Here is a 69,005-nt window from a genome sequence, read left to right as displayed (position 1 = left end):
CCTGATGTTTTGTTGGTTTTTAAACACTGGTCCCAGAAGAAACAATATCACTTCAGCAAGGCAAAATAATACAATGGAATTTATTTCAATAACACCAAAATCACAACAAAAGTTGTCTCATGACACTTGCATTATTGAGCAGATTGAGATCATATGTTTAAAGCATGTACAGAAATCCAACAATTATTTCCTAATGCACCTTTAATTTGATTTTTTTCATTTTACAATAGTTCACAATATTCGCATAGTAAAGCAGCTGGGACTGAAACGTGGAGTTACTATGGATGTATGGATTCCTTCAGCTGCTAAAGGTTGCAGCCACACAATAAGTATAAATATGTTCTGGAACAACCTGTTTACACAGTCGACCTGCACCATTATTTTAAATAACAATGATGCCCCACACCTATGGCTTTAACAAGTTCTCCTGGACCTCCCAAACACCAAATAAGTATTTTTTTCTCTGCCGCGGTTTTTCACATAAAACCTAACCTTATCTATGATAGCTAAAATTAGCTATCTTTAGCTCTGATAGCTGACATTAGCTGAGGTCAGTGCTTGTTCCAGCAGACTGCTTTTAGACCAGCCTGCCCCCTGTATACCCAGTCTGGATGCTATCGCCTATTGCCAACTAACCTGTTTACCTGTGGGATGTTCTAAACAGGTTTTTGAGCATTCTGCAACCTTCCCAGTCTTTTGATTTTTTGAAGTTTTGTGCATGTTTCCCACAATTGTCACACAGATTTTCAATGTAAATTAAAATTAATAAATCCTCCATCTTTGGATTAAATGACTACAGGCCAATTACCCTAATGTCTGTGGTTATGACATTATTTGAGAGACAGGTGTTGACTCAGCTGAAAGATCTTTTAGGCTGCCTGCTGGACCCCCTGCAATTTGCCTAAGGGGGCAAACAGGTTTGTGGAGGACGCATTCAGCATAGGACTGAACTGCATCCTGCAACAGGATCAAGGTACAAACTTCATGTTAAAACTGATTAAGGATGTGTACCAACTGCTTGGCACCAGGGGGCTGAGGACAGCACATTATCAACCACAAACTGACGGGCTAACGGAGAGATTTAATCAGACGTTAAAGCAAATGCTCTGTAAATTTGTCAATGAAACTGGCTTGGATTGGGATCAGTGGCTGCCCTACCTCCTGTTTGCTTATAGGAAAGTTCCACAGGCCTCCACAGACTTTTCCCCCTTCGAGTTGCATTTTGGTAGAGACATAAGGGGATCTCTGACACTCTTGAAGGAAATCTGGGAGGGTGAGACAAGTAACAAAGAGCCGGTTAATGTTGTCTGTTATGTCCTCTAGATGAAGGAGAAATTGGACAAGATCACCATGTTGGCTCAGGAGCACATGGTGGCCTCTCAACAATACCAGAAAACCTGGCCTGACCGAGTTGCCCAAAGAGGGACTTTCAGCCGGGCCAGAGGGTATTGGTGATGCTGCCCACAGAGGAGAGCAAGCTTCTTGCTTAGTGGCAAGGGCCATATGAGGTAACTCAGAAGTTAGGTCCTACCACTTCCAAAATGTCTACTCCCGATCAGGGTCGTGCCACCCGAGTTCTCCACATCAACCTACTAAAGGAGTGGGTCCCAAGACCAGAGAAAAAGGCTGTGATGCTCATCAGAGGAATTGCAGATGAAGAGGTGGAGGAACAATATTCGCCTCTACCAGTGACCTCTGCCCTTGGTTTGGGCCATCTGTCTGAACAACAGCAGTCACCAGTGAGAGCCCTCTGTACATCTGAGGTTTTAAAGGAAAATCCTGGTCATACAAATCTGATAATGCATGATATTGTTCTAAAAGAAAGTGCTGTCCCTATGCACATGAGCTACAAGATTACAAGAACACCTCCTTGGACCATTGAAAAAGGACACTGACTTAATGCTCTCCTTGGGTACCATTGGGGATCGGGTATCCCAGAGTGAGTGGTGTAACCCCATTGTCCTGGTTCCAAAGAAAGATGGTCCAATCAGGTTTTGCATTGACTTCCGTTATTTGAACTCCATTTCGAAATTTGATTCCAACATTACACCACACATTGACGACCTGATTGAGTGTTTGGGCAAGGCAAAATACCTCACCACTATTGATTTTTCCAAAGGGTATTGGCAGGTTCCACTTATCAACAGGTCCCGTGAGCTGACTTCCTTCAGGACACCTTGGGGGCTCTACCAGTTTACTGTCATGCCTTATGGGTTGCATGGATCACCAGCTACCTTCCAGAGGCTCATGGATTAGGTACTGACTGGTTTGTCTCATTTTGCATCTGCTTACCTGGATGACAGCTCAAAGAGCTATAGAAGGCGAGTGGCTCGTAGTGCTGTTAGCTCTGCTAGCTCTATTAGAAATGTTAGCACTGTTAGCTCTGTTAGCACCGTTAGCTCTCTTAGCATTAGCGCTGTTAGCTCCATTAGCATTAGCTCTGTTAGCATGTTAGCATTAGCACCGTTAGCTCTGTTAGTAAAAGGAAACTTTGGATGATAATAGAGATGGTTCATTTCCATTAAATTCATTCATGTTTATTGATTCAATTAATAAGACCAGCAGCCCCCTCCTGCCACTGTCAAAATTTCGGCGGCGCCGGAATTGTCTAGTTAGTGGCACGAGGCAACACAAGAGCCGCTCGAGCGTAACTATTGTTATCCCGCGCATTTTTTCTTCCCATTTTTCATCTTCCGGCAGAAGAAAGAGAAAACCCTCGCAAACTATATATCAAAATGTGCGGCTCAATCGGGAATGGTGTGCTATGACTTTATAGCTCTTTCGTCAATAATTCGCAAAGTTATACGCAAAAAACTGTGAAGAATTTCCCATGAGAAATGAATGGGAAATTTCCTCAAATTTCAGCCTTTTTCAATTGTTCGCTGCTTCGCCATACTTTCTCCTAGAGACTTCATTCAAACTTTAAAACATAGATAATTTTGTCGCCTCAAAATGAACCTGGCACATTTTTTGACATCTCTTATGGTTTTCGAGCTATGACCATCTGAGGACCACAAAGTTTCTCAAAAAATGCTCAGAATTTCTCCCCCTGGATGACATCATCACTTAGAGTGAAAGAGCCAGTGAGAAATCACCTGAATTTTTTTTCTAAAATTGCAGTAAAATTCAAACGGTGAATAGGAGACACATAATTTTTGGATCTTTTTGTAGACAAACCTTTCTTCTCTCATCAAAGTTCAATTTTAAAGGGTTAGCCCCTACCAAATTTAAATCTTGCACCATCTGCCCTGCTCTGCTGCTCCATTTAAACCCATACAAGCTCCTGTTTTCTGAGTCGCAGAAAAGAGCTGCTAGCTCTATTAGAAATGTTAGCACAGTTAGCGCTGTTAGCACCGTTAGCTCTGTTAGCGTTAGCACCATTAGCTTTATTGGCATCGTTAGCTGTTAGCTCCGTTAGTGTTAGCTCTGTTAGCTCTGTTAGCGATAACAGATATAGTTCATGTCGAATCAAACACTTCAAAGACGGAGGTTGAAGGTGTGTTGCCTCTCAAACCAACAGAGGCAGCCTTGTTGCATCTCTGCTGACTCCCCTGCAGTCAAGATCATTGTTGTAATATACAGTTTGTGCCATGAGAGGGACACCTAAGACTACAAACCAAACACTAATTTCACAAGAGTGATATATAGCTGTTTAACTCATGACTGATCATTTGTATGGTTCGTGCTTTTTTTTATATAAATGTCATTTGCAATTCATATTATCGAACTGGATATGTAATGATCATGATATTGATTAACACTGCCAACAGGTATTGTAAGTGTGTGGATAGTGTGACACTTTAAACATCCTTTTTCAAAATCCTTCTGAAAGTGAACCCCAGTAATCATCCCAGAGCTCCATCATGTTACAACAAACAACCTTTGAGTGAGAGGTGACAGGGTGCCAACTGCACAAAAGGGCTGCTGTCCGAGGCTGTGCTCTGTTAGCATCAACATGTCTTCATGTCCTCCACGCCTTTTCAGTTTTGCACAACACTCATGCTTCACAGTACTGACTACATTCGTGTCTCCAGGCTCCGTTCATTAAATATATTAATTGGATTTTTGTTTTGTGACTGTGTGCATACGTTTGTAACACAGCAGTGGCAGAAGCACTCGTCTGAAACCACAGAGTACTTTTATTGAAATTTAACTGTCCTACACATCAGTGAGCCAGAACTGGGAAAACATGGGCCATCACAATGCTTGACAAGGAACAGGTTTGTTTTTCTTCTGTAACTTTCCATCTGTCAGACTTTAACGAGAAACAAGAGCCTATTGAAGAATGAGAAGATATATCCAGGATGTTGTTTTTGCATTTTATATACACAAATTCATATTTCACAGAACAGCAACCAACACATGAATGTGACATAAGAAGAAAATGAGATGAAAACTAATAGTTGGTGAGGTTAATCCTGTCGACTGCTCCAAAAGTTACTCTGTTAAAAGGTCAGAAGCTGAATTTATCATCCCATGACGTCACATTGTTGTATCTGTGAAATGTAGTGGCTAGAACCCAAGGATAATTTTTGAAAACAGAGTCGACCATCCACCCCTCTGGAACTCGAAGCCTGCACTAAAAAAAAGAACATGTTGGATTTATTAAATTCAATAGTGTTATTTTCATATTACATGTTAGTATTATATTCTAGTGTCAAACACAAAACTTTCCAGTGGAGGCCTTAAAAAAGACTGTTTGTATTGTTCTCTTCAAAGATGGTTGCCTGTAACCACTAGTAACCTTTCAAAACAAAATGTCTAATTTCACTGCAGTGACAATAAGTAAAGAATTGAAATGACACTATTGCTCTACTGAAACACAAATCAACAGTGAATAATTAATGTCAGTTTTTCGGTGTTTTATCAAGTCAATCACTGCAAAGAAATTAGACCTTTTCTTTTGAAAAAGGTTACAGGCCACCATCTTGGAAGAGAACACAAACATTCTGTTTAAGGACTCTATTGTCAAGATTAAATTAAATAACAATTGCAATTGTAAAAAATTCAATGTAACTATTGAACTGATTTTAATGCAAAAACGTAAGTTACCATAGACATTAAAATAAATGATTGCTGGAATGGCAAACACTCTGTGCTATTAATTTTTTTAATCCTTAACATTGCTAATTTTTACCCCAATTAGTAATAAAAATGAACAATTGCATGTCAAAACCTTTATTCAAGAGCCGCAGGATAAACAGCGATACAGTGAGTGTCAAAAAATTCCAACACTGACCATATTGTGACATCTTGGTTCAAAACAGCCTTCTTAGAAGTAGTCTTCAAAAGTCTTTACTCCAACTGAATTAAACTAAATCCCATTTCACATGGCCATGTTAGGACTATTTAGACTGTGTACAGTTCTCCATCTCTTCACTTGTTAAGACAAATAGAAACTAAAATGGAAGAATGCTGCCAATCAGAGAACTTGTGGCAGAGAGGAAGGGGGGAAATGACTGGTCTTGTCCACATGACAGTTACAGAATAGCAGTTACAGAATAAACACTTAACAATGAACACTGTGATTTGTTGTGGGTTGCTGATTTTTCACCTGGAAATTCAACCTGTCGATCCGTCATGCTCCAACCTTCCCTCACTCAAGACCCCAAAAAACTCCTCCACTTGAGGCAGGCTTTCCTCTAACCCAGAGAGGGGAAGCCACCTTTTTCCAGTCCAGAGCCACCATGGTCTCAGACTTGGAGGTGCTGATTCTCATCCCAGCCGCTTTGCACTCGGCTTCAAACTGCCCCAACACATGCTGAAGGTCCTGGTTCGAAGGAGCCAACAGGAAAACATCATCCGCAAAAAGCAGAGATGAGATCCTGTGGTCCCCAAACCAGACTCCCTCCCCAGAAATTCTGTCCATTAAAATAATGAACAGAACCGGTGACAAAGGGCAGCCCTGCCGGAGTCCAACATGCACTGGGAACAAGTCTGACTTACTGCCGGCAATGCAAACCAAGCTCCTGCTCCGGTCATACAGAGACCGGACAGCCCATAGTAGAGGGCCCCGGACTCCATACTCCTGAAGCACAACAATACACCAGCAAAACTAATTACATTAATCACTTGTCTGACAATATATACAGGTAAAGGTTGAACCTATGGAAGAGTTTCAATTTCACAGCTGTATTAATGAGGTGGCCATTGTGTGCATACATGTGCTGAGCGACTGAATACAATCTGTAATGCATTGTAATGACGATAACTTTAAGAGCAAATACAACATATAATCCAGGGAGCATGTAAGGTGTTGTTGATCAGTGTCTGGCTAATATCCATGGTGTGAGGATTCATCATGACAAAGGGAACACGCACAACCTTTAAAGGCACCCTTTGGAGTTTTTGATGCCTTGTGTAAGATTCCTCTGACCACAAAGGCAGACAGTGTAAAAACCAAAAGTATATCAAACTCAGAGCAGCAGAGACCCAGATGCTCACATTGAAGGACAAATCCAGGACTACACTCATGATTCCCCCTGTCAAACACATTTTATCTGTCAAATTTTATGTTCACGCGTTGTGTTAATATCACCAGGTCAAATTCATTGTAGTTATATATATAGTCATATCAAGACAGTGCAGGTCGGAATTTACATATATATTAGCTGAAATAAGCCTATTTCAGCTGATCCCTGAATGTCTCCTAATGGGTTTGACCTCACTGTGGGTAGTTGTGGGCTGTGTCAGGCACAGCCCATAACTGCCCCAGAAGGAACCACTCCGTTGTGGTGCTGTGAGGTTTCAAAACACAGTTTTCAGGTTTCAGAACACCAGTCATTCAAAAGGTGAATGAATTACATGGGATAGAAATGTAACCCCACTGAAGACTAGCAATAGTTAATAGTTTGAAGTGTGTTCCAACAAGGAAATCACATGCTCCAAGTGCTTTACATAGAAAAGACAAAGAATGTTTGTAAAAACAAGGAGAGATGTATCTGAATCAGATGGAGAACAAAACCACTGAGTATTTCTATTTCTATTAGAAATATTCTATTTATATTTTATTCTTTTTTTGTGTTTTGGAACTCTAGTAAACTACGACAACAAAAGTTGTCTCATTACACTTTCATTATAGAGCAGATTGAGATCATATGCTTTAATGTAAAGAATTCCAACAATTGGTGCTACTGCAGCTTTAATTAGGTTTTTTTCAGTTCAAATAAACAAAATTGATATGTGCCATGTCCGTGAAATTCTAACTTTTTGTCATGACCCGTGCTCTGCACGCCGTTTTTTTGTTAGTTTCCCATTGTGTGTTGTCTTTGCCTGGGTTTTGTCATGTCCTGTTTTATTTTGAAGGTTTAGGGTATGTGTCTTTGGGTTACTTTACTTCCTGTGTTTTCAGTCCTTGTGATTGTCTGATTGTTTCCACCTGTGTGTCATTAGTGATCCCTCCTTGTGTATTTAAGTCCGTGTCTTCCCCCCTGTCTTTGTTGGGTTGTTGTCTGCGTCATCTTGCCATCTGCATTCCCTAGCCATCTAAGAGTATAACCATCGCCATAACCATAGCCATAGCCTTAGCCATAGCCCCATAGTGAGTGTTCTTCGTTGTGTTTCTTTGTTCATGTCCGCACTGTGATTGTCTCCTTGGTTTGTCTTTGTCTTTTATTTGCCAGAGTTCCCGTAAGTTTGTTTCTTGTCTTGTTCTTGTCTTTGTTCCTGTTTATGCCTTGTTTTATGTTAGTGTTCCACCGTCCTTAGTGTTGTCTGCGTTTCCCTTGTTAGTTTGAGTTCCATGCCCTAGTCCTTTCATGAGTGTTATTTGTTTGTAACGTTAATAATCTAGTTTCTGTTTTCTTTTCCTTGTTCATAGCTTTGCCAATTTGTTCTCCTCGTTAAAGAGTGAATTTCTGTTTGATTACTTTTGTTATTTAGATTCTTGTTCCTCCGTTTTTAGGAGTGTATTTTGAGTTGTTAGTTTTTTAATCTAGTTCTTTCAGTTGGTCAGTTCAGTTTTCATAGCCATTTGTGTTTTCCTCCTTCGGGAGCATTTTTGGTTTTCTAATTTTGTAGCCGTAGTATTTTAGTCTTGCCATGTTTCATGTATGTGTTTCTAGTATTGTCTTAGTTGTGCCATGTTTTATGGAAACGCAAGTTGCTAGTCTTGTCTGTGTCTAAAGTTGTCACGTTCTGTGTTAGTATGTTTCTTGTGCTGTCTTTGTCTCACCCATGTCCCGTTGTGTTTTGTGTTAGTGTGTTGTAATTGTTCAGTTTTTCCCTGTGTTGCCTTCATTGTATGTCTTGTCCCTAGTGTGTGTGTGTGTGTGTGTGTGTTAATCATAGCTCCCGTAGTTGTGTTTTCTCATTGTATTTAATAAATTTATTTATTTTGAACCCAGCGTCCCACGAGTCTGCATTTGGGTTTAATCCCTCAAAGTTCCCCGTAAATTCCACCTCCCTGACACTTTTTCAGTTAGGCTACACAAAATCTTCATTGTTAATTTTCTGAGTGTTTATTTCAAACTAAATTATTCAAGCAATCTCGAGCGAACAAGTGAAGCATCTTGGAGGGTGTAAATCACAATATGAGAATAGTAAAGCGTAATTACTTGGATTCCTACAACCACTAAAGGTTGCAGCCTAACAATAAATACAAAAAGGATTTCCAGCAACCTGTTTACACTGTTGATCTATACTGTAGACCGTGAAACAAATCACTAAAACACCAGACAGGCTTGTGTGAGGGGTGTCAGGAAGGAGTCAGTGAAGCAAATATACGAGTTGCAGGGACACACAGAGAGATGATGAGAAATAATAAAATGAGGCAATTGGGGATGCGGGAAATCATATTAAAAGGATAGCTGTGGATAGATGAGAGAGCACAAGTCAGCATTCTGCTAGCTTTCTTCCAGGACACAGTTTTTTCAATAGATGTAATGGATAAACAGTGTTTGTGTGTGTTTGAAGGGATTTAGGTGGTGGGGTAATTCACCAATAGGATGGATGCATATGGGGTTTGAACAGTGACTGCAAATTTTGGCAAAGAAAATAAAATTTGGCATTGAAAAAGAAAACCTTAGATATTGATGTGTTTTTCAATGACAATCTTCTGATTTTTGTTCATAAAACATCACTCCTCTGGACCCGAGATCTGTTCCAAAGCTTCTGACATGAACATTCACTGAGCATGATTTGACCTCCATGACTTCACCTGAAACTCCCAAACCACCAGCATGTTCAGTCTGTTTCACTGTGCCAGTGTTTTTCTACACAGAACCAGTCTGGGTTCAAATTCACTTTTCGGTGTCATTATGCTGCTTAAAAACGATGAAACAACGAGACAAACTGTTGGACCTGCATTGCACCGGGTAGGCTGTGTAGACCAATACTCCTTGGTTGGACTTTGTTGAAGCTGTGTGCGGTCCTTTAAACCTTGAGCTGCCTGAAGCTCCAGTGAGTTGAGAGGCTCTTGTTGACTCAGCTGAAAGTAACAGGCCCCCTGCAATTTCTCTGTGGGGCAAACAGGTCAGTGGGGTCCCATGTTGACTGTATCCTATCAAAATGGGACTGAACTACATCCTGCAGCACCTCAACCACTCAGGGACATACGGAAGAATCCTGTTTGTGAAGTTCAGTTCTGTGTTCAATACCATCATCCCAGAAATCCTTCGCTCAAAACTCAGCAACTGATCCCTTTTATTACTTCAACAACATGAACAACAAAACTGAAGTTATAGTACTTGGTCCTAAACCCCTTAGAAACACACTATCCAATGATATAGCAAATATGGATGCCATTATGCTGGCTTCTAGCACCACTGTGAGGAATTTGGGAGTTATCTTGGATCAATATTCCAAAAAAAAAAAAAATTCAAGGATCGCCTTTTTCCACCTACGTAACATTGTAAAAATCAGGCACATCCGGTCTCAAAACAATGGTGAAAAACTAGTCCATGCACTTGTTACTTACAGGCTGCATTTTTGCAGTTCCTTATTACCAAGATGTCCCAGTTCATTGCTAAATACTCTCCAGCTGATCCAGAATGCTGCGGCACCCGTTCTAACAAGAACGAGGAAAAAAGATTGTACTTCTCCAAAATTAGCCACTCTGCACTGGCTCCCTATAAAATCCAGAATGGAATTTAAAATCTTTCTTCTTACCTACAAAGCGCCAAATGGTAAGGCACCATCTTATCCTAAAGAGCTCACAGTACCCTATTACCCCACTAGAACACTGTTTTCTGAGAATACAGGCTTACTGGTAGTTTCTAAAGTCTCTGAAACTAGAAGGGGAGCCAGAGCCTGTCGTTATCAAGATTCTCTCCTGTGGAACCATCTTCTAGTCGTTGTCTGGGAGGCAGACACCCTCTCTACATGGAAGAGTAGGCTTAAAACTTCCCTTGACATACAGAGCTCCTCTGTTCTTCTCTCCCTCTCCATCTGTATGTATGCATTCCTGTCCAACCAAGGCATGTTACTAACTTAGCTTCTTCCCCAGAGTCTTTGTGCTTTCTTGTCTCGCAGGTCCCCATGGATGGCTGAACCTGGATTGTGGATTATTGTAGCATCTCCTGATGTGGCCCTTCTGGACATCCACTGTAACTTCTATTACTATCAGTTATACGCCCATTATTATTAGATCCATAGTGATGTACATGTACTATCTGCAAATAACATGTACATATATCACATATGTAAATATCACACACACACATGTATATATACTATGTTATACTTCATATATCTATTATTATAGCTGTCAATGCTACTGTGATTGCATCTCTGCTGCACTCCCCACACCCTTTCAGTTTCGTCCGGGTTTTGCACAAAACTCACCCATATCCTGTCATTCATCCACACATGTCTCAAAATACTGACTACATCCATATCTCCAGGCTCCATTTTTTTGAACGTTTTGTGTCTATGAGTGCACGCTTTTTTTCTCTCTCTTTTCTTTTTCAAGTTTGTAACACAGCAGTGGCAGAAGCACTCACCTCAAACCACAGACTACTTTTCTTTCTTGGATTAAAATTGTTTTTGGAATGAAATTTTCATGTTGTCCCAAACATCAGTGAGCCAGGACTGGTAAAACCAGGCTCATCACAATGTCTAACTCCAGTCTTATCTCAGTTTAAAGTACAGTGTGTTGCCTTTCCTTTGGCAATGAACACATTTGTTTTTCTTCTGTAACTTTCCATCTGCCAGGCTCCAACGAGAGCCAAGAACATATTGAAGAATGAAGAGATATATCTAGAATGTTGAATTTCTATTCTATATACACAAATTCGAAGTTCAAAGAACATCAACCAACATATGAATGCAAAATGAGTTGGTGAGGTTAATGCTGTCGACTGCTCAGAAAGTTGCTCTTTTAAACGGTCAAAAGCTGAATTTGTCATCACATGACGTCACATTGCAGTATCTGTGAAATGTAGTGGCTAGAACCCAAGGATAATTTTAGAAAACGGAGTCGACCATCCACCCCTCTGTCACTTCACACTCACAGGTTGGACAGCCAAGTGAAAAATATGAGACGAAGCAGAAGAGGCAGCAAGAAAGACAAAGATAAGCAGAAAAGAGAGGAAACCCTTTCCATTGTTTTTCTATTATGTTCCTTTCATGCTAAGTTATGCCTCAAGGTCTATAAATTTGCTCTCTCGATTGGAAATCCTGCTTTACAGAGACAGAAATCAGGTCATACCACATCACAGCAAGCACCTGCCTGATTGAAGGGGTTCAGACAGAATATCTGTTTCAAAATGGTGAAAATAAACTGAGATTTACAAGCTGCCAAGCCAAACTAAAAGCTTTACCGTACTTGATAAGGACAACATTGAGCATAGTTGGTCATTATATAAGCATTTGCCATTTAGTATTACCAGAAATGTTCACATGTTATGAGTGTTCAATATCTTATTCTTCAGCAGTGAGGACATAGAGGAAGATGAAGCAGAGGGGGGAAAAGACTGTGGCAACTAAAGTTAAAAGAGATAACATTGCTGTCACTAAAAAAGAAGTGAATGATGCAGAATTTGTGGCAGAAAAGACTGGATTTTGACAAAATGATCACATATCTTAAAAGCAAAGATAAAACAGAATAAAATCTCAAATAAATGTTTTAATCCAACAGAGAAAATACAAACATCAAAGATAAAAGTGCCTGATAAAATCACAAATGCAAAGACCTGAGACTTTGAGATTTGATTTTATGTGTTTCTCTGCAGAAGATGATATTTCAATCAGTCTAACAGGCCCGAGGTCCATTGGGACAAGTTGCAGATGATGTTGTTCTGTTGGCTTTGTCAGACCGTGACCTTCATCATTCACTGGAGCACTTCAGTTGAACGCAAAACAGTTAGGATGAGAGTCAGCACCTCCAGTCCTCAGGCCATTGTTGTGAGTGAGTTGGAGTTGTGCAGCTCTGAGGAGGCTATGGGGAGACCCAGAGCACTCTGGAGAGATTATATATCTCATCTGGTTCTGGAGTGTATCACAACACATGGAAAAGGTTACAGGACAGAGGAACGTCTGGACTACCTTGCTTGACTGCTACCACCACAATGAAAGGATGGATGGAGGAATGAATGGATGAATGGATGGCTGGTTGGATTCAGTCAGGAATTCAAATACCTCTCTGTATCCAAAACATACAGACGGTGAGAAATTTGTGTGATGCACTTTGGGCTATTTACGAGTACTGACTAATCTATATTATGCTCCAAGAGAACAGATATTACTGTACACACAGGAAGGCTAACAATTTGTGCTCATCATTGGCTCTGAAGCCTCGGCCTCAGAGTTGTTTCTGCTCAGTTTCTTATTCTCGTTATGTTCTGTGGCAGCATCTGTTGGTGTCAGTGGTTGTGCTGTTTGCTGGACTTTCACTTTGAACACATCCCACTTCTCAGGAAGTACACCTTTGTTGAAGAGCACAGAAGCCAGGTAGGAGAATGACAAGATGGTAGCAATGGCAGACAGCATGGAGATGGTCTTGACTGGAGAGTACTGGACATAAACCCCGTCCTCAAGAGTGCATCCTGGGAAGTGTATGACTGGTGCTAACCCGAGAGATGGGTCTCCACTGAGTAATCTTAAAACAACTCCCACCAGGCAGCCCATAATAGCCCCGTAACCATTGGAGATGTTGAAGAAGAGGACACAGACAAGTTGAGGGAATAGTATGATGTAGGCCACTTCGGTACTAAGGAACCAGAACACTAAGATGCTGTTTTTCAGGTTGGTGAGTGATGTACCAACCAAGCCCACGACCACCATAGCAACACGGATTGCCCACTGACTCTCTCTGTCTGATGCCTGAGGAAGAGAAAAGAGAGGAAGAAGAGCAGGTTAACAGCAAATGACTGAGATTATCCTTTTATATACCTCCCTCTAGTCTTCTTCACTCTTCTTCATACTTTGTTTCTCCATCAAATCATTTCACTCCATTTATACTGTACTGAACTCCATTGCCTCTCTTTCAAAATAAACGTCAAACCTTCACAACAGCCATCAGGCGTTTCGTCAACTGTTTCATTGTGATGAAGCAGATTGAAAAACAGCTGCATTCTTTCACCTGAGGCCTCAGGATGTTCTTGTAGATGTTGACAGTGAAGACTGAAGCTGCAGAAAGCAACATGGAGTCAGCTGATGACATCACAGCGGCAGCCACACATCCAGTACCAATGATGGAGATGAAGAACGGGGTGAGGTGCTGCAGGGCGATGGGCAGAACGAGAGCTGCTTCCCCACGCTCATATGGAGAAGGAGAACCATAGGTAGTCAGGTTCCAGTCTGAGGCATGGACACAAAAGAGGGAAAGACTGAAAAAATGCTCCCATGATCTGTTTGACTTATTTTAAGACGAGCCTACTGTTTCTACTAATCTATGAACTAAGCACTGTGTAATAAGATATAAGGAGCAAGGTGGGGCGAGTTGATCTTTTTACCAAGGCCTGTCATTCAAATCACCTTTCACACGGTTGGCATTCATATATAGGCAACCCTTGATAATTGGGTCTCCACTCTCTTGCATGAAATCTAAGAATATTCTCCTGAAGAGCGTGAAGTGTTGATCAATGAGTGAATCAAACATGAAAACATCATAAACACCATGAACCATCCAAGAAAAGAGGTGTGGTGAAATGTTAGCATAATAACACAAAAAGTGCTGAACAAGCAAATGTTATCTGGTAAACATCAGCATGTAAACATTATCAGTGTGAGCTCATTCACTGTCATTTCTCTTCAACAGCACTGTGATCTAAGATGGCTTTGGACTCTTGGCCTTCTTAAAAATTATTCGAAGGAGGATTGCAGCTGCATGCTGTCCCATCTGCTTTGTGCTTTGTGGGACCGTTGTTTGTTTTCCAACAGTACAATGACCCAAGAAACTCCTCCAGGCTATGAAAGAGCTACCTGTCCAAGAAGAAGAGGGACAGAGTGCAGCATCAGATGACCTGGTCTCCACAAATATTGTTTTTCTTTGCTATTAATCTGGCAAATTCTTTAATTAGGGACACAGGGCAAGTCACTATTGTTATCCTGCGCGTTTCTTCTTCTTCATCTTTTTATTTTTCATCCTCCTCCAAATTTTCATCTCCTAACTCGTCTGCTTGAAGAGTTGTAGGACAAATTATATATCAAAAAGTGCGGTTTGTCTGGTCTGGTCTATTGGTGTGTTCATCGACATTTTGATTGGTCCTATAGTTTTTGATCAGTCACTGTTCAATGACAATGATCATTTTGGGTGAAATTTTGACATTATAATGGGTGTGTATTCCGCGGAATGTTCGTGCTAGAATGGGTGACATCACCAGCTACAGTGCAAGAGAGTCTAAAAATTCTCTGAAAATGTTCTCTTTCTCTCGTCGCTACGGCCACAAATTACACTCTACACACATAATTTTTGGATCTTTTTGGAGACAAACTTGTCTTCTGTCGTGTGATGTCCTCAAAAAAGCAGAGAGACTTACTGAATTTAAATAATGGGACTTTCTATGCAGCCAGCTCCCTCCTGCTCTCCATTCACTCTAATGTTAAAATTCAGAGCTGTTTTGGGAGAAAAGCAGAAATGCCTCCTGTCTTTAGAACGCCATAAAAAGAAAAGTTGTTGTCTCAGGAATAAAATGAGGAGATAGTCGGACTCAGGAAGGTCTCAGGAGTCCGATGATCTATAGTACACTCTGATAGGAGGGTTCTCTCACACAAGGCTTTAGTTCAGGAGGTTCGCCGAACCCAAATCTCACCCCAGACTGCCTGCTTCTAACCACCTCAAGTTGTCATGGCAACCTCTGAGCTGAACCCACAGGCACAGCTGGGACCAATTCATTAATCAGGGACTAACAACCTCTGATATCTGCTGTTTCCTCAAATTTCAGCCTTTTTCAATTGTCCGCTGCTCGGCCATACTTTCTCCTAGAGACTTCATTCAAACTTTAACACGTAGATAATTTTGTCGGCTCAAAATGAACCTCGGCACATTTTTTGATATCTCTTACGGTTTTCAAGCTATGACCATCTGAAGACCATAAAGTTTCTCAAACAATGCTCAGAACAGGAACAGGTAAAAAGTGGGAGAGATAGAGAGGTAATTATGAGCACGCACATACACATTCAGACACATCTCCATGTAGGAACTGGTTGGGCTGCTTGTTCAAAATACTTAGGACAATTTGATAAATGTGTAATTCAAGCAGACACACATAAAATATGATGAATACACACACATACGTAGTCACACACAACGACAGATATACACACACACACACCAGTGTGCACATTCCTCCCCTCACACACAACAAAGGTAATTTTATGTGATTACACACACACACACACACACACACACACACGCACGCACATACAGGTGACTTGATTACAGAGATACACACAAACAGAAGACTTAATGTGATTACAGCTCCTTAATCATTGCTCAGTAAAAGATGATCATGTCTATGTTGACAGAGATGGTTCCCCCGGCAGTAGCCCCCCGTGTCCCTTTCAAAATTTCCCAGAGGGAATTTTCTAGTTATTGGTTATAATTGGCAATTCTTGATTAGTTGATTGCTGGGTTGCTGATGCCTGAGAGTATGTAGAAGCTGTTAATACCTGTGGATGCAGCAGCTGCCCCAAGCAGTATAACAGGTATCCCAAATATAAGATACATGAAAGCAGCAACAACGCCTGTGAGCTTGGCTGTGGCCAAGGAGGAAGCCGACAAGGTCCTCTGATGGAGGCACTGGTACCCCAGAGACCCCAGAGCCTGAAGTGTAAAACAGATAGGTGGTTAATTCAATCACTTGTGTTGCGTCCACATCAGGTAAATACTGCAAAATGTCTGCCCGCTAGTTGCACTCAGGAATTCATTCAAATGAAAGGGACAGGGTGCATCTCATTTCTCTTAATTGTCATTTACTTGTGCCTCAATCCTCACTCGAACTGGAAGTGCTTATGGTCCGCCATTTGGCCGGCAGTCCCAAGCTCCTATTTCTGGTCTGACGAGTGAGGATTGGGGAGCACTCTGTCATTTATCAAACTTCACGTGTTGGAAACTTTGATGTTATGATTACAAGCCTTCAGGTGGCCACGTTATGTTTCCAGAACTGTCACTGATATGTAAACCAAACACATCAGCCTCTCGTCAATGGTTCTGCGTGTTATCTGAGTTAAATAATGTGTTTCATGGCTTGTAGGTTTGCCTTAACTGACAGCTCTGAAATCTGTCTCATTGAACAGGGAAAGAAGAAACAGCGAGACTGATAATGTTCAGGTCAGAAAATGACCACCTGTTCACCGGGAAGAGGCATCTAGCCAAGAAAAAACTCATTAATCCTCAGGTGTTTTAATAAAAGTGCTACATACTCATTTGCGAGTGGTGGAGACTTTTTTTTAATAATGTTCATATACGTGAACATGTCTAAACTGAGTATTGAGGGGGCGGGGGCGTCTCAATTCCTTCCTCCCTCCATGCATCCCTGGTAGGAAGTACTAAGAAGCAAGTGAGGGAAACGTGGATGCAATTTAAGAGAAATGAGATGCACCATGAGATGCATAGACTCTGAAACTTTACATTTACAGTCATGGGACAGTTAATTTAACCTTGACATTTACAGAGATGCTGTTTCAGATAATAGCCTTAGCCTACAACCATTCTGATTCTTTAGTGACAATGAAAAACTGTCTACTATTAGAATATTTGTTGTTTATCATTATTCTGAAGATACCTAATGAAAACTACACTGAACTGTGTTTGATATAGGCTGTATTGTTGCTTCCTTACAAAGAATAAGAAGTTATCAATCAGTATCCAGGTCGTTTTCAGGTCTGGTTGACCAATCCAGGGAGCATGTAAGGTGTTGTTCATCAGTGTCTGGCTAATGTCCATGGTGTGAGGATTCATCAGGACAAAGGGAACACAGAGCCACTGCAGAGACAAATAATAAAGTTTGGAAGTTCCTTCGAACACAAAGGCAGACAGTGTAAAAACTTATAGCAAACTCACCAAGCTGATGAATATGAGGACAAGCTGTATAACATCTGTGTAGGCCACAGAGTAGAGGCCTCCCAGCACTGTGTAGATAATGACCACTGCAGCAGAGATCCAGATGCACACAGTGAAGGACAAATCCAGGACTACACTCATGATTCCTCCTGTCAAACACATTTTATCAGTGAAATTTTATGACCAGTCATTGTGTTAGTATCACCAGTTCATATTCATTGTCACAAGTCACATTGACACAGCATAGGTAGGAATTTACACATTTATACTGAACTGATAAAGGAAGTGTAAATGCACAGTTACAAATATATTCAATGTCAAATCTTATGTGCATTCATATATACTGTACCTAAACCAATTAGTGTTGCAGGCAACAAGACCACATCATTGATGAGTGAAACCAGGCTCAGTCCAGCTGTTAGTACTTTTCCATATTTGACATGGAAAGGGTCCAGCATCGTCAACCAGTTTCTCTCTCTCATTGGCTTGGCAAACACCAAGCCAGCTTGATTTAACAAAGGATAGGGATTCAACAAAGATTAAACAGAGAAAATGTTAATTCCTGGATATTAAATTTTCATCTGCTATTTCCTGTTGTGTTGTGTTGTGATTTATTTTTTCACTGTCAAGTCATTATTTATCCATTCTAATCTACAGTAATTCCTATTTTTTAGATTAATTGGCTATATTTTTTCTTGCACATGCAGATGTACAGTTTTCTGTCAGATGTTGTTTAAAAATCTTACCAATAACCAAAGACGAGCTGTATCCCGTAAACATCACAAGTGCCCAGGTTAGTCCCATGGAGGGCGTGTACACCATCTCAGCTGTGCCAACAATGAGGCCTCCTCCAACCCATGTGGCTACAGGATGGATTAACACACAGCAACACACAGTAATTTAGTGGACAAACAGCAGCTATTTGGACAGAAGACAAAAGCTTGGCTGATAATTCATCATCATTATGAAACTTTCACAACAATCATCTCATGATGTTATAATTATACCATTTTGTCACTGTAGAGAATCCTGTAATAATATTAATAATGTAATAATAACAGTGGGGGTGAAGAAAAGTCACTGCAAAAATGTAACCATTTCTATTATTTTGCAAACATATCTTCTATATTTGACTTGTACAAAATTTGCAGTTCATGAAAATATGACAAACTGTTCCATAGTGAACCTGGGGTCTGAGGTTTGGGGGCCTGTGACAGTTGGCCACTTTGCCCAGTCTGTTATCCAGCTTTGAGTATGAGACAACATCTTACAACTCTTTGTCAAAGAGTTTTGCAAACAGTTGGAAAAGTCTTGCTGTCTTGTTGAGTCTGATGTAAACAAAACATAATTCTACTTCTACTTCTACAAATTTATCTTCAGCAGTCAAGAAGTATTTCACCTTGTTTACAGACTCTGCCAATCACCACACTGAAGCAAACAAGAATAGCAGAGTCCATTTTCCTGATGGACGCAGATTCACCACTGGTCTTGATTAGCTGAAATAAGCCTTATTACAGGTTTAACTGTGGGTATTTTCTGTGTTGGGCACAGCCCAAAACTGCCAACTGCAACAACTGTTGTGGTGCTGTGAGACAAATACACATGTGAACCCAGTGATTAACAGCAATAGTCAAGTGTAAAGTGTGTACCAACAAAGAAATCACGTGCAAAAAAGTGCTTCCAATAGATGAGACATAGAATGAACGTAAAAACAAGGATAGAAAATGAGTGTGAAATGAGACGGAGAATAAAAACAACTTTCAACAACATTCCTCAAAACAAATCAAATGATTAATTTTTAATGTTTCGTAGCCTATATTTCATAAATGCTTTTGTGGGCTGTATGAGGAATAACTCTGCTGTGTTTTCATCCTAATGATACAGCTTACTGCAGAATTTGTTCACAGATATTTATATGAATGTTCACAGACATTTCATCCACAATATATTGTTGCTTTTTGGAAACTGTTCCTGACATTTTGCAGCCAGCGGGGTAGCACCTGCCATGAAAAGACCTTTCAGGATTTTTTTTATACTTTTACAAAATCATTTCCTTGTCAATCATGAATATTTGGAATTCCCAGAGATACAGTTTCTATCCTCGCTTCGTCAGCTGTGCTCTCCTCACCTGTCAATGTGAAGACCCCCACCACGCAGTTAATGCTCCGGTTTCCCAGCAGGGCCATATCCATTCCAGTAGCTGCACTTTTCTTCTGTGCCCTTTTGGACTTGAAAGAAGCCCAGATGCCGGTCCCAAGGACCAGCAGGTAGAAAAACACCATAGCTATCACTCCTGGGATGTTGACAGCCATGTTGCACTGGTTGATTGTCTTCCCCACCTGCGGATGTCTGACTGACTGAACTACTGACTGGCTGAGTGTTTTTGAAAAGAGGCACTCACTTCCAGATAGACAGGAAAAACAAAAACCTCCTCCACTTTGAAGATGCATTGATGCCCTCTGGTGAAAATAGCTGATTTCAGGTTGGGTTACATGACAAGCAAACAAAAGCCATCATGCATTTTGAGCATCTTGTTTTGTTGCCTGATGTTTTGTTGGTTTTTAAACACTGGTCCCAGGAAAATCAAAATCACTTCAACTTTAAGGCAAAATAATACAATGCAATTTATTTAAATAACACTAAATCACAACAAATGTTGTCTAATGACACTTGCATTATTGAGCAGATTGAGATCACATTCTTCAATGTACAGAAATCCAACAATTATTTCCTAATGCACCTTTAATTAGATTAGATTGTTATCGCTGTAGCCTGTGAAGTCATCAGCTCCACTGCCGCGAAACTCCTGACTGAACACCCGGAGCCTGGACAGAGCAAACCAGTTTAACCAGTTTTTTAACAGGTTTAGTTCACCTCCTGCCACCTCTCAGACGCCCCCTGCCTCCCACACACCCATACTGTCCCAAATGGCTGACACCACCCCCCAGCATTCTCCCGCACATCACCTCTCCATCTGCCCCCCCTCCTTCTCCTCCACCTCCCCTTCCCCCACTGAGGACACCAGCATTAACCACCCAACGGTGACTTCAGGCCAGGTAAAGAGGCAGCTGGAAAGACTCAATCAGCAAAAGGCAGCAGGCCCCGATGGCATCACACCTAGGATCCTGAAGACCTGTGCCAGCCAGCTGTCTCCTGTACTGGAACATCTGTTCAAACTGAGCCTGAGTCAGGAGAAAGTCCCGAAGCTGTGGAAGAAGTCCTGCCTGGTTCCAGTCCCCAAGAAGCCGAGGCCATCTGACCCAGCCAACTACAGACCAGTCGCCCTCACATCCCATGTGATGAAAGTCCTGGAGAGACTGGTCCTAGCCCAGCTTAGTCCACAGGTGAAGACATCCCTGGAACCCCTGCAATTTGCTTATCAGCCCCATTTAGGAGTCGACGCTGTCATTTACCTGCTGCAACGAGCCCATATGTATCTTAATGGTGGAGGAGGCACTGTGAGGATCACATTCTTTGATTTCTCCAGTGCTTTCAACACCATTCAACCTCTGCTATTGGGTGAGAAGCTGCGGGGGATGGGTGTTGACGACACAGTGATCTCCTGGATTCCTGACTACTTGACAGGCCGGCCACAGTTTGTCCGTCTAGGCAGGGGGCTGTCTAATGTGGTGGTCAGTGACACAGGAGCTCCACTGTACTTTCTCCCTTCCTCTTCACCTTATACACCACTGACTTTAAGTACAACATGTGATGAATATGGAGGAAGGCCGTATTAAATTTCTGATAGGGGCGACATACGATGTGTTGCGAACCCCACAGAACCTAAGACTCTGGGTACAGGGCGATCAGTCGTGCCCACTCTGCTCAGGTACAGCAAGTTTAAAGCACATTTTTTCAGGTTGTAGAATTAGCTTATCACAAGGCCGGTATACATGGCAGCATAATCAGGTGCTGAGAAGCTTAGCTGCAGGCATTGAAGAGAGAAGGAAACAGGTGGAAGTCTGGAAGTTCTAGAAAGGAGAGGTTAGTTGTGTAGTTTGTTTGAGAGGGGGAGAAAAATAGAGCTGCTAAGTCAGGGAGAAGGCAGGTAGGTGGCTGCCTGGTAGGGGCTGATGATTGGCAAATGCAGGTCGACTTGGGAGGAAAGCTAGTTGTGCCCCAGGAAATAGTTAATAGTAATCTGAGGCCGGACATTGTCTTATGGTTCATGAGTAAAAAGACTGTGTTTGTGGGAGTTAACAGTCCCTTGGGAAAATTCAGTGGAGGCAGCTTATGAAAGGAAGAAGACTAAGTATGCAGATTTAAAGACAGAATCTGAGCAGAGGGGATGGAAGACCAGGGTTTGTCCGGTTTAAGTAGGGTGTAGAGGTTTTGTTGCAGGGTCAGCTGTTACACTGTTGAGGGAGCTGGGAGTGCATGGGCAAAATTTAAGGAAGACAGTGAGGGAGATGTCAGATGAGGCTGCTAGGTCTAGTCAGTGGATATGGATTAAGAGAAATAATAGTAGTTGGGGAGTGAAATAAAGGCAGTGAGGGAGTAGGGGGAGGCAGAGGACATGCATGCCTAATCCAGCAGGAGAAGAGGTTAAAGTCTCAACAAGACACCTCTCCTCTGCTCTGCTTTCCCAGCCCCATCTTCTCGCTCTCCCAATAGGAAGAGATCTGGGAAGAGGAAGTGTAGATAAAGTGGGGGTGTGGCCAGCTAGAGTCTCTCTTTGGGACCATGCGGCCTGTTCAGGTGAGTTTGTGTTGTCAGATACAGAGTTGGCTTGTTTTGTTCTTTTTTGGTTGTTTTCCTGTTTTGTTTGCTTCTTGAAGGAAATGTTAGAAGAGGCTGTTAAATCTAGTCTGACGATTAGGCCTCCACCTTCAGCACCCTCTAAACTTTCTACCCCCTACCTGAACAAGGGTCTGTATCCAATCCCGGCCTTCATCTTTGACTCTACGTCTTTACTTTCTACCCCCTACCCGAACCAGGGTCTGCATCCCTACACCCCGCTTTTATTGGTGCAGTTGGTGAGAGGCAGGGGTAGATGATGGTAGTGCGGCACTTTGCAGTTACATGTGGCATCTAGGCCTGTGGTAGCATTGTAGCAGTTAACAATAGCTAAAGCGGTGGTAGTGTGATAGTATCTTAGCAGTTAGCATTGGCATTTAGCAGTTAACATTAACAGTGTAGGTGAATCTAGCTGTATTTCTTCTGTTTTTCTTAGCAGTTAGCGGTTAGCATTTAGCATTAGCTAAATGGTAGAATCAGTACCGTATTGTCTTCTTTTGTTCTTCTTAGCAGTTAGCATTAGCATTAGCATAACACATCCAAGATGGCGGCGCGTGCAGACGCAGCGGCTCGTAGCTCCCGTGTTTACGTTTTTGTTTGTTTGTTTTTACTCGTTTCCACTTTTACTTCTCTTCTGGAAGCTCTGACACAGTACAGCAGGTCTGAACTGTGGAACTTTGGAGTACAGTTCGGACTTCACACACGCCCTAAACTGGACTTTATTCCACCGGAGCTGCTACGGACCCCAGAGCCCACCACCATCCCCCCACTGCTGCCAAGGAGACGGAGGAGGCACCGTAAACAAAAGCGGGGCAAGAGAGCCGGCGTGCGTGCTAGGCTACAAGCTAACCCTCACAGACCGGCTCTCCCCAGTCTCTTCCTCACCAACGCCAGGTCTCTCACCAACAAAATCGACGAGGTCCGTCTAAGGATAGTCTCTCGCCGGATGGACAGCTGTGTTACCGTTGTCACAGAGACCTGGCTGGACGACAACATCCCGGACGCAGCGGTGGAGATAGCGGGCCGCTCTCTGTTCCGGGCGGACAGGACTGCAGCTTCAGGTAAGAGCAGAGGCGGAGGCTTGGCGCTGTATGTACACAATGCCTGGTGTACAGCCACACGCACCGTCAGCACGTTCTGCTCTCCTGATTTGGAATACCTGGTGGTGAAATGCCGACCGTTCAAGCTGGTTAGAGAACTCTCGTCTATTGTTATTGTGGCCGCTTACATCCCACCGCGGGCTAATGCTAAGTTAGCATTAGAGGAGCTGTACTGCCTGATCAGCGGGCAGATGAACGACAACCCGGAGGCGGCCGTGATTGTGGCGGGGGACTTTAATCACGTTGAACTGAAGGCGGTGTTTCCCAAATTTCATAAGTACATAAAGTTTCCTACCAGAGACAGTAACATTTTGGATCAAGTTTACTGCAACATCCCTGCTGCTTACAAGGCTGCAGCAGCTCCACACCTGGGCATGTCAGACCACATCTCCGTGAAACTCATTCCTGCCTACAAGCCTCTGGCCTGCAGAACAAAGCCGACCACCAGGACAGTACAGATATGGACTGAGGAGGCCTCCTCTGCACTTCAGGACTGCTTCGAACTGACAGACTGGACTGTGTTCAGAGAAGAGGCAGACCTTGAGGAGTACACATCATCTGTATTGTCTTATGTTCAGTTCTGCACTGATGCTGTCCTCCCTGTTAAGACCATCACAGTGTTTCCCAACCAGAAACCATGGCTGGACAGCACAGTGCGGTCCCTGCTGAAAGCCCGGGATACTGCCTACAGATCTGGAGACAGGCTGGCTTACAGCAGGGCTCGAGCAGAGCTGAAGAAAGGAATCAAGCAGGCCAAGCTCCAGTACAAAAACAAAATTGAAGATCACTTCAAGAACAACAACCCACAGAGCATGTGGAGAGGCATCAGAACCATAACGGACTACAAGCCGAACACACAGCTCACCAGCCACGACCCCGCCCTGCCTGACACCTTGAACAGCTTCTTTGCCCGCTTCGACACATCAGGCAGCAGAGAAGTCACACACCTACCCCGGCTGGAGGAGCAGCACCAGCCCCTCGTCCTGCAGCAGCACCAGGTGTCATCCACCCTGAGGAGGATCAACACCCGCAGAGCTGCAGGACCGGATAAGGTGTCAGGCAAGACTTTGAGGACATGCGCTGACCAGCTAGCAGGAGTGTTCCTGGACATTTTCAACCTGTCCCTGCAGCTGTCCACGGTTCCTGAGTGCCTCAAGTCCTCCACCATCATTCCGGTACCGAAGAAGACATCCATCACCTGCCTGAATGACTACCGGCCTGTTGCACTGACCCCGGTAATCATGAAGTGCTTTGAGCGGATTATTCTCAGGTACATCAGAGACTTCATCCCCTCGGACCTAGACAGCCTTCAGTTTGCTTACAGAGGGAATCGGTCCACAGAGGATGCTGTCTCCATCACCCTGCACACAGCCCTGACCCACCTGCAGCAGCCCAACACCTACGTCAGGATGCTATTTGTAGACTTTAGCTCAGCTTTTAACACCGTCATCCCAGACAAGCTGGCGCTGAAGCTACACACGGTGGGTCTGCCTGCGTCTCTGTGCCACTGGATCAGAGACTTTCTCACCAACAGGCCTCAGGTGGTGAGAATAGGGAACATCACATCATCCCCTCTGGTCCTCAGCACGGGCACGCCACAGGGTTGTGTGCTCAGCCCAGCCCTCTTCACCCTGTTTACTCACGACTGTGCTGCCATCCACCCCACCAACACAGTCGTGAAGTTTGCGGACGACACTACAGTAGTGGGTCTCATCTCAGATAACAACGAGACCCACTACAGAGAGGAGATACACCAGCTCACCCAGTGGTGTTCAGCCAACAACCTGGTGCTGAACACAGGGAAAACCAAGGAGGTCATTGTGGACTTCAGGAGGTCCAGGAAGACGGATCACGCCCCCCTCCTCATGGACGGAGAAGTGGTGGAGCGTGTGGACAACATCAGGTTCCTGGGCCTCCACATCGCATCTGACCTCTCCTGGTCCATGAACACCTCCCGCCTGGTGAAGAAGGCACAACAAAGGCTCTTCTTCCTCAGGAAGCTGAAACGGGCTGGACTCTCCTCTCGGTTGCTCGTTAACTTCTACAGGGCCACAATTGAAAGCATCCTCTGCCTCAGTGTGACAGTGTGGTATGGCAGCTGCACGGCACAGGAGAGGAAACAACTGGCACGGGTGGTTAAAACTGCACAGGGCATCGTGGGCTGCCCCCTCCCTGACCTAGACTCTATATATGAAGGTCGGGTCAGAAAGAGGGCGAGATCCATCGCCACGGACCCCAGCCACCCGGGCCACAGACTGTTTGTACCGCTTCCATCAGGAAAGCGGTACAGGAACATCCGCACCACCACTAACAGACTGAGGGACAGCTTCTTCCCCAGAGCTGTTAGAGCTGTCACCCCCAGCAGCCCCTCACTGCAGTGAGAGACTGTGTGAACTGTGAACACTGCACACCGCACTTTACACCTACACCTACACCTCTACCTCCACCTGCACCTTCTGTGTACTTGACTTTTATGTACACACATATACTATAATTATATACATTTTAGTATATCAGCACATTTCAGTTTCATTGGCATATTTTATTCTGTCGGAACATTTCACTGTGTATATTTTATATTTTATTCTGCTTGTATATTTTATTCTGTTTGCACATTTCACTTCCATATTTTATTGTTTATTGTTTAGTATATTTTATTGCCTAAGTATATTTTCATTCTGTTATATTTTTAATTGCTTCACGAATATTTTTTTTTTTTATTGCATGTTGGTTTATTTTATTTTATTGTAGTTATCTTAATTTTATTCACTCTTTCTAGCCTTATCTTTCTTACCATCTAACATGGGGGTTGCAATGAAAATTTCATTGACATGTGCAATGACAATAAAGACTCTTGAATCTTGAAATGGTAGCATCGGTACTGGCCACAACCTGGAGCATCTCCTAAACAGTCCTGGGTCAGTTGAACGTGGCAGTGCTGTTTGGATTATATAGGAGCAGTGTGAACTGGCACTAGGGGGGGTGACTCTGGGACACCGGAGTTCACCGCCTAGCCTCCTGGAGGTGTCGTGGGACTAAGTAGGCGAAACACCATTGAAGGGAGGTTTCCACCTGATGACCCCCAGAGACGTGTTAGGAATCACTGCTCTTTGGCATGTATAGAGGCAGATTAGAGCTCCAAGGTTCTTCGCTGAGAATGAATCCTCTTTTTGAGCACAAGTATCATGTGTTTAAAATAACCCAACTCTGAGTCATGTCACCGGCAGAAGTTCTCTGATGACTCAGCTGTTGTCGGGTGTATAAGAGAGGGAGACTACAGGACACTGATAGACAACTTTGTTGAGTGGTCCGAACAGAACCACCTGAGGCTGAACATCAGCAAGAGCAGAGAGATGGTGATCGACTTCAGGAGGAAGAAGACGCCTTCACAGCCACTGCGGATCAGAGGGGAGGTGGTGGAGGACTACAAATACCTTGGAGTGGTGATCGACAGCAGACTGGACTGAAAATCCAAGACAGAGACTGTGTACAAGAAGGGGATGAGCAGACTCTACTTCCTGAGGAAACTGAGATCCTTCAACGTGTGCAGCAAAATGTTGGAGATCTTCTACCAGTCTGTGGTTGCCAGCGCCATCTTCTTTGCTGTTGTATGTTGGGCAGCAGCATCAGAGCCAGCGACACCAACAGACTTGATAAGATCATCAAGAAGGCTGGCTCTATACTTGGGCTCAGACTTGAGTCTTTTGAGACTGTGGTGGAGAGGAGGACGCTGAATAAACTGCTATCCATCATGGACAATGATCAGCACCCTCTCCATCACACAGTGGACAGACAGCGGAGCACCTCATATATATATATATATATATATATATATATGTGTGGAGTTACTTGGATTCCTACAACCACTAAATGTTGCAGCCACACAATGAATATAAATATGCTTTACACAGTTGACCTGCACCATTATTTTGTAGGTGAGGACAGGCTGGTGTCATCATGTACTGTATGAGGTCCTTCAGTCAGTCACAAGAAAAGCAAACCAGTGAGGTCTGTGGTTGAAGTTGGGGCACTGTGCACAAAACAAATCACTGAAAATGGTCAGGAAACACCAGACAGGCTTGTGTGAGGGATGTCAGCAAGAGGAGTCAGTGGAGCACATATATGAGTGATTGGAAGTATGGGACACACAGACAGATGAGAATTAATAAAATGAGGCAATTGGAGATGCAGGAAATCATATTAAGAGGATAGCTGTGCATGTCCATCTTTTTTGTGTCAGTGTTTTTCTCAGTGTCACTGTGTGTCAGTTTTAACTCTCTGTTACCGTTTCGGCGTGGACAAGAGGGGTTTCAGGGGAGGGGCAAAGAGACTGTGATTTGCATATCTGCAAACTAATGATGACTGCACCTGAAACGCCCAAACCACCATGTAAATGGCATTGTGTGTGACAATTATGGGAAACATGCACAAAACTTGAAAAAAAATGAAAAGACTGGGAAAGTTGCAGATTGCTCAAAAACACCTGTTTGGAACATCCCACAGGTGAACAGGTTCATTGGTAATAGGTGATAGCATCAAGATTGGATATACAAGGGGCAGGCTGGTCTGGAAGCAGTCTGCAGGATCAAGCACTAACCTCAGCTCATGTCAGCTATCAGAGCAAAAGGGTTAGGGTTAGGGTTGCAAATTTTAGCTATCATAGATAAGGTTAGGCTTTATATGAAAAACCCCGGCAGAGAAAAAAAAGACTTATTTGGGGTTTAGGAGTTCCAGGTGAACTTGTTAAAGCCATAGCCATTGGTGTGGGGCATCATTTTTATTTAGGACATAAAATGTGGGACATGATTGCTACAAGTTTTCTGAAGAACATCTCTTTTATACTTTTTCATACTTTAACACAGGGATGTCAAAGTCAAAATACACAGAGGGCCAAAGAAACAGATTTGCTACAAGCCGAGGGCCGGACTGGTTCAATGTTTATTAAAACATATTTTGATGATTGCACATAGCCTATTCAACTAAGATCTAACACAATGTATATTATTTAATGATTAAATGAACAATCCAATATTTTCTTATGGCTCTGTCAGTAATTAAGGGAAAACATTTTCAACAGGCAAGTTGAGTTCAACTGAAAAATAAATCTAAATAAATAAAATAAATTAAAATACAAAAATCTATAGAACACAGACAAAACAATACTTTCCTTTTGGGGAGTGGGTAACTGAAAGTTAACATCTGTTCTGGCTGCTGATGAATAATGAAGCCGAGGCCCGTTTGCCGTGCTGCAGTGAGTTCGCGGGCTACCGTTGCATTGTGGGGAATGTAGTATTGGTGTGTGCAAAACACCAGTGGGCGGCTGCGGCCAGTTCTAATCCTAATGAAATATCATCCGGGGGGCCGCATATAAATCATTTGCGGGCCGCATCCGGCCCGCGGGCCTTGACTTTAACATATGTGCTTTAACAGATCTGATTCTCCCCTCTTCTCCTCTGCCACCTCTTCGACCTGAGCCTCAGCCTGGAGAAGGTCCCTGTCCTGTGGAAGACCTCCTGTTTGATTCCAGTTCCTAAAACAACACACGCCAAGGAACCGGCCTACGACAGACCTGTCGCCCTGACCTCCCACCCCATGAAGACCATGGAGAGGCTCCTCCTCAGCAACCTCCGCTCCATGGTTGAGCTCCACCTTTGACCCGCTGCAGTTTGCCTACAGGCCCAACATCGGGGTAGAGGATGCCATCATCTACCTGCTGCAGCGGGTGCTCACACACCTGGAGACCGCAGACAGAGCTGCGAGGGTCATGTTCTTTGACTTCTCCAGCACTTTCAACACCATTAGACAGGCGCAGCTGGGGAGGAAGCTGGAGGACGTGGGAGTGGATAGACATCTTGCTGCCTGGACCATCAACTACCTCACTGACCATCCACAGGACGTGCAAATGTGCGTCTGTGAGTCAGAGGTGGTAGTCTGCAGCACCCCAGGGCACCGTCCTCTCACCTTTCCTCTTCACCATCTACACCTCGAACACGGACAGCTGCCATCTTCAGAAGTTCTCTGCTGACTCCGCCATCGTGGGATGTGTGTCAGAGGGGAACGAGCTGGAAGACAGGTCGGTCATCATGGACTTTGTGGACTGGTGTGAGCGAAACCACCTGTACTTGAACACCAGTATGACAAGCAAGAGGGGCCAGAGTCGCCTCCACCTTGTAAGGAGACTGAGGTCCTTCGAAGTATGCAGACCCCTGCTCAGGACTTTTTATGTCAGGTTTCATCCTTAAAGCAGACAAAGTAATTATTGAGGGTGATTTTAATGTTCATGTGGATGTTGATAAAGATGATAATGAGCCTTGTTTTTCCATCAATCTGGATGTATTTTGTTTCAACCGGCAAGACAGTCTTAAAACATACAGGAAAGCCCAGTGCCAGAGTAGCCTTTTACTCTGCACTAATCTAGGAAAATAAGAACAATCCCAGGTTTCTCTTCATTCCACACAACAATAGTTTATTTGAGGATTTCAGCACTGGTTGAAGTTGCAAATGACTTTACTGCATCAGACAAAGGACTTGTCTCTGTATTAGTCTTGTTTGATTTTTGTGCTGCATTCGACACCATTGACCATGGGTGACAGTTGACCAATCTCCAAGCCTTTCAAAAGGACATAAAGACCTGCTAAATGATCTGCAACTTTTTGTGACTAAATTCAAAAAAATCTGAAGTTATAGTACTTGGTCCTAAACATGTTAGAAAGTCACCATCTAATGACATAGCAACTATAGATGGCATTGCGCTGGCAATATATATGATTTTAAATTTCAAATTTTAAGGATCGCCTTTTTCCACCTCCATAACATTGTAAAAATCAGGCACATGCTGTTTCAAAACAATGTTGAAAAACTAGTCCACGCTTTTGTTACTTCCAGGCTGGATTTTTGCAGTTCCTGAGTACCAGGATTTCCCAATTCATTGCTAAATACTCTCCAGCTAATTCAGAATGCTGCAGCACATGTTCTGACAAAAACGAGGACAAAACATTATACGTCTCCAATATTAGCCACTCTGCACTGGCTCCCTATAAAATCCAGAATAGAATTTAAAATCTTTCTTCTTACCTACAAAGCGCCAAATGGTAAGGCACCATCTTATCCTAAAGAGCTCATAGTATCCTATTACCCCACTAGAACACTGTTTTCTGAGAATACAGGCTTACTGGTGGTTTCTAAAGTCTCTGAAACTAGAAGGCGAGCCAGAGCCTGTCGTTATAAAGATCCTCTCCTGTGGAACCATCTTCCAGTCTTTGTCCGGGAGGCAGACACCCTCTCTACATGTAAGAGTAGGCTTAAAACTTTCCTTTCTGATAAAGCTTACACTTAGGGCTTGCTCAGGCTTGCCTTAGACCAGCCCCGTAGTGATGCTGCTGTAGGATTAGACTGTGGGGGGACTTCCACTAACACACAGAGCTCCTCTGTTCTTCTCTCCCTCTCCATCTGCATGCATTCCTGTCCAGCCAAGGCATGTTACTAACTTGGCTTCATCCCCAGAGTCTTTGTGCTTTCTTGTCTCGCAGGTCCTCATGGATGGCTGAACCTGGATTGTGGATTATCGTAGCATCTCCAGCCGTGGCCCTGCCAGACATCCACTGCAACTTCTATTAATATCAGTTATATTGCAAATAATATGTACATATATCACATATGTAAATATCAAACACACACACACACACACACACACATATATATATACGATGTTATATGTATTTCATATATCTATTATTAGAGCTATCAATGCTACTGTGATTGCATCTCTCTTTACACTCGATTGGAAATACTGCTTTCTTTTGGATAACTATCGTCTCAGTGGAGACCGAAATCAGGTCATGACTGGAGCACTTTTCAGTTGACCGTAAAACAGTCAGGATGAGAGTCAGCACCTCCAGTCCTCAGGCCATTGTTGGGAGTGAGTTGGAGTTGTGCAGCTCTGAGGAGGCTATGGGGAGACCCAGAGAACTCTGAAGAGATTATATATCTCATCTGGTTCAGGAGTGTATCACAACACATGGAAAAGGTTACAGGACAGAGGAATGTCTGGACTACCTTGCTTGACTGCTACCACCACAATGAAAGGATGGATGGAGGAATGAATGGATGAACGGATGGCTGGTTGGATTCAGTCAGGAATTCAAATGCCTTCTGCAACCAAAACATGCAGACAGTGAGAATTTTGTGTGACACACTTTTACTATGCTATTTACCTGTACTGACTAATATATATATTGTGCTCCAACAGATACGACTGTACACACAGGAAGGCTAACAATTTGTGCTACTAATCATTGGCTCTGATGCCTCGGCCTCAGAGTTGTTTCTGCTCAGTTTCTTATTCTCGTTATGTTCTGTGGCAGCATCTGTTGGTGTCAGTGGTTGTGCTGTTTGCTGGACTTTCACTTTGAACACATCCCACTTCTCAGGAAGCATGCCTTTGTTGAAGAGCACAGAAGCCAGGTAGGAGATCAACAAGATGGCAGCAATGGCAGACAGCATGGAGATGGTCCTAACTGGAGAGTACTGGACATAAACCCCGTCCTCAAGAGTGCATCCAGGGAAGTGTATGACTGGTGCTAACCCGAGAGATGGGTCTCCACTGAGCAGTCGTAACACAACTCCCACCAGGCAGCCCATAATAGCCCCGTAGCCATTGGAGATGTTGAAGAAGAGGACACAAACGAGTTGAGGGAAGACTACAATGTAGGCCAATTCACCACCAAGGAACCAGAACACTATGACGCTGTTTTTCATGTTGGTGAGTGATGTGCCAACCAAGCCCACGACCACCACAGCAGCACGGATTGCCCACTGACTCTCTCTGTCTGATGCCTGAGGAAGAGAAAAGAGAGAGAGAAGAACTGGTTAACAGCAAATGACTGAGATTACTATATAATACTATATATATACATATATAAACTATGTATACCTCCCTCTAGTCTTATTCACTCTTCTTCCTACTTTTTTTCTCCATCAAACCATTTTACTCCATTTATACTGTATTGAACTCCATTGTCCCTCTTTCAAAATAAACGTCAAACCTTCACAACAGCCATCAGGCGTTACGTCAGCTGTTTCATTGTGGTGAAGCCGATTGAAAAACAGCTGCATTCTTTCACCTGAGGCCTCAGGATGTTCTTGTAGATGTTGACAGTGAAGACTGAAGCTGCAGAAAGCAAAACAGAGTCAGCTGATGACATCACAGCGGCAGCCACACATCCACTTCCAATGATGGAGATGAAGAACGGGGTGAGGTGCTGCAGGGCGATGGGCAGAACGAAAGCTGCTTCCCCACGCTCAAATGGAGATGGAGAACCATAGGTAGTCTGGTTCCAGTCTGAGGCATGGACACAAAAGAGGGAAAGACTGAAAAAATGCTCCCATGATCTGTTTGAGTGATTTTAAGACGAGCCTCCTGTTTCTACTAATCTATGAACTAAGCACTGTGTGAAAAGATATAAGGGGCAAGGTGGGGCCAGTTGATCTTTTTACCAAGGCTGGTCATTCAAATCACCTTTCACACGGTTGGCATTAATATATAGGCAACCCTTGATAATTGGGTCTCCACTCTCATGCATGAAATCTAAGAATATTCTCCTGAAGAGCGTGAAGTGTTGATCAATGAGTGAATCAAACATGAAAACATCATAAACACCATGAACCATCCAAGAAAAGAGGTGTGGTGAAATGTTCGCATAATAACACAAAAGTGCTGAACAAGCAAATGTTATCTGGTAAACATCAGCTTGTAAACATTATCAGTGTGAGCTCATTCACTGTCATTTATCTTCAACAGCCCTGTGCCCTAAAATGGCTGTGGAGTCTTGGCCTTTTTAAAGATTATTCAAAGGAGGATTGCAGCGACATGCCATCCCATCTGCTTTGTGCTTTGTGGGACTGTGTTTTGTCTTCCAACAATAAAATGACCCAGGAAAGGGCTACCTGTCCAAGAAGAAGAGGGACGGTTGCAGCATCAGATGACCTGGTCTCCACAAATCTGTTTTTTTTCTTTGCTATTAATCTGGCAAAATTCTTAATTATTGGTTATAATAATTATATAATTCCTGATTAGTTGATTGCTGGTTTGCTGATGCCTGAGAGTATGTAGAAGCTGTTAATACCTGTGGATGCAGCAGCTGCCCCAAGCAGTATAACAGGTATCCCAAATATAAGATACATGAAAGCAGCAACAACGCCTGTTAGCTTGGCTGTGGCTAAGGAAGAAGCCGACAAGGTCCTCTGATGGAGGCACTGGTACCCCAGAGACCCCAGAGCCTGAAGTGTAAAACAGATAGGTGGTTAATTCAATCACTTGTGTTGCGTCCACATCAGGTAAATGCTGCAAAATGTCTGCCTGCTATTAGCACTCAGGAATTCATTCAAATGAAAGGGACAGGGTGCATCTCATTTCTCTTAATTGTCATTTACTTGTGCCTCAATCCTCACTCGAACTGGAAGTGCTTATGGTCCGCCATTTGGCCGGCAGTCCCAAGCTCCTATTTCTGCTCTGAGGAGTGAGGATTGGGGAGCAAGGAGGGGTCTCGGAGGAGCCATGAGCGAGGTTTCATGAGTGCATCCTTCCCGGAAGCCTTTTAACTGGTCGCCATAAAGACTCCGCCCCCACAGCTGGCACATTTGAACGAGGTTGAACAGAGAAACTGGACAAGTGTAAGTTTCCTGCAATGAATGGCTGTAATTTAGACGTGCCTCGCTAAACGTTATGTTCTCCAGAGAGCAACAATACAAGAATATTCAATTTCAATGAAATTTGTTTCATCCACAACCTGTTTTGTTCTGTTATAAATCCCACTAACAGCAGCCTCAGAGCATGTGTGGAACATATTTGATCATATAGATGACAGCACTCTGTTATTTCTCAAACTTCACGTGTTGGAAACTTTGACGTTATGATTACCAGCCTTCAGGTGGCCACGTTATGTTTCCAGAACTGTTACTGATATATAAACCAATCACATCAGCCTCTCGTCACTTGTTCTGCGTGTTATCTGAGTGAAATAATGTGCTTCATGGCTTGTAGGTTTGCCAGCTCTGAAATCTGTCTCATTGAACAGGGAAAGAAGACACAGCGAGACTGATAAAGTTCAGGTCAGAAAATGACCACCTGTTCACCGGGAAGAGGCATCCAGCCAAGAACAAATGCATTATTTCTCAAGTGTGTTAATAAAAGTGCGACATAAAAGTACAATGGAGACTTTTTTCTAATAATGTAAATATAAGTGAACCTGTCTAAACGGAGTATTGAGGGCGGGGGCATCTCAGTTCTCTCCTTGCGTGGTTTCCTTCTTCCCTCCATGCATCCCTGGTGGGAGGGACGAAGACGCAAGTGAGGGAAACGTGGATGCAATTTAAGAGAAATCAGATGCACCCATAGACTCTGACACTTTACATTTACAGTCATGGGACAGTTAATTAAACCTTGACATTTACAGAGATGCTGTTTCAGATAATAGCCTTAGCCTACAACCATTCTGATTCTTTAGTTACAATGAAAAACAGTCTACTATTAGAATATTTAGTGGCACGAGGCAACGCAAGAGCCACTCGAGCTATAGAAGGTGAGTGGCCAGAATTTCAGCGGGTAACTAGCCCTGCAACTTTGACAAAACCCTTGCAAACTCTTTATCAAAACGTGAGGCTCGATCGGAAATGGTGTGCTACGACTTTTATAGCTCTTTCGTCAATAATTCGCAAAGCTATTCGCAAAAAACTGCGAAGAATTTCCCATAAGAAATGAATGGGAAATTTCCTCAAATTTCCGCCTTTTTCAATTGTCCGCTGCTTCGCCATACTTTCTCCAAGAGACTTCATTCAAACTTTAAAACGTAAATAATTTTGTCGGGTCGAAATGAACCTCGGCACATTTTTGATATCTCTTACGGTTTTCGAGCTATGACCATCTCAAGACCGCAACGTTTCTCGAAAAATGCTCAGAATTTCTCCCCCTAGAGTGGATGACGTCAAAAGTAAGTGTGAAAGAGCCAGTGAGAAATCGCCTGAAATTTTTTTTCTAAAATTGCCGTAAAATCCAAACAGTGAATAGGAGACACATAATTTTTGGATCTTTTTGTAGACAAACCTTTCTTCTCTCATCAAAGTTCAATTTTAAAGGGTTAGCCCCCATCAAATTTAAATAAAGAGGGCTCTTGCACCAGCTGCCCTGCTCTGCTGCTCCATTTAAACCCATACAATCTCCTGTTTTCTGAGTCGCAGCCTGCCGGAGTGTATCTTTTTAAATCAACCATTTAGTCATTTTTCTAAAGAATATCTGGACATAAAACACACGTTCATCTGGCCCAGACTTGTCTGCATCTCACAGTGTAATCAGTTTTTTGATAGCAGCTACGGTTTTGTCACAATCACAAGTTGTTCGGAAGAAACCGACAGCCAAAAAGTGGCTGTTCAGGAACAGGTAAAAAGTTGGAGAGATAGAGAGGTAATTATCAGCAGGTGGGGCAGAAGTTACACACGCACACACATACACATTCAGACACACATATACCAGACACATCTCGATGTAGGAGCTGGTTGGGCTGCTTGTTCAAAATACTTGGGACAATTTGATAAATGTGTAGTTCAAGCAGACACACACACACAAACAGACGAAGACACACACATACGCAGTCACACACAAATACAGTTAAATACACACAGACAGGCTCATAAACATAGACACAACGCTGTTAGCTCTATTAGTGCCGTTAGCTCTGCTAGCTCAATTAGAAATGTTTGCAACGTTAGCTCTGTTAACACCGTTAGCTCTGTTAGCGTTAGCACCGTTAGCTCTATTAGCACCGCTAGCTGTTAGCTCCGTTAGTGTTAGCTCTGTTAGCTCTGTTAGTGCCATTAGCATTAGTGCCGTTAGTTCTGTTACTAAAAGGAAACTTTGGATGATAATAGAGATGGTTCATTTCCATTAAATTCATTCATTTTTATTGAATCAGTTAATAAGACCTGCAGCCCCCTTGTGCCACTGTCAAAATTTTGGTGGCGCCGGAATTGTCTAGTTGTTGTTCATCATTATTCTGAAGATACCTTCTCAAAACTACACTGAACTGTATTTGATATAGGCTGCATTGTTGCTTCCTTACAAAGAATAAGAAGTTATCAATCAGTATCCAGGTCTTTTTCAGCTCTGGTTGACCAATCCAGGGAGCATGTAAGGTGTTGTTCATCAGTGTCTGGCTAATGTCCATGGTGTGAGGATTCATCATAACAAAGGGAACACAGAGCCACTGCAGAGACAAATAAAAATGTAAGTTGTGTAAGTTCCTTTGAACACAAAGGCAGACAGTGCAAAAACTAAAAGAATAGCAAACTTACCAAGCTGATGAATATGAGGACAAGCTGTATAACATCTGTGTAGGCCACAGAGTAGAGGCCTCCCAGCACTGTGTAGATAATGACCACTGCAGCAGAGATCCAGATGCACACAGTGTAGGACAAATCCAGGACTACACTCATGATTCCTCCTGTCAAACAGTGAAATATCAGTGAAATTTTAAGACCAGTCATTGTGTAAATTAATAATACATTGTCATAAGTCACATTGACACAGCATAGGTAGGAACTTACATCCATGTATACTTTTGTTATACTGAACTGATAAAGGAAGTGTAAATGCACAGTTACAAATATATTCAATGTCAAATCTTATGTGCATTCATATATACTGTACCTAAACCAATTAGTGTTGTCGGCAACGCGATCACATCATTGATGAGTGAAACCAGGCTCAGTCCAGCTGTCAGTACTTTTCCGTACTTGACATGGAAAGGGTCCAGCATCGTCAACCAGTTTCTCTCTCTCATTGGCTTGGCAAACACCAAGCCAGCTTGATTTAACAAAGGATAGGGATTCAACAAAGATTAAATTGAAAAAAGGATATTAAATGTTCATCTGTAATTTCCTGTTTTGTTCCCAATAAAACTTGTCATATCTTAACAGTTTATGATTATGGTCATTATTAATCCGTTCTCATCTACAGTAATTCCTATTTTTTAGATTAATTGGCTATATTTTTCTTGCACATGCAGACGTACAGTATTCTGTCAGATGTTGTTTAAAACTCTTACCAATAATGAAAGACGAGCTGTATCCCGTAAACAGCACGAGTGCCCAGATTAGTCCCATCGAGGGTGTGTACAACATCTCAGCTGTGCCAACAATGAAGCCTCCTCCAACCCATGTTGCTACAGGATGGATTAACACACAGCAACACACAGTAATTTAGTGGACAAACAGCAGCTATTTGGACAGAAGACAAAAGCTTGGCTGATAATTCATCATCATTCAGGAACTTTCACGAGAATCATCTTATGAACGTTCAGTAGTCACAATTTCAACTCAAAATATCTCTCCCTTGTTGTAACTAGTTAAAACATAACCCTAAACCCTGCCATGTCTCGAGCCACAAATGCATTTTTTTCAACAGGGAAGTGTCTGTAGCCAATCAGATGTATTGGCATATTTAAATAAAATTATTGATTATCAAACTGAGGTATAATCAACATCTACTAGTGCTGTCATGATACCAACATGTATTTCAATACTTTTTGATACTTTTCAAAAAAATGTCATTATTGGTTGAGACAGATAACCTAAAAAATATTTTCATTAGATACAGCCTGTCTAAAGTAAGACCAAAGTCTTTAAATGGTATGTTACTATCTTTATAACATTTTCGATGGCTAAATGTGTATGTAAAAGTTTGTTACTTCATAAAGATCACACACAGTGTGCATTTACAGCTCTGGAAAAAAAAAAAATTAAGGGGCCACTTCAACTTTATTGCAAATCAGCATGTCTACATGTTTGGCAAAAAGTTTTAAAAATTACTGTAAGAATATTAATATAATAAGCCTAATATAAAATAATTTAAATGGGCTATTTAAACCAGAGAATGTGGTAGCTAATTGCAGTGCAGCTTCATTTTTTCCCATTTCTTTTCTGTGCTTACGTGGAGAGTGAAGGGGGCTGGAGTTGCTGCTTTTAGCTCTGAACGTGGCTTTTTTCATGGCCATACATATAAGTTATTACCTGACTCCTGTTTATGTTCTTGAATAGAAGCTGTAAGATTGGCTGAAAGCATACAGCATTGCTTGTGGTATGACATAATGGAGAACAACATTTACTATGAGCTCCCTGAATATATTAAACATTAAAAATCTATATTTCAAATATGTATGTGGTTTAGAATGAATACAACATCTATAGGGTATCTACAGTAAGATGTATTCAAATTAATTCATAAATACATGATATGTATAGTAGTTTATTTCCTCAATAAATACTCCCACACAGAAGCAAACCTTCATGTAGAGCATGAATGTCTTCACTATCTATCTATCGATAGCTAGCGCTAGCGCTAGTTATCGGTAGCTAGCCAGCGCTAGTTATTGCTATAGCTAGCTAGCACTTATTATCGCTAGTGCTAGTTAATGCTAGCTAGCTGGCGCTAGTTAGCTTTCGCTAGCTAGCGGTAGTTATCGCTAAAGCTACCTAGTGCTAGTTATCACTAGCTCTAATTACGCTAGCTAGCTAGCGCTAGTTATCACGAGCTATGAGCGAATGTGTGTGAATGTGTGTCTGTGTCTGTCTTAACTGTGTGTATGTGTGTGTGCGTGTGTGTTTGTGCCTGTGTGTGTAAACTATCCATATATACAGTATACATACACTGTCCCAGGTTTTTTGAGCCCAGCCAAACCTGCAATACTGAAGCTGAGTTCAGTTGCTTATTGGAGAGAGGTTGTTTTCAAACAATGCTCTTGTTTTGACGTGCTTGTTTAGGGGGCACCTTTGGGCTTTAATCAAGCTCAGGCTGGTTGTCATGGAGATGTGTGTGTGTGTGTGCATCTTATGACACTGAATGTGTGTGTGTAACCGACAGTTACACCTGTTGACAATTCTCCCCTTGAGGAACAGCTACTTTTTCGCTGTCGGTTCCTCCCGAACAACTTGTGATTGTGATTTTTTTTTTTTTTTTTTTCCTGGCTCTCGAAGAAGGCGGACGCTTTTTCTTTCGCTCCCTCCCTGCCCTTATCTACCCTGCTACTGCTCTTTGTCCTGTGCTGTCTCTGTCTAACTATCTCGGAGCCTCTCTCTGCATTCTCCTCCAAATCCAAAAATGATGGATCTGGTCAGCTGGTCTCTCAATGCAATTGACCATATTTTCTCCACAATGAAGTTGGGTAAAGGAGAACCCGCCTGCCCTGACGGAACGTTCGCAGCCGGCTACACGTTGGACTCCTGGGAGAAGGGGAGGATCGTGTGTCTGTCGGTTCTTTCCGTTGAGGATGTTGAAGATGCATACACAATTGGATTTATGATCTTAGGCTTTCTGCTGTTTGGCTTTGGCGGATACCTGATCTACTGCATAATAAGGAAGATGCTGGCGGAAATTGGCAAGCTGCTTGCCTTGATCGAGGGAATGTGCAGGGCTGCCAGCACTCAGACTCAAGCGATTTGTGAGCTCAATCGCAAACTGGATGCAATTCCTGAGCTCCTTCGCCGGTCGGATAACAACTTGGAGAAGCTGTCGGCTCGGCTCGGCTGAATTGGTCACTAATTCGGACATTTTGGAGCAAGCCACCGTGAGACCAGAGAGACTCAAGGGCAGACAGAAAAATTCCAGGTCGGCCCGTCCCAAAACAATTGTTATCTCCATTGGCTCCCAGACATAAGCGGCCTTCTCAAGGACGCTTATCTCTCCACTCTCCTGGATGTTTCTGCAGACAAGATGCTCCGACCCCACCTCGTTCTGGGACATTCACCCTTACCCTCAATTCAACGCCTTCTTTGGCTCCTCACCCCCCTCCTTCCCCCGTGCGGCATAGTAGGCCAAGGGTTGAGGACGGCGCCCTGTAGGAGCTGCAGCCCTCCCCCGGGCGACTGTGCTGTGACTCCCCCCCCCCCCGAACTTCCTTCCCCCACCCACATGTGCAGGTGTTACAGTCTTGTTATGATGTCTTAAATGTTGCTTGTGCTGAGGTGTTTTTTTTTACCAAGCCCACACTGTGCCCCCCCCAATGGGCGCAGTCTGAGATTAGTCTTTTTTTTTCTCTCTCCTCTCCCTCCCCTCCTGTTTTCATTTGTTTTTCATCTAGTAAGCGAGGCGCCGCCCTGCTGGTTGCATCGTGGTTCTCCTGTCCCTGTCTTCCCATGTCAATTATTTGTACTGTCTTTTGTGCCATTGTGTCCTCTGGGACGGTGTAACTGAACAGAATTTCGTTGCACTTGGAAACTTGTGTGATGACAATAAATGATTCCTGATTCCTGATTCCTGAAAACGGTAGCTTCTATCAAAAAACTGATTAAACTGTGAGAAGCGTAGAACTCTGGGCCAGATGTACATGTGTTTGGTGTTGAGAAATGGTTTAGAAAAAATAGTAAATGGTCGATTTAAAAAGACAGACTGCGGCAGGCTGCCAGACAAAAAACTGGAGATTGTATTGGCTTACATGGAGCAGCAGAGCAGGGAAGCTGGTGCAAAATCCCTCTTTATTTAAATCTAGTGGGGGCAAACCCTTTAAAATTGAAGTCAGAGGTGAGAGGGGACGTTTGTCTACGAAAGGATCCAAAAATTATGTGTCTCCGATTCACCGTTTGGAGTTTATGGCAATGTAAAAAAAAAAAAAAATCAGGCGATTTCTCACTGCCTCTCGCACTCTAGCTGATGACATCACCCACTCTAGGGGCAGAAATTCTGAGCAGTTTTTGAGAAACTTTATGGTCTTCAGATGGTCAGGGATCAAAAATCGTAAGAGATATCAAAAAGTGAGCCGAGGTTCATTTTGAGCTGACAAAATTATCTACGTTTTAAAGTTTGAATGAAGTCTCCAGGAGAAAGTACGGCGAGGCAGCGGAAACTTGAAAAAGGCTGAAATTGGAGGAAATTTGCCATTCATTTCTTATGGGAAATTTTTTGCATTTTTTTGCGAATAACTTTGCGAGTTATTAACGAATCCTGTCATAACTACAGAGCACACCATTCCCGCACGTTTTGATATATAGTTTGCAAAGGTTTTCTCAAAGCTGCGGGACAAGTTATGCGCTGAAATTCTGGTGGAAGATGAAAAATAAGAAGAAACTAGACAATTCCGGCTCCGCCGAAATTTTGACAGTGGCACGAGGGGGCTGCTGGTCTTATTAACTGAATCCATAAACATGAATGAATTTAATGGAAATGAACCATCTCTATTATCATCCAAAGTTTCCTTTCACTAACAGAGCTAACGGCGCTAATGCTAACGGTGCCAACGGAGCGAATGCTAATGGAGCTAACACTAATGAAGCTAACAGCTAACGGTGCTAACGCTAACAGAGCTAACGGTGCTAACAGAGCTAACGGTGCTAACATTTCTAATAGAGCTAGCAGAGCTAGCGGCACTAATGCTAACAGCGCTAATAGAGCTGTGTCTGTCTATGTATATGAGGCTGTCTGTGTGTATTTAACTGTATTTGTGTGTGACTGTGTGTGTGTGTATGTATCTCTTGTTGTGTGTGACTGCTTATGTGTGTGTCTTCGTCTGTTTGTGTGTGTGTGTCTGCTTGAACTACACATTTATCAAATTGTCCCAAGTATTTTGAACAAGCAGCCCAACCAGTTCCTACATGGAGATGTGTCTGGTAGATGTGTGTCTGAATGTGTATGTGTGTGCGTGTGTAACTTCTGCCCCACCTGCTGATAATTACCTCTCTATCTCTCCCACTTTTTACCTGTTCCTGAACAGCCACTTTTTCACTGTCGGGTTCTTCCGAACAACTTGTGATTGTGACAAAATAAAAAAACTGATTACACTGTGAGATGCAGACAAGTCTGGGCCAGATGTACGTGTGTTTTATGTCCAGATATGCTTTGGAAAAATGACTAAATGGTCGATTTAAAAAGACACACTCCGGCAGGCTGCGACTCAGAAAACAGGAGTTTGTATGGGTTTAAATGGAGCAGCAGAGCAGGGCAGCTGGTGCAAGAGCCCTCTTTATTTAAATTTGATGGGGGCTAACCCTTTAAAATTGAACTTTGATGAGAGAAGAAAGGTTTGTCTACAAAAAGATCCAAAAATTATGTGTCTCCTATTCACTGTTTGGATTTTACGGCAATTTTAGAAAAAAAATTCAGGCAATTTCTCACTGGCTCTTTCACTCTAACTGATGATGTCATCCACTCTAGGGGGAGAAATTCTGAGCATTTTGTTGAGAAACTTTATGGTCTTGAGATGGTCATAGCTCGAAAACCGTAAGAGATATCAAAAAATGTGCCGAGGTTCATTTCGACCCGTCAAAATTATCTACGTTTTAAAGTTTGAATGAATCTCTTGGAGAAAGTATGGCGAAGCAGCAGACAATTGAAAAAGGCTGAAATTTGAGGAAATTTCCCATTCATTTCTTATGGGAAATTTCTTGCAGTTTTTTGCGAATACCTTTGCGAATTATTGATGAAAGCTATAAAAGTCGTAGCACACCATTCCCAATCGAGCCGCACATTTTGATATATAGTTTGCGAGGGTTTTCTCAGAGCTGTGGGACTAGTTACGTGCCGAAATTCCTGGCGGAAGATGAAAAATGGGAGCTCGAGCCACTTGTCTCGAAAGCTGTTTGAGCTGTAGAAGGCGTGCCACTAAAAATGGGAGGGATTACAATAGTGGCTTGACCTATGTTCGAGGCACTCGGCTCTATAGCTCTTCTTTCTTGTGCATTGCCTTGTGCCACCAATAATGTAATAATAACAGTGGGGGTGAAGAGATCTCACTGGAAAAATTGAACCATTTCTATTATTTTGCAAACATATCTTCTATATTTGACTTGGACAAAATTTGCAGTCCATGAAAATATGACAAACTGTTCCATAGTGAACCTGGGGTCTTGGGTTTGGGGGCCTGTGACAGTTGGCCACTTTGCCCAGATGTTATCCAGCTTTGATCATGAGACAAAATGTTACAACTCATTGTCAAAGAGTTTTGCAAACATTTGGAAACGTCTTGCTGTCTTGTTGAGTCTGACGTGAACAAAACATAATTCTACCTATCTCAAATTTATCTTTAACAGTCAAGTAGCCTTGTCTACAGACTCTGTGTCGGCACAGCCCAAAACTGCCAACTGCAACAACTGTTGTGGTGCTGTGAGACAAATACACATGTGAACCCACTAATTAACAGCAATAGTAAAGAGTAAAGTGTGTCCCAACAAAGAAATCACATGCAAAACAGTGCTTCACTTAGACGAGACATAGAATGAACGTAAAAACAAGGATAGAAAATGAGTGTACAATGAGACGGAGAATAAAAACAACTTGGTAATAATTAAAATGAAAACAACCTCAACTCTGACCTGGTTTGTACATTCCTCAATCAATCAATCAACAATCTACAACAACTGATTAATTTTTAATGTATCGTAGCCTATATTTCAAAAAGGCTTTTGTGGGCTGTTTGAGGAAGAACTCTGCTGTGTTTTCATCCTAATGATACAGCTTACTGCAGAATTTGTTCACAGATATTTATATGTACGTTCACAGACATTTTATTCACAATATCTTGTTGCTTTTTGGAAACTGTTCCTGACATTTTGCAGCCAGCAGATGTAGTACCTGCCATGAAAAGACCTTTAAGGATTTTTTATACTTTTTTCATAATTTCCTTGACAGTCATGAATATTTGGAATTCCCAGTGATACAGTTTCTATCCTCGCTTCGTCAGCTGTGCTCTCCTCACCTGTCAACGTGAAGACCCCCACCACGCAGTTAATGCTCCGGTTTCCCAGCAGGGCCATATCCATTCCATTGGCTGCACTTTTCTTCTGTGCCCTTTTAGACTTGAATGAAGCCCAGATGCCGGTCCCAAGGACCAGCAGGTAGAAAAACACCATAGCTATCACTCCTGGGATGTTGACAGCCATGTTGCACTGGTTGATTGTCTTCCCCACCTGCTGATGTCTGACTGACTAAACAACTGACTGGCTGAGTGTTTTTGAAAAGAGGCATGGACTTCCAGATAGACAGGAAAAACAAAAACCTCCTCCACTTTGAAGATGCATTGATGCCCCCTGGTGAAAATAGCTGGTTTCAGGTTAATTTGCTTGACAAGCAAACAAAAGCCATCATGCATTTTGAGCATCTTGTTTTGTTGCCCGATGTTTTGTTGGTTTTTAAACACTGGCCCCAGGATATCACTTCAGCAAGGCAAAATAATACAATGCAAATCACAACAAAAGTTGTCTCATGACACTTGCATTATTGAGCAGATTGACATCATATCTTTAAAGCATGTACAGAAATCCAACAATTATTTCCTAATGCACCTTTAATTTGATTTTTTTCAGTTTACAATAGTTTACAATATTCGCATAGTAAAGCAGCTGGGACTGAAAGTGGAGTTACTTGGATTCCTACAGCCACTAAAGGTTGCAGACACACAATAGATATAAATATGTTCTGGAACAACCTGTTTACACAGTCGACCTGCACCATTATTTTGTAGTTGAGGACAGGCTGGTGTCATCATGTACTGTGTGAAGTCTTTCAGTCACTCACAAGTAAAGCAAATCAGTGAGGTCTGTGGTTGAGGTTGGGGCACTGTGCACAAAATAAATCCCTGAAAATGGTCGGGAAACACCAGACAGGCTTGTGTGAGGGATGTCAGCAAGAGGAGTCAGTGGAGCACATATATGAGTTGTGGGAAGTATGTGACACACAGCCAGGTGATGAGAATTAATAAAATGAGGGAATTTGAGATGTATGAAATCACACTGAAAGGATAGCTGTGCATGGATGAGAAAGCACAAGTCAGCCTTCTGCTGGCTTTCTTACAGGATGCAGGTTTTTTAAATAGATATGATGGATAAGCAGGAACAGGGTGCATGGGCGGCTGACATGGACAGGGATTTTATAGTAGGTCAAGGTTGTGAAGTATGGAAAATACAGTGTTGTTCACTGTGTGTGTGTGTGTTTGAAGGAATTTAGATAGTCGGTGGGGTAATGCACCAATAAGATGAAAATGGGATTCAACAGTGACTGTAAGTTTTAGCATTGAAAATAAAACTTAAAAAAGAAACATTGTCATTGAAACACATTGACTGATAAAGTTGTACTGGCACTGAAAAATAATCATCAGAAATGCTTTTATTTTCTTCATGTCCACCTTTTCAGCGTCAGTGTTTTTTTTCAGTGTCACTTGTTTTCAGTTTTAACTCTCTGTCACCGTTTTGGCGTGGACAAGAGGGGTTTGAGGGGAGGGGCAAGGGACTGTGATTTGCATATCTGCATACTAATGATAACTGCACCTGAAACTCCCAAACAATCGTGTAAATGGAATTGACACAAAAAGTCCTGGGCAGGGGTCTGTTTTTTTTTTTTTTATATATAAATTTTATTTAATTCAATAATTCCAAACTGGGAAAAGACTCTCCCCATCACTGATTCACTGAAACACACACATGCAACATGCAACATGCAGTGAAACACACAGGAGCAGTGGGCTGCATTCAAGCGCCCGGGGAGCATATTGTGAGGTTAAGTGCCTTGCTCAAGGGCACATCAGCCGGCGAATGAAGGGGGCGAGGACTTCCACCACACCCAATTTTTTTCTGCCAGTCCAGTGATTGAATCGAACCGGCGACCTTCCGATCACTGGGCGACTCTGGCCCCTCTTGCTCGTCTTACTGGTGTTCAAGCACAGGTGGATGCGCTCACACCAGTCCACAAAGTCCATGATGACCGACCGGTCTTCCAGCTCGTTCCCCTCTGGCACACAGCCCACGATGGCGGAGTCATCAGAGAACTTCTGAAGATGGCAACTGTCCGTGTTGTTGACGTGTGAAGAGGGGGGAACAGGAAGGGGGGCAGAGGGGGTGGGGGGAGAATCAGATCTGTTAAACAGTTTAATTCATACGCCCAGCGCTGGTCTCTGTCCCTCTGGCACTCTGTCCAAAACCAGAGATGTTCTTCAGAAAACTTGTAGCAATCATGTCCCACATTTTATGTCCTACATAAAAATGATGCCCCACACCTATGGCTATGGCTTTAACAAGTTCACCAGGAACTCCCAAACCCCAAAGTCTTCTTTTTCTCTGCTGGGGTCTTTCACATAAAGCCTAACCTTATCTATGACAGCTAAAATGAGCAATCTTTTGCTCTGATAGCTGACATGAGCTGAGATTAGTGCTTGTTCCCGCAGACTGCTTCCAGACCAGCCTGCCCCTTGTATACCCAGTCTTGATGCTATCCTATTACCAATGAACCTGTTCACCTGTGGGATGTTCCAAACAGGTGTTTTTGAACATTCTGCAACTTTCCCAGTCTTTCAATTTTTTCAAGTTTTTTGCATATTTCCCACAATCGTCACACAGATTTTCAATGTGTCAAACGCTCTATAATAAATGCTCCATCTCTGGATTAAATGACTACAGGCCAATCGCCCTGATGTCCTGAAAGAGGCAGGTGTTGACTCAGCTGAAAGGTCCGAGGAGGTGGAGTTGCAGCCATTTTTGACTCAATCAGCCCTAGACCTAAACTCAAAAGCCTTTTTGCCATTTGTAAGCTTTGTTCTTAGTCTTTCAAACCAAACCTGGAAAACACTGCAACCAGTTTTATTTGTTATAGTGTACCGCCCTCCTGGTCCTTACTCTGAATTCATATCTGATCATCTTATCCTAAAGAGCTCATTGTATCCTATTACCCCACTAGAACACTGTTTTCTGAGAATACAGGCTTACTGGTGGTTTCTAAAGTCTCTGAAACTGGAATGGGAGCCAGAGCCTGTCGTTATCAAGATCCTCTCCTGTGGAACCATCTTCCAGTGTTTGTCCGGGAGGCAGACACCCTCTCTACATGTCAGAGTAGGCTTAAAACTTTCCTTTCTGATAAAGCTTACACTTAGGGCTTGCTCAGGCTTGCCTTGGACCAGCCCCTAGTTATGCTGCTATAGGATTAGACCGTCGGGGGACTTCCAATGACACACAGAGCTCCTCTGTTCTTCTCTCCCTCTCCATCTGTATGCATTCCTGTCCAACCAAGGCATGTTACAAACTTGGCTTCTTCCCCAGAGTCTTTGTGCTTTCTTGTCTCGCAGGTCCTCATGGATGGCTGAACCTGGATTGTGGATTATCGTAGCATCTCCTGCCGTGACCCTGCCAGACATCCACTGCAACTTCTATTAATATCAGTTATACTACTATATTATTAGATCCATTGTGATGTACATGTACTATCTGCAAATAATATGTACATATATCACATATGTAAATATCACACACACACACACACACACATTTTTATAAGATGTTATATATTCTTCACATATCTATTATTAAAGCTGTCAGTGTTACTGTGATTGCATCTCTGTACACTCGATTGGAAATACTGCTTTCTTTTGGATAACTATTGTCTCAGTGGAGACAGAAATCAGATCATGACCTTCATCATTAACGGGAGCACTTTTCAGTTGACTGTAAAACAGTCAGGATGAGAGTCAGCACCTCCAGTCCTCAGGCCATTGTTGGGAGTGAGTTGGAGTTGTGCAGCTCTGAGGAGGCTATGGGGAGACCCAGAGCACTCTGGAGAGATTATATATCTCATCTGGTTCAGGAGTCCAAATGCCTTTCTGCATCCAAAACATGCAGACAGTGAGAATTTTGTGTGACGCACTTTTACTATGCTATTTACCTGTACTGACTAATATATATATTGTGCTCCAACAGATACGACTGTACACACAGGAAGGCTAACAATTTGTGCTACTAATCATTGGCTCTGATGCCTCGGCCTCAGAGTTGTTTCTGCTCAGTTTCTCATTCTCATTATGTCCTGTGGCAGCATCTGTTGGTGTCAGTGGTTGTGCTGTTTGCTGGACTTTCACTTTGAACACATCCCACTTCTCAGGAAGCATGCCTTTGATGAAGAGCACAGAAGCCAGGTAGGAGAATGACAAGATGGCAGCAATGGCAGACAGCATGGAGATGGTCTTGACTGGAGAGTACTGGACATAAACCCCGTCCTCAAGAGTGCATCCTGGGAAGTGTATGACTGGTGCTAACCCGAGAGATGGGTCTCCACTGAGCAGTCGTAACACAACTCCCACCAGGCAGCCCATAATAGCCCCGTAACCATTGGAGATGTTGAAGAAGAGGACACAAATGAGTTGAGGGAAGACTACAATGTAGGCCAATTCACCACAAAGGAACCAGAACACTATGACGCTGTTTTTCATGTTGGTGAGTGATGTGCCAACCAAGCCCACGACCACCACAGCAGCACGGATTGCCCACTGACTCTCTCTGTCTGATGCCTGAGGAAGAGAAAAGAGAGAGAGAAGAACAGGTTAACAGCAAATGACTGAGATTACTATATAATACTATATATATATATATATATACTATGTATACCTTCCTCTAGTCTTATTCAGTCTTCTTCCTACTTTTTTTCTCCATCAAACCATTTTACTCCATTTATACTGTACTGAACTCCATTGGCCCTCTTTCAAAATAAACGTCAAACCTTCACAACAGCCATCAGGCGTTACGTCAGCTGTTTCATTGTGGTGAAGCCGATTGAAAAACAGCTGCATTCTTTCACCTGAGGCCTCAGGATGTTCCTGTAGATGTTGACAGTGAAGACAGAAGCTGCAGAAAGCAAAACAGAGTCAGCTGATGACATCACAGCGGCAGCCACACATCCAGTTCCAATGATGGAGATGAAGAACGGGGTGAGGTGCTGCAGGGCGATGGGCAGAACGAAAGCTGCTTCCCCACGCTCATATGGAGATGGAGAACCATAGGTAGTCTGGTTCCAGTCTGAGGCATGGACACAAAAGAGGGAAAGACTGAAAAAATGCTCCCATGATCTGTTTGAGTGATTTTAAGACGAGCCTACTGTTTCTACTAATCTATGAACTAAGCACTGTGTGATAAGATATAAGGGGCAAGGTGGGGCCAGTTGATCTTTTTACCAAATTCAAATCACCTTTCACATGGTTGGCATTAAAATATAGGCAACCCTTGATAATTGGGTCTCCACTCTCATGCATGAAATCTAAGAATATTCTCCTGAAGAGCGTGAAGTGTTGATCAATGAGTGAATCGAACATGAAAACATCATAAACACCATGAACCATCCAAGAAAAGAGGTGTGGTGAAATGTTCGCATAATAACACAAAAGTGCTGAACAAGCAAATGTTATCTGGTAAACATCAGCATGGAAACATTATCAGTGTGAGCTCATTCACTGTCATTTATCTTCAACAGCACTGTGCTCTAAGATGGCTGTGGAGTCTTTTAAAAGTCTTTTTAAAGATTATTCGAAGGAGGATTGCAGCGACATGCCATCCCATCTGCTTTGTGCTTTGTGGGACTGTTGTTTGTCTTCCAACAGTACAATGACCCAGGAAAGGGCTACCTGTCCAAGAAGAAGAGAGACGGGTGCATCATCAGATGACCTGGTCTCCACAAATCAGTTTTTTTCTTTGCTATTAATCTGGCAAATTTCTTAATTGTTGGTTATAATAATAATATAATTCTTGATTAGTTGATTGCTGGGTTGCTGATGCCTCAGAGTATGTAGAAGCTGTTAATACCTGTGGATGCAGCAGCTGCCCCAAGCAGTATAACAGGTATCCCAAATATAAGATACAAGAAAGCAGCAACAACGCCTGTGAACTTGGCTGTGGCTAAGGAAGAAGCCGACAAGGTCCTCTGATGGAGGCACTGGTACCCCAGAGACCCCAGAGCCTGAAGTGTAAAACAGATAGGTGGTTAATTCAATCACTTGTGTTGCGTCCACATCAGGTAAATGCTGCAAAATGTCTGCCTGCTATTAGCACTCAGGAATTCATTCAAATGGACAGGGTGCATCTCATTTATCTTAATTGTCATTTACTTGCTCCTCAATCCTCACTCGAACTGGAAGTGCTTATGGTGCATTTGGCCGGCAGTCCCAAAGCTCCTATTTCAGCTCTGAGGAGTGAGGATTGGGGAGCAAGGAGGGATCTCAGAGGAGCCATGAGCAAGGTTTCATGAGTGCATCCTTCCCGGAAGCCTTTCAACTGAACGCCATAAAGAGTCTGCCCTCACAGCTGGCAGATTTGAACGAGGTTGAACAGAGAAACTGCACAAGCGTAAGTTTCCTGCAATGAATGGCTGTAATTTAGACGTGCCTCGCTAAACGTTATGTTCTCCAGAGAGCAATAATACATGAATATTCAATTTCAATGAAATTTGTTTCATCCACAACCTGTTTTGTTCTGTTATAAAACTCACTAACAGCAGCCTCAGAGCATGTGTGGAACATATTTGATCATATAGACGACAGCACTCTGTTATTTCTCAAACTTCACGTGTTGGAAACTTTGACGTTATGATTACCAGCCTTCAGGTGGCCACGTTATGTTTCCAGAACTGTCACTGATATATAAACCAAACACTTTGGCCTCTCGTCAATGGTTCTGCGTGTTATCTGAGTGAAATAATGTGTTTCATGGCTTGTAGGTTTGCCTTCACTGACAGCTCTGAAATCTGTCTCATTGAACAGGGAAAGAAGACACAGCGAGACTGATAAAGTTCAGAAAATGACCACCTGTTTACCGGGAAGAGGCATCCAGCCAAGAACAAATGCATTATTTCTCATGTGTGTTCATAAAAGTGCGACATAAAAGTACAGTGGAGACTTTTTTCTAACAATGTAAATATAAGTGAACGTGTCCAAACGAAGTATTGAGGGCGGGGGCATCTCAGTTCTCTCCTTGCGTGGTTTCCTTCTTCCCTCCATGCATCCCTGGTGGGAGGGACGAAGACGCAAGTGAGGGAAACGTGGATGCAATTTAAGAGAAATCAGATGCACCCATAGACTCTGACACTTTACATTTACAGTCATGGGACAGTTAATTTAACCTTGACATTTACAGAGATGCTGTTTCAGATAATAGCCTTAGCCTACAACCATTCTGATTCTCTAGTTACGATGAAAAACAGTCTACTATTAGAATAGTTAGTGGCAGGAGGCAACGCAAGAGCCACTCGCGTCTATAGCTCAAAGAGCTATAGAAGGCGAGTGGCCAGAATTTCGGCAGGTAACTAGCCCTGCGACTTTGACAAAACCCTTGCAAACTCTATATCAAAACGTGCGGCTCTATCAAAAAACTGCGAAGAATTTCTCATAAGAAATGAATGGGGAATTTCCTCAAATTTCAGCCTTTTTCAATTGTCCGCTGCTTCGCCATACTTTCTCCAAGAGACTTCATTCAAACTTTAAATCATAGATAATTTTGTCAGGTCGAAATGAACCTCGGCACATTTTTGATATCTCTTACGGTTTTCGAGCTATGACCATCTCAAGACCATAAAGTTTCTAAAAAAAAATGCTCAGAATTTCTCCCCTAGAGTGGATGACAGCAAAAGTAAGTGTGAAAGAGCCAGTGAGAAATCCCCTGAAATTTTTTTTCTAAAATTGCTGTAAACTCGAAACGGTGACTAGGAGACACATAATTTTTGGATCTTTTTGTAGACAAACCTTTCTTCTCTCATCAAAGTTCAATTTTAAAGGGTTAGCCCCCATCAAATTTAAATAAAGAGGGATCTTGCACCAGCTGCCCTGCTCTGCTGCTCCATTTAAACCCATACAATACGAGTGTGTCTTTTTAAATCGACCATTTAGTCATTTTTCTAAAGAACACCTGGACATAAAACACATGTACATCTGGCCCAGACTTGTCTGCATCTCACAGTGTAAGCGTTTTTTTGATAGCAGCTACGGTTTTGTCACAATCACAAGTTGTTCGGAAGAAACCAACAGCGAAAAAGTGGCTGTTCAGGAACAGGTAAAAAGTGGGAGAGATAGAGAGGTAATTATCAGCAGGTGGGGTAGAAGTTACACACGCACACACACACACATTCAGTCACACATATACCAGACACATCTCCATGTAGGAACTGGTTGGGCTGCTTGTTCAAAATACTTGGGACAATTTGATAAATGTGTAGTTCAAGCAGACACACACACACAAACAGACGAAGACACACACATACGCAGTCACACACAACGACAGATACATACACACACACACAGCCACACACAAATATAGTTAAATACACACAGACAGGCTCATATACATAGACACAACACCGTTAGCTCTATTAGCGCCGTTAGCTCTGCTAGTTCTATTAGAAATGTTTGCAACGTTGGCTCTGTTAGCATTAGCGCTGTTAGCTCTATTAGCACCGCTAGCTGTTAGCTCCGTTAGTGTTAGCTCTGTTAGCTCTGTTAGTGCCATTAGCATTAGTGCCGTTAGCTCTGTTACTAAAAGGAAACTTTGGATGATAATGGAGATGGTTCATTTCCATTAAATTCATTCATTTTTATTGATTCAGTAAATAAGACCTGCAGCCCCCTTGTGCCACTGTCCAAATTTCGGTGGCGCCGGAAATGTCTAGTTGTTGTTCATCATTATTCTGAAGATACCTTCTCAAAACTACACTGAACTGTATTTGATATAGGCTGCATTGTTGCTTCCTTACAAAGAATAAGAAGTTATCAATCAGTATCCAGGTCTTTTTCAGCTCTGGTTGACCAATCCAGGGAGCATGTAAGGTGTTGTTCATCAGTGTCTGGCTAATGTCCATGGTGTGAGGATTCATCATAACAAAGGGAACACAGAGCCACTGCAGAGACAAATAAAAATGTAAGTTGTGTAAGTTCCTTTGAACACAAAGGCAGACAGTGCAAAAACTAAAAGTATAGCAAACTTACCAAGCTGATGAATATGAGGACAAGCTGTATAACATCTGTGTAGGCCACAGAGTAGAGGCCTCCCAGCACTGTGTAGATAATGACCACTGCAGCAGAGACCCAGATGCACACAGTGTAGGACAAATCCAGGACTACACTCATGATTCCTCCTGTCAAACAGTGAAATATCAGTGAAATTTTAAGACCAGTCATTGTGTTAATTAATAATACATTGTCGTAAGTCACATTGACACAGCATAGGTAGGAATTTACATCCATGTATACTTTTGTTATACTGAACTGATAAAGGAAGTGTAAATGCACAGTTACAAATATATTCAATGTCAAATATTATGTGCATTCATATATACTGTACCTAAACCAATTAGTGTTGCAGGCAACCAGATCACATCATTGATGAGTGAAACCAGGCTCAGTCCAGCTGTCAGTACTTTTCCGTACTTGACATGGAAAGGGTCCAGCATCGTCAACCAGTTTCTCTCTCTCATTGGCTTGGCAAACACCAAGCCAGCTTGATTTAACAAAGGATAGGGATTAAACAAAGATTAAATAGAAAAATGAATATTAAATGTTCATCTGTAATTTCCTGTTTTGTTCCCAATAAAACTTGTAATATAACAATAATAATACAACAGTTGATGATTATGGTCATTATTAATCCGTTCTCATCTACAGTAATTCCTATTTTTTAGATTAATTGGCTATATTTTTCTTGCACATGCAGACGTACAGTATTCTGTCAGATGTTGTTTAAAACTCTTACCAATAATGAAAGACGAGCTGTATCCCGTAAACAGCACGAGTGCCCAGGTCAGTCCCATCGAGGGTGTGTACAACATCTCAGCTGTGCCAACAATGAAGCCTCCTCCAAGCCATGTAGCTACAACACACAGTAATTTAGTGGACAAACAGCAGCTATTGGACAGAAGACAAAAGCTTGGCTGATAATTCGTCATCATTAAGAAACTTTCACAAGAATCATCTCATGAACGTTCAGTAGTCACAATTTCAACTCAAGATATCTCTCCCTTGTTGTAACTAGTTAAAACATAATTGAAGGTCACTTCAAGGGACAATATGCATACTTTTAATTAATGGGAGTTAATGGGAGAGACTCCCCTGCCGTGTCTCGAGCCACAAATGCATTTCTTTTCAACAGGGAAGTGTCTGTAGCCAATCAGATGTATTGGCATATTTAAATAAAATTATTGATTATCAAACTGAGGTATAATCAACATCTACTAGATTTGTCATGATACCAACATGTATTTCAATACTAATAAACTAACTAAACTAACTAATAAAATGTCATTATTGGTTGAGACAGATTTTCATTAGATACAGCCTGTCTTAAGTAAGACCAAAGTCTTTAAATGGTATGTTACTATCTTTATAACATATTAGATGGCTAAATGTGTATGTAAAAGTTTGTTACTTCATAAAGATCACACACAGTGTGCATTTACAGCTCTGGAAAAAAAAATTAAGTGGCCACTTCAACTTTATTGCAAATCAGCATGTCTACATGTTTGGCAAAAAGTTTTAAAAATTACTGTAAGAATATTAATATAATAAGCCTAATATAAAATAATTTAAATGGGCTATTTAAACCAGAGAATGTGGTAGCTAATTGCAGTGCAGCTTCATTTTTTTCCCATTTCTTTTCTGTGCTTACGTGGAGAGTGAAGGGGGCTGGAGTTGCTGCTTTTAGCTCTGAACGTGGCTTTTTTCATGGCCATACATATCAGACATTACCTGACTCCTGTTTATGTTCTTGAATAGAAGCTGTAAGATTGGCTGAAAGTGTAACCCAGCCTTAATTTCAGCCAGTTCAGGCTGTTATACTGTTTGTTGAATAGGTAATGTCTCTTTAATTTTTTTTTACGACAACACCGTAATACGGCTGTTTTACGACCGCCACTGTTTGGTTTGTGACAACGTTACTGGTGGGATCGCGGGCTTAGACAGTCCTTGCTGCGGCAGGATATAGATGTGCTCTACACCCCCTTGCCTCATATCGTATGATGACATGAGACTTTTTCACTAGGTGAGGTTAATACCCACTGTGTAATGTTGTCTGACTTTGTTTAATATGTTGCATTTAGGACGGTCAAGTTTTAATAACTTTGTTAAGGTTATTAGCGTGTTAGCCGCGAATTTAGGTAATTGTTAATCAGCCGCCATGTTAGGCAGATGTTGAAGTAATATATATTCAAATTTTGTTGGTTGAAAAGTAAACATTTAATAGTGATTTAAGCCAAGTTAAAAGACAGCGTGTTGTTTTGTATGATGGGGTTTTGATCATTATTTCTTGAGGTAATGTGTGTTTTTGTGTAACATACATTAGATAATATTGTGACAGTTTGTGACAACGTTACTGGTGGGATCGCGGGCTTAGACAGTCCTTGCTGCGGCAGGATATAGATGTGCTCTACACCCCCTTGCCTCATATCGTATGATGACATGAGACTTTTTCACTAGGTGAGACTGATCCTGTTCCCCTGGGGCTATTGGGGAGAAGAACTTCTTTCAGAGTTGCAGGCAAACCCCCCTTCATACTTTATAGAGCTCTATAAAAATTTTGTTTTGTTTCTTTGCTGGCCAGCGCTCTTTTTTTTTTTTCTGTTAAAGACTCTTAAAGTACACCCTTGGATTTGAAGAGACTCCTGATTGAAGACCAACCGTTATTTTTTTTTTGGACTGAGAAAACTGCACTTTTAAACAAGTGTATTAAGAAATAAGTTTCCTTTCAGGTTCGGATTTAATGCATTTTATTTGGAATTGTGATGAGGTTAGATGAACTTCAGTCCAGTAATTTTATAAATAAACTGGATTGATAGTAAACTGCTATCAGACTCTGAGTACACTCTGTTTATTGGTTACATCCAGAGTAGTAGAAAAAAATTGGCGCCCGAACAGGGACTTGAAGCGCATCTACCTCATCTTAAATGTAAAACTCTTTAAGGTACAATCAGTTGAGAATTTTATCATTGGGGTTATAAACAGAATGGAGTTTTGTGAAAGATATGGTTTTGACCCAGAGTGCACTGTAATGCTTAAAAGTGTACCAGTTAAAGTTAGATTGGAGGAGGTTAAAAAAGCCTTTGCATTACTAGATGATGTTGTCAGAGTGCAGCACATTGATGGTCTTCCCAATACCATCCTGTGTGAGTTCAGTGAGTCCATAACTCCAATGCTTCTGGACAGTGAGCATTCAGCTGGTGATGCATGTTGGGAGATTGTTCAGATAGATGAGTATTGCCCACCAAAGTCAGATAGTGAGTCATTCAGAGATGGTGTAGTGCCCCTGGCTCGTGCAATTGATGACATCACGGTCAATTTCAGGGAGCAGGTAAACGAGTTAGCTCTAACTTACAACATTAGCTCCACTACTTTGAATCAAGTAGCAGTGAATCATATTCGAGGGAAAAGTGCTAGTGACAAGAGCCCAGTTACCTCAACCCCAGCCTCTGGACTTAAAACACAGCACTCTCTCAATCCAAGACTAGTTGCCCCCGGTGATGCTAACTCTACGTCCAGTCCTATGCAAGCTACTGATGATAACTTGCTCATCAACCCTTTACCAGCAGATGTTCAGAGAGTCATTGTGGAGCATATTGTGAAGCATGATTCACCAGTGCACATTCCTCCCGCCAGGGAGCTACGTCCATTCTCTGGCAACTCCCCTAAACCCTCTACAGAGGTGGACTATGACATATGGCGACTTCGAGCTAAGCAAGTGCTGGATGATCCCACTCTCTCAGAGGGACAGCAGCGCCGTATGCTGCTTGACAGCTTACTTACCCCTGCTTTAAATGTGGCTCTTTCCATTGGAGCCCAAGCCCCATCAAGTGCCTATCTGTATGAACTCGACAAGGCTTATGGAAATGTTACAGGTGGTGAGGAGCTGTATATTCAGTTCTTAGAGACCCATCAGAACAGTGGAGAGCGAGCATCTGACTACCTGCGTCGACTCCAAACTCTGTTACAGGAAGTTGTTGAAAATAATGGGGTGGCTAAACAAGATGCTGATTCTCAGCTATTAAAGCAGTTCCTTAGGGGTTGCTGGGATGATTCATTAATAGCCACACTGCACCTAAAAGAACCGCTCAATAATCCACACAAGAACACTCCTTCCTTTTCAGAGCTGCTATTCAAAATCAGAACATATGAGAAAGAAAGTCAGCTAAAGGAAACGCGAAGAAAGCGACATATGGGGGGAGGCTCAACTAAAGTTCACACTAAGACACATTTAACTGCCAGTGAGTCTGAGCCTTCTAGTAGCAGTGTCCCTACATTGCTTGATTCCCATACTAGGGAACAATTTGAGGAGAGGATCAGGCAATTAGAAGCTGAGCTTCGGAGACATGCATCGGCTCAGAACACCAACCCTCCCAGAAATGATAAAGCTGGGAAGAAGTTCTCTCAGAGAACTAAAGGTGGCACCACAATTCCATCAGTCCCAGCTCTGCCCATTGAGAATCCCTCAAAAGTTGGGAGATTTTGTTACAACTGTGGGGAAGACTCTCACATGCTGCCCCAATGCACCAATCAAACTAATGCTGTGCTAGTACAAGAGAAACTGTGTGAGAGACACCAAGCTAGACAAAACCAACCTCTTTTAACCCAACAGCAGACAAACCCCAAGCCAAACCTGTCTTTAAACAGATAGGGGCTCCTGCTGTGGAACAAGCAGGAGCTCACTGTCAACCTAGTTCCCCTGTTTTGAGCCAGTGCATGCATGAACCCCCAAGTGCAATAGTGACTTCTCAGTTTCCAGACGGACTTGTTGGAGAGACATGTGATAGTAAATCTTGGCTGGATGGAGTCCAATGCAACTGCATCATCGACACAGGGTCACAAGTGACAATAATATCTCAATCATTTTATTCACGACATCTTTCCCATAGGCAGTTGTTCTCTATTAAGACAGCACTTGACATTGAAGGTGCAGCTGGACAAAAAGTTCCATATGTGGGGTATGTTGAAGTGGATGTTCAGTTCCCAAATGATGCTTGTGGCACAGACCAATGTTTTCACATCTTAGCTTTAGTAAGCCCAGACCAGCCATATAATGAGAAGTACTCTCTCCTTGTTGGCACAAATGTCCTTCGCCCAATGATACTGGACTGCATAAAGAGAGGCGGCGCAAAGTTTTTGGAGACCTTGCCTGTTCAGGCTAATTGGGCAATGGCTTACGCAGAGTGTTCTAGACTGATTGAATCCCAAACAAAAGAGGCCAGAGTTTTGCGTGTGACACTCAGCAGCAAAGTGCCTGTGCGCTTAAAGCGCGGTGTGATGTGTACATTAAAGGGCATCTGCCACACCAAACCTGGTGCCAGTGAATTCCAAGCTCTGGTAGGTGGCTCTGAGGAAATTTCCACACCAGGTGGCTTGATTGTTTATGACCAGATAGTGGATGTAAAGCCGGAATCCCACAATAAGTTCAAACTTGCTGTTAAAAATGTTTCGCAACGTGACATCACCTTATATCCAAAAACGGTCATTGCAGAGTGCTCCCCCATTGACTGGGCTGTGCCCCTTTCTCACTCTGATTTGAACACGCCCCCAGATGTTGCTTTGTTGGAGGCACATTCATTGTTGGTCTCCCAGAATGAAAAGGCCAGTTCAGTTGCTGAAACCCTTGATCTTGATTTTGATGACAGCCCCATATCGCCACAACTGAAAGAGCACATACAGTCTAGAATCAGTAAAGAAGTGCCCTGTGCTTTTTCCAGGCATGATCTAGACGTTGGCAGTGCTGTGGGGGTCACTCATCACATAGAATTGGAGCCTCATGTTCCATTCAAAGAGCGAACGAGGCGTGTCTCCCCTGCAGACTTCAGTGATTTGCGAAGGCATCTCCAAGATCTCTTGGCTGCAGGTATTATAGAGGAGTCACACAGCCCCTATGCCTCGCCAGTTGTTCTTGTCCGAAAAAAGAACGGGGAACTGAGAATGGTGGTAGATTACCGCAGACTGAACAACTTGACAAAGAAAGATGCCTACCCATTACCTCGTATAGAGGAGACATTCACCCTGCTGTCAGGCTCAAAATGGTTCACTGTTCTTGACCTCAAGAGTGGATACTATCAGCTGGAGGTTGAACCTGCTGATCGCCCAAAGACAGCATTCACAACACCGTTTGGAACGTGGCAATTCCGGAGAATGCCACAAGGTCTGACCAACTCTCCAGCGACCTTCCAACGAACCATGGAGAAAGTGATGAAAGGTATCAACCTCCAGGAGGTTGTTGCTTTTCTGGATGATCTCATAATTTTCTCAGATTCTCTGGAAGAACATGAAGAGAGAGTAATGAAAGTTCTCAAACGCATTGCTGATTTTGGTCTTAAACTGTCCCCTTCCAAGTGTAAATTCTTCCAGACCTCGGTGAGGTATCTAGGACATGTGATATCTGCCCAGGGAATCCAACCAGATCCAGATAAAGTTGCTGCTGTTAAGGAGTGGCCCCAGCCTCAGACAGCCAAAGAGCTCCGGTCATTCCTAGGTTTCACTGGATATTACCGGCGGTTCGTGAGAGATTATGCCAGGATTGTCAGGCCTTTAAATGATCTGTTGAAAGGTGATCTAGCCCCCAGGCATAAAGGCCCCAATCACTGGCCACGAAAACAGACGCATCCGCTTGGAACAAAGTGGACCCCTGCTTGCCAAGCGGCATTTGACCTGATCATTGAGAAATTGACATCATCACCTGTCCTTGCTTTTTCAAACTGGCAGCTTCCATATGTGCTACACACCGATGCCAGCATGACCGGTTTAGGTGCTGCTCTCTATCAGGTCCAAGATGGTCAAACCCGAGTGGTAGCCTATGCCAGTCGTGGTCTTTCTAAAAGTGAGAAAAATTACCCTGTGCATAAGTTGGAATTTCTCGCTCTTAAATGGGCCATCAGTGAAAAGTTTCATGACTATTTGTATGGGGCTAGTTTCAAAGTACTGACAGATAATAACCCTTTAACATATGTGTTGACCAGTGCAAAGTTAGATGCCACAAGCCATAGGTGGCTCGCTGCCCTGTCACTGTACAACTTTGACATCCATTACAAATCTGGACAGCATAATGTTGATGCTGATGGGCTCTCGAGGAGGCCCCATGGCCCAGCACAAGATGATGAGGAGTCGCAAGATACAGACCAGCGAATATCCAGTATGCTGGATCGTGCCAGTCTGTCACCTGAGGAGTTCAGTGTTTTGGGTGGTGAGACAGTGGGTGCTCTGTGCATGCGTCATGGTGTCGACATTCATGCTGTGTCACAGGACCATGTACAGACTGCAGACAGCGAGATACCTGCGGTTGAGACACTCTTGTGTGATGAAAGTGCTGTTCCTGATGATCTGGAGGACCCAGTTCCCATACAGGGTCACTCTGCTCTTCCGGGAATGTCCGTTGAAGACTGGCACTGGTTGCAGAGAGAGGATGTTGCCTTAGCACGGGTTATTGACATACTGGAGAATAGGTGTAATAATGCGACAGTGGATAAGAGGTCTGAGGAGGCTGAGGTGATTCTACTCTTAAGGGAGAAGTCGAAACTACTTTTGGTGGATGGGGTGTTGTACCGTAAAGTTTTCAACCAAAGGGGTGAGGCCTTCAATCAGCTCGTCATGCCTACTAGTCACAGAGAAAGGGCTTTCCAAGGTGTTCATGATGAGACAGGTCATATGGGCATTGAAAGGACTTTGGAACTGGCTAGAGCAAGGTTTTACTGGCCAAAGATGGCAAAATATATTGAAGCAAAATGCAAAAGCTGTGAAAGATGTGTGAGAAGGAAAGCCAGGGTACAAAAGGCATCCAAACTGGTAAACATCAAAGTGAGCGGTCCTCTTGAGTTAGTTTGTATGGACTTTTTGACAATAGAACCTGACTCAAGAGACACTAGGAACATTCTGGTTATAACTGATCATTATACAAAATATGCACAGGCATATCCGACGAAAGATCAGACAGCCAAGACTGTGGCCACAGTGTTGTGGGAGAACTTCATCAGTCACTATGGTTTTCCACGCAGACTGCATAGTGATCAAGGAGCCTGTTTCGAGTCGGAAGTGGTAGCAGAGCTTTGTAAACATGCTGGAATTTCAAAGTCCCGCACAACACCCTACCACCCACGAGGGAATCCAGTGGAGAGGTTTAACAGGACTTTGCTCGACCTCTTGGGGACTCTGGAGGAGAAAAAGAAGGAGGAATGGAGGAAATATGTCAGACCTCTTGTACATGCTTATAATTGTACAAAAAATGATGTGACTGGGGAAGCTCCTTTTCTCCTAATGTTTGGTAGAGAGCCTCGTCTCCCCATTGACCTCTGTTTTGGTATCAGCCCTCAAGGCCACAGCTCCAGAACGCACTCGCAGTATGTGCGAGATCTCAGGAAAAGACTCAGATATGCATATGATTTAGCCTCAAGCAATGCAGAGAAACGGCAGTTGCTGAACAAAAAACGATGGGATGCCAGAGTGACTGCCCTACCTTTGGAAATAGGCGACAGAGTCCTTGTGAGAAACTTAAGTCTCAGAAAGAAGCATAAAATCTCTGATAAGTGGGAATCTGCTGTGCATGTGGTTGTCAAGCAGCCCGATGAGAGTATTCCTGTCTATGTGGTCAAGCCTGATGATGGGGAGGGCAGAGAGCGGGTCCTGCATCGTGACATGCTCCTTCCCTGTGGGTTCTTGCCTGCAAATTTGACAGCAAGTAGTGTGAATGACAATGTGCGGGCTGTCCCTATTCAAGCTCCAGAGACGACTGATGAGGGGAATACTGAGGGAGTCTTGTCTACTGAAGAAGTGGATAAAGACTTGGAAGCCCAATGCACAACTCCTGGATTTCTGGAGGGTGATATGCAGTCTGAACAGAGTGCATCTCAGTCACCAAGTGCTCTGAATCCTGAGGCCCCTGTGTTCACTTCAGACTGGTCAGTTTTGTCAGATGTTGACGCTGCAGAGAGTCCAGCCCCAACACAGGGTAGGCCGCAGAGAAGGAGAGTACCTCCGGCTTACCTTAGTGACTACCAGGGTGGCTATAAGGCACATTGTAGGCATCACAGTTTATGTCCACCCTCGCAACAGGCATTGTTTCATGGTTTCTTCATGTCCTTGCAGCAGCAGATTGCAGGTTTAGTGCAGTCTTTAGCCACTGGCAGTGACGGGGACGTCACATTTTAAGTGGGGGAGGATGTAACCCAGCCTTAATTTCAGCCAGTTCAGGCTGTTATACTGTTTGTTGAATAGGTAATGTCTCTTTAATTTTTTTTTACGACAACACCGTAATACGGCTGTTTTACGACCGCCACTGTTTGGTTTGTGACAACGTTACTGGTGGGATCGCGGGCTTAGACAGTCCTTGCTGCGGCAGGATATAGATGTGCTCTACACCCCCTTGCCTCATATCGTATGATGACATGAGACTTTTTCACTAGGTGAGGTTAATACCCACTGTGTAATGTTGTCTGACTTTGTTTAATATGTTGCATTTAGGACGGTCAAGTTTTAATAACTTTGTTAAGGTTATTAGCGTGTTAGCCGCGAATTTAGGTAATTGTTAATCAGCCGCCATGTTAGGCAGATGTTGAAGTAATATATATTCAAATTTTGTTGGTTGAAAAGTAAACATTTAATAGTGATTTAAGCCAAGTTAAAAGACAGCGTGTTGTTTTGTATGATGGGGTTTTGATCATTATTTCATGAGGTAATGTGTGTTTTTGTGTAACATACATTAGATAATATTGTGACAGTTTGTGACAACGTTACTGGTGGGATCGCGGGCTTAGACAGTCCTTGCTGCGGCAGGATATAGATGTGCTCTACACCCCCTTGCCTCATATCGTATGATGACATGAGACTTTTTCACTAGGTGAGACTGATCCTGTTCCCCTGGGGCTATTGGGGAGAAGAACTTCTGGCTTCTGTCACGCCACCTCCTGGACTTCTTTCAGAGTTGCAGGCAAACCCCCCTTCATACTTTATAGAGCTCTATAAAAATTTTGTTTTGTTTCTTTGCTGGCCAGCGCTCTTTTTTTTTTTTCTGTTAAAGACTCTTAAAGTACACCCTTGGATTTGAAGAGACTCCTGATTGAAGACCAACCGTTATTTTTTTTTTGGACTGAGAAAACTGCACTTTTAAACAAGTGTATTAAGAAATAAGTTTCCTTTCAGGTTCGGATTTAATGCATTTTATTTGGAATTGTGATGAGGTTAGATGAACTTCAGTCCAGTAATTTTATAAATAAACTGGATTGATAGTAAACTGCTATCAGACTCTGAGTACACTCTGTTTATTGGTTACAAAAGCATACAGCGTTGCTTGTGCTATGACATAATGGAGAACGACATTTACTATGAGCTCCCTGAATACATTAAACATTAAAAATCTATATTTCAAATATGTATGTGGTTTAGAATGAATACAACATCTATAGGGTATCTACAGTAAGATGTATTCAAATTAATTCATAAATACATGATATGTATAGCAGTTTATTTCCTCAATAAATACTCCCACACAGAAGCAAACCTTCATGGAGAGCATTAATGTCTTCACTATCTATCTATCGATAGTTATCGCTTGCGCTAGTTATCGGTAGCTAGCCAGCGCTAGTTATTGCTATAGCTAGCTAGCACTTATTATCGCTAGTGCTAGTTAATGCTAGCTAGCTGGTGCTAGTTATCGCTAGCTAGTGATAGCTAGCTAGCGGTAGTTATCGCTATAGCTAGCTAGTGCTAGTTATCACTAGCTCTAATTACGCTAGCTAGCTAGCGCTAGTTATCACAAGCTAGCTAGCGAATGTGTGTGAATGTGTGTCTGTGTCTGTCTTAACTTTGTGTGTGTTTGTGCGTGTGTGTGTGTAAACTATCCATATATACAGTATATATACACTGTCCCAGGTTTTTTGAGCCCAGCCAAACCTGCAATACTGAAGCTGAGTTCAGTTGCTTATTGGAGAGAGGTTGTTTTCAAACAATGCTCTTGTTTTGACGTGCTTGTTTAGGGGGCACCTTTGATCTTAATGGGGGAACAGCTACTTTTTCGCTGTCGGTTCCTCCCGAACAACTTGTGATTGTGAGAAAACGGTAGCTGCTATCAAAAAACTGATTAAACTGTGAGAAGCGTAGAACTCTGGGCCAGATGTATGTGTGTTTGGTGTTGAGATATGTTTTAGAAAAAATAGTAAATGGTCGATTTAAAAAGACAGACTGTGGCAGGCTGCCAGACAAAAAACTGGAGATTGTATTGGCTTACATGGAGCAGCAGAGCAGGAAAGCTGGTGCAAAATCCCTCTTTATTTAAATCTGGTGGGGGCTAACCCTTTAAAATTGAAATCAGAGGCGAGAAGAGACGTTTGTCTACAAAAGGATCCAAAAATTATGTGTCTCCTATTCACCGTTTGGAGTTTATGGCAATTTAAAAAAAAAAAAAAAATCAGGCGATTTCTCACTGCCTCTTGCACTCTAGCTGATGACATCACCCACTCTGGGGGTGAAGTCTCTAGGAGAAAGTATGGCGAGGCAGCGGAAACTTGAAAAAGGCTGAAATTGGAGGAAATTTGCCATTCATTTCTTATGGGAAGTTTTTTGCATTTTCTTTGCGAATAACTTTGCGAATTATTAACGAATCCTGTCATAACTACACAGCACACCATTCCCGATCAAGCCCCACGTTTTGATATATACTTTGCAAGGGTTTTCTCAAAGCTGCAGGACAAGTTATGCGCCAAAATTCTGGTGGAATATGAAAAATAAGAAGAAACTAGACAATTCCGGCTCCGCCGAAATTTTGACAGTGGCACGAGGGGGCTGCTGGTCTTATTAACTGAATCCATAAACATGAATGAATTTAATGGAAATGAACCATCTCTATTATCATCCAAAGTTTCCTTTCACTAACAGAGCTAACGGCGCTAATGCTAACGGTGCCAACGGAGCGAATGCTAATGGAGCTAACAGTAATGAAGCTAACAGCTAACAGTGCTCATAGAGCTAATGGCGCTAATGCTAACAGAGCTAACGGCACTAATGCTAATGGCGCTAATAGAGCAAACGGCATTGTGTCTGTCTATGTATATGAGGCTGTCTGTGTGTATTTAACTGTATTTGTGTGTGACTGTGTGTGTGTGTATGTATCTGTCGTTGTGTGTGACTGCTTATGTGTGTGTCTTCGTCTGTTTGTGTGTGTGTGTCTGCTTAAACTACACATTTATCAAATTGTCCCAAGTATTTTGAACAAGCAGCCCAACCAGTTCCTACATGGAGATGTGTCTGGTAGATGTGTGTCTAGATGTGTGTGCGTGTGTAACTTCTGCCCCACCTGCTGATAATTACCTCTCTATCTCTCCCACTTTTTACCTGTTCCTGAACAGCCACTTTTTCACTGTTGGGTTCTTCCTAACAACTTGTGATTGTAACAAAATCAAAAAAAACGATTACACTGTGAGAAGCGGACAAGTCTGGGCCAGATGAACCTGTGTTTTATGTCCAGAAATTCTTTAGAAAAATGACTAAATGGTCGATTTAAAAAGACACACTCCGGCAGGCTGCGACTCAGAAAACAGGAGTTTGTATGGGTTTAAATGGAGCAGCAGAGCAGGGCAGCTGGTGCAAGATCCCTCTTTATTTAAATTTGGTGGGGGCTAACCCTTTAAAATTGAACTTTGATGAGAGAAGGAAGGTTTGTCTACAAAAAGATCCAAAAATTATGTGTCTCCGAGTCACCGTTTCGATTGTACGGCAATTTTAGAAAAAAATTTCAGGCGATTTCTCACTGGCTCTGATGATATCATCCACTCTAGGGGGAGAAATTCTGAGCATTTTATTGAGAAACTTTATGGTCTTGAGATGGTCATAGCTCGAAAACCGTAAGAGATATCAAAAAATGTGCCCAGGTTCATTTTGAGCCGACAAAATTATCTACGTTTTAAAGTTTGAATGAAGTCTCTAGGAGAAAGTATGGCGAAGCAGCGGACAATTGACAAAGGTTGAAATTTGAGGAAATTTCCCATTCATTTCTTATGGGAAATTCTTCGCAGTTTTTTGTGAATGGCTTTGCGAATTATTGATGAAAGCTATAAAAGTCGTAGCACACCATTCCCAATCGAGCCGCACATTTTGATATATAGTTTGCGAGGGTTTTCTCAGAGCTGTGGGACTAGTCACGTGCTGAAATTCTGGCGGAAGATGAAAAATGGGAGCTCGAGCCACTTGCCTCAATAGCTCTTTGAGCTATAGAAGGCGAGTGGCTCTTGCGTTGCCTCGTGCCACTAAAAATTAAAATAGTGGCTTGAGCTATGTTCGAGCCACTCGGCTCTATAGCTCTTCTTTCTTGTGCATTGCCTCGTGCCACAAATAATGTAATAATAACAGTGGGGGTGAAGAGATCTCACTGCAAAAATTGAACCATTATTTTGCAAACATATCTTCTATATTTGACTTGTACAAAATTTGCAGTCCATGAAAATATGACAAACTGTTCCATAGTGAACCTGGGGTCTTGGGTTTGGGGGCCTGTGACAGTTGGCCACTTTGCCCAGTTTGTTATCCAGCCTTGATTATGAGACAAAATGTTACAACTCTTTGTCAAAGAGTTTTGCAAACATTTGGGAACGTCTTGCTGTCTTGTTGAGTCTGACGTGAACAAAACATAATTCTACTTATCTCAAATTTATCTTTAACAGTCAAGTAGCCTTGTCTACAGACTCTGTGTCGGCACAGCCCAAAACTGCCAACTGCAACAACTGTTGTGGTGCTGTGAGACAAATACACATGTGAACCCACTGATTAACAGCAATAGTAAAGTGTAAAGTGTGTCCCAACAAGGAAATCACATGCAAAAAAAGTGCTTCACATAGCCGAGACATAGAATGAGTGTAAAAACAAGCATAGAAAATGAGTGTAAAATCAGACGGAGAATAAAAACAACTTGGTAGTAATTAAAATTAGGTAAACAACCTCAACTCTGACCTGGTTTGTACATTCCTCAACAACACATTCAACAAATCAACGACAAATGATTAATCTCCAATGTTTTGTAGCCTATATTGTGATGCCTATATATTGTGTAGCCTAATGATACAGCTTACTGCAGAATTTATTCACAGATATTTATATGTATGTTCACAGACATTTTATTCACAATATCTTGTTGCTTTTTGGAAACTGTTTGCAGCCAGCAGATGTAGTACCTGCCATGAAAAGACCTTTAAGCATTGTTTTATACTTTTATCAATAATGTCCTTGACAATCATTAATATTTGGAATTCCCAGCGATACAGTTTCTATCCTCGCTTCGTCAGCTGTGCTCTCCTCACCTGTCAACGTGAAGACCCCCACCACGCAGTTAAGGCTCCGGTTTCCCAGCAGGGCCATATCCATTCCAGTAGCTGCACTTTTCTTCTGTTCCCTTTTGGACTTGAAAGAAGCCCAGATGCCGGTACCAAGGACCAGCAGGTAGAAAAACACCATAACTATCACTCCTGGGATGTTGACAGCCATGTTGCACTGGTTGATTGTCTTCCCCACCTGCTGATGTCTGACTGACTGAACTACTGACTGGCTGAGTGTTTTTGAAAAGAGGCATGGACTTCCAGATAGACAGGAAAAACAAAAACCTTGTCCACTTTGAAGATGCATTGATGCCCTCTGGTGAAAATAGCTGGTTTCAGGTTGAGTTACTTGACAAGCAAACAAAAGCCATCATGCATTTTGAGCATCTTGTTTTGTTGCCCGATGTTTTGTTGGTTTTTAAACACTGGTCCCAGAAGAAACAATATCACTTCAGCTTTAGGGCAAATAAAACAATGCAATTTATTTAAATAACACCAAATCACAACAAAAGTTGTCTCATGACACTTGCATTATTGAGCAGATTGAGATCATATGCTTAAAGCATGTACGGAAATCCAACAATTATTTCCTAATGCACCTTTAATTAGACTTTTTTTTTCAGTTTACAATAGTTCACAAAATTTGCATAGTAAAGCAGCTGGGACTGAAAGTGAAGTTACTTGGATTCCTACAGCCGCTAAAGGTTGCAGCCACACAATAAGTATAAATATGTTCTGGAACAACCTGTTTACACAGTCGACCTGCACCATTATTTTGTAGGTGAGGACAGGCTGGTGTCATCATGTACTGTATGAAGTCTTTCAGTCAGTCACAAGAAAAGCAAATCAGGGAGGTCTGTGGTTGAGTTTGGGGCACTGTGCACAAAACAAATCCCTGAAAATGGTCAGGAAACACCAGACAGGCTTGTGTGAGGGATGTCAGCAAGAGGAGTCAGTGGAGCACATATATGAGTTGCAGGGAGTATGGGACACACAGACAGATGAGAATTAATAAAATGAGGGAATTGGGGATGCAGGAAATCATATTAAAAGGATAGCTGTGCATGGATGAGAAAGCACAAGTCAGCCTTCTGCTGGCTTTCTTACAGGATGCAGGTTTTTTAAATTGATGTTATGGATAAACAGGAACAGGGTGCATGGGCGGCTGACATGGACAGGGATTTTATAGTAGGTCAAGGGTGTGAAGTCTGGAAAATACAGTGTTGTTCACTGTGTGTGTGTGTGTTTGAAGGAATTTAGATAGTCGGTGGGGTAATGCACCAACAAGATGAATATGGGATTAGAGCAGTGACTGTAAATTTTGGCATTGAAAATAAAACTTCACACTGAAAAAAGAAACATTGTCATTGAAACACATTGACTGATAAAGTTGTACCTGCACTGAAAAATAATCATCAGAAATGCTTTTATTTTCTTCATGTCCATCTTTTTCAGTGTCAGTGTTTTTTTTCAGTGTCACTTGTTTTCAGTTTTAACTCTCTGTCACCTTTGTTGTGTGGACAAGAGGAGTTGGAGGGGGGGTCAAAGAGACTGTGATTTGCATATCTGCATACTAAGTCAAAGACAATGACCCTTGCGGCGCTGTGGAGGTGGCTGAGGAGGAGCCTCTCCATGGTCTTCATGAGGT

The 69,005-nt window shown here is 42.6% G+C and overlaps 3 protein-coding genes across 3 annotated transcripts; all 3 read right to left on the bottom strand.

The window, feature by feature from the left end:
• Window positions 1-12,699: 12,699 nt before the first annotated feature.
• On the bottom strand, window positions 12,700-19,755 carry LOC121614317 (high-affinity choline transporter 1-like). Its single transcript, XM_041948134.1, has 8 exons — window positions 19,572-19,755; window positions 18,190-18,306; window positions 17,793-17,948; window positions 17,444-17,592; window positions 17,222-17,365; window positions 16,051-16,204; window positions 13,520-13,737; window positions 12,700-13,260 (listed from the first exon to the last, which is right to left on the bottom strand). The coding sequence occupies exons 1-8, from the start codon at window positions 19,753-19,755 to the stop codon at window positions 12,700-12,702; spliced, it is 1,683 nt and encodes a 560-aa protein (XP_041804068.1).
• Window positions 19,756-31,551: 11,796 nt separating this feature from the next.
• Window positions 31,552-44,196, bottom strand: LOC121614316 (high-affinity choline transporter 1-like). The gene is made up of 8 exons (XM_041948133.1): window positions 44,013-44,196; window positions 37,377-37,493; window positions 36,980-37,135; window positions 36,625-36,773; window positions 36,393-36,536; window positions 33,405-33,558; window positions 32,403-32,620; window positions 31,552-32,115 (listed from the first exon to the last, which is right to left on the bottom strand). Exons 1-8 carry the CDS (start codon window positions 44,194-44,196, stop codon window positions 31,552-31,554), a joined length of 1,686 nt encoding a protein of 561 aa, XP_041804067.1.
• Window positions 44,197-48,017: 3,821 nt separating this feature from the next.
• Window positions 48,018-67,526, bottom strand: LOC121614315 (high-affinity choline transporter 1-like). The gene is made up of 8 exons (XM_041948132.1): window positions 67,343-67,526; window positions 53,797-53,913; window positions 53,389-53,544; window positions 53,034-53,182; window positions 52,802-52,945; window positions 49,867-50,020; window positions 48,869-49,086; window positions 48,018-48,581 (listed from the first exon to the last, which is right to left on the bottom strand). The coding sequence occupies exons 1-8, from the start codon at window positions 67,524-67,526 to the stop codon at window positions 48,018-48,020; spliced, it is 1,686 nt and encodes a 561-aa protein (XP_041804066.1).
• Window positions 67,527-69,005: the final 1,479 nt, after the last annotated feature.

Source organism: Chelmon rostratus, chromosome 11 (genome assembly GCF_017976325.1).
Source record: "Chelmon rostratus isolate fCheRos1 chromosome 11, fCheRos1.pri, whole genome shotgun sequence".
NCBI classification, from domain to species: Eukaryota; Metazoa; Chordata; class Actinopteri; order Chaetodontiformes; family Chaetodontidae; genus Chelmon; species Chelmon rostratus.
This window is presented reverse-complemented; position numbering and strand designations above follow the sequence as displayed.

What these genes read in the sequence shown, in the direction of transcription:
- LOC121614317 (XM_041948134.1), bottom strand. Translation starts at nt 19,755, where the DNA reads ATGGCTGTCAACATCCCAGGAGTGATAGCTATGGTGTTTTTCTACCTG. An exon ending in CAGCTCGTCTTTGGTTATTG is followed by an intron (nt 17,949 to 18,189) that starts GTAAGATTTTTA and finishes TGTTAAATCAAG; the next exon opens with CTGGCTTGGTGTTTGCCAAG. An exon ending in AGAACATCCTGAGGCCTCAG is followed by an intron (nt 13,261 to 13,519) that starts GTGAAAGAATGC and finishes TCTCTTCCTCAG; the next exon opens with GCATCAGACAGAGAGAGTCA.
- LOC121614316 (XM_041948133.1), bottom strand. Translation starts at nt 44,196, where the DNA reads ATGGCTGTCAACATCCCAGGAGTGATAGCTATGGTGTTTTTCTACCTG. An exon ending in TTGATAACTTCTTATTCTTT is followed by an intron (nt 33,559 to 36,392) that starts GTAAGGAAGCAA and finishes TTTACACTTCAG; the next exon opens with GCTCTGGGGTCTCTGGGGTA. An exon ending in GGCAGCTGCTGCATCCACAG is followed by an intron (nt 32,621 to 33,404) that starts GTATTAACAGCT and finishes TCCATGCCTCAG; the next exon opens with ACTGGAACCAGACTACCTAT.
- LOC121614315 (XM_041948132.1), bottom strand. Translation starts at nt 67,526, where the DNA reads ATGGCTGTCAACATCCCAGGAGTGATAGTTATGGTGTTTTTCTACCTG. An exon ending in TTGATAACTTCTTATTCTTT is followed by an intron (nt 50,021 to 52,801) that starts GTAAGGAAGCAA and finishes TTTACACTTCAG; the next exon opens with GCTCTGGGGTCTCTGGGGTA. An exon ending in GGCAGCTGCTGCATCCACAG is followed by an intron (nt 49,087 to 49,866) that starts GTATTAACAGCT and finishes TCCATGCCTCAG; the next exon opens with ACTGGAACCAGACTACCTAT.